The sequence below is a fragment of the Phoenix dactylifera genome, chromosome 11 (genome assembly GCF_051530095.1).
Source record: "Phoenix dactylifera cultivar Ajwa chromosome 11, Ajwa_hap1_PhDact_Kaust_v1.1, whole genome shotgun sequence".
Lineage (NCBI taxonomy): Eukaryota > Viridiplantae > Streptophyta > Magnoliopsida > Arecales > Arecaceae > Phoenix > Phoenix dactylifera.
In genome coordinates, this window is record NC_143200.1 from 28,207,707 (window position 1) to 28,263,473 (window position 55,767).

At 38.4% G+C, this 55,767-nt stretch overlaps 4 protein-coding genes and 2 long non-coding RNA genes across 10 annotated transcripts; 4 read left to right on the forward strand and 2 right to left on the reverse strand.

Moving 5' to 3' along the window:
- The first annotated feature begins 637 nt into the window (after positions 1 to 637).
- LOC103710430 (putative WRKY transcription factor 4) lies at positions 638 to 9,056 on the forward strand. Its single transcript, XM_008796128.6, has 4 exons — positions 638 to 1,211; positions 4,071 to 4,771; positions 4,859 to 5,017; positions 8,463 to 9,056. The coding sequence occupies exons 1-4, from the start codon at positions 927 to 929 to the stop codon at positions 8,899 to 8,901; spliced, it is 1,584 nt and encodes a 527-aa protein (XP_008794350.3). The 5' UTR covers positions 638 to 926; the 3' UTR covers positions 8,902 to 9,056.
- An 863-nt stretch (positions 9,057 to 9,919) lies between these two features.
- On the reverse strand, positions 9,920 to 17,250 carry LOC103710431 (uncharacterized). Its single transcript, XM_008796129.6, has 5 exons — positions 16,120 to 17,250; positions 11,398 to 11,455; positions 11,204 to 11,287; positions 10,966 to 11,107; positions 9,920 to 10,625 (listed from the first exon to the last, which is right to left on the reverse strand). Exons 1-5 carry the CDS (start codon positions 16,613 to 16,615, stop codon positions 10,248 to 10,250), a joined length of 1,158 nt encoding a protein of 385 aa, XP_008794351.3. The 5' UTR covers positions 16,616 to 17,250; the 3' UTR covers positions 9,920 to 10,247.
- A 4,295-nt stretch (positions 17,251 to 21,545) lies between these two features.
- LOC103710432 (leucine aminopeptidase 2, chloroplastic-like) lies at positions 21,546 to 29,837 on the forward strand. The gene is made up of 10 exons (XM_008796130.6): positions 21,546 to 21,950; positions 24,002 to 24,422; positions 24,591 to 24,785; positions 24,911 to 25,136; positions 25,403 to 25,529; positions 25,639 to 25,734; positions 26,555 to 26,632; positions 27,886 to 27,946; positions 28,714 to 28,901; positions 29,547 to 29,837. The coding sequence occupies exons 1-10, from the start codon at positions 21,717 to 21,719 to the stop codon at positions 29,673 to 29,675; spliced, it is 1,755 nt and encodes a 584-aa protein (XP_008794352.3). The 5' UTR covers positions 21,546 to 21,716; the 3' UTR covers positions 29,676 to 29,837.
- A 1,727-nt stretch (positions 29,838 to 31,564) lies between these two features.
- On the forward strand, positions 31,565 to 36,482 carry LOC103710433 (uncharacterized). 2 transcript variants are annotated; one of them, XR_003386324.4, is made up of 2 exons: positions 31,565 to 31,728; positions 34,718 to 36,482. It is a non-coding gene; the product is annotated as an uncharacterized LOC103710433 (long non-coding RNA). The 2 variants fall into 2 exon arrangements; XR_016397855.1 differs by having other exon boundaries at positions 31,565 to 31,724.
- A 742-nt stretch (positions 36,483 to 37,224) lies between these two features.
- LOC103710435 (phototropic-responsive NPH3 family protein NPY1-like) lies at positions 37,225 to 47,599 on the reverse strand. Of its 4 annotated transcripts, XM_088707682.2 has the most exons (5): positions 47,016 to 47,597; positions 46,172 to 46,415; positions 44,799 to 44,868; positions 39,441 to 40,607; positions 37,225 to 38,085 (listed from the first exon to the last, which is right to left on the reverse strand). In XM_088707682.2, exons 4-5 carry the CDS (start codon positions 40,467 to 40,469, stop codon positions 37,552 to 37,554), a joined length of 1,563 nt encoding a protein of 520 aa, XP_088563808.2. In that variant the 5' UTR covers positions 40,470 to 40,607; positions 44,799 to 44,868; positions 46,172 to 46,415; positions 47,016 to 47,597; the 3' UTR covers positions 37,225 to 37,551. The 4 variants fall into 4 exon arrangements, with proteins under 4 accessions (XP_088563808.2, XP_008794358.3, XP_088563807.2 ...); XM_008796136.6 differs by lacking the exon at positions 46,172 to 46,415 and having other exon boundaries at positions 47,016 to 47,599; XM_088707681.2 differs by having other exon boundaries at positions 44,799 to 46,415.
- On the forward strand, positions 40,603 to 44,130 carry LOC149751668 (uncharacterized). Its single transcript, XR_016397856.1, has 3 exons — positions 40,603 to 41,289; positions 42,717 to 42,751; positions 43,973 to 44,130. It is a non-coding gene; the product is annotated as an uncharacterized LOC149751668 (long non-coding RNA).
- Positions 47,600 to 55,767: the final 8,168 nt, after the last annotated feature.

Below are 55,767 nucleotides of genomic sequence, written 5' to 3' on the forward strand. Positions count from 1 at the left end.
CTAAGAGGAAAGAAAGAGGGAGGAACTTCTAGATAAAGCAAGTAGAGGTGGAACTAATGAGATAATATTTGCCGAAGGTTAAAAAGAAAAATAAATAATGAGAGTATTTGATTCTGTGACTCAAAAGATTATTTTTAAAAATTTATAAATTATAAAAATATTTTTAATATATAAAAAAAAGAACAGAATGCCTTTTCTGATCAAATTTCGTATTTTATTTTTAAAAATAGAAATCATAATAAGAAAAAAAATGTGATACCACCTCTTTTCCAAATAGTTCTTCTGCCTGTGGGCTTGGCCCTCCATCCAAGCACCAGCCCCTACCCCTTAAAGATGATTACTATGATCCTAGTTTGCTAGATTAATAATTTTTAAGTGAATGCTACAACATTAGGAATTATGATAGATGTTTGGGCTTGACCATAATCTGAATTTAATACCTTCCTCCAATTGGGTCCGTCAAGGGGGTCATAAGGTTTTAATTCGTGATACTTTTGGCGTTTTCACAATATCTGATAGCTACCCTCTCTCCCACGCCGAAACAAAACGGTTATTTGAAGATGCGGTCCCTGGGCACTGTTACCGAGGTCAAACCCAGAAAACAAACGGCCGTCCCTGTCGTGACCAAACCCGTTAGCCACCCAAAGCCCATTAAGGTGTGCCAAGTGTCCCGAATCCCCAAAGTTCTCCTCTCCCTGTAACGGAAAACAAACCGCCGTCAAAAGCCCTCTATTTCGCCGGCCCCCAAAGTCCACCTGGTCAACACCGGTCCAAAGATCACATGCCCTGCCACCGCTCCAACCCTCTTGTCGAAACGCGCGAAACCCACGCTATCTCCGTGAATTCATTCCGTCTCCTTTCGGGGCTCCGAATCGCCGGAAAACCCGAAACCCGGTCCCTTTCCCCAAGGGCATCGGGGAGCTCCCATGGCGGAGGAGGTGGGGTCTGGAGCTCGGGAGCACGACAAGGCCGATCGAGAGGCGTTTTCAGAGTCTTCTTCTCCTCCCCCTCTCCTCGGAGCTGAGGGAGGTGATTCCAAAACCCTCGCCCCTCCGGATTTCTCTGCCCGACCCGGCGGCGATGGAGGAGGCGCCGGTGACCACCGCTCTTTCTCGCAGCTCCTCGCAGGGGCCATGGCATCGGCGGCCCTGGTCCTCCCCGTGCCCGTGCTCGCCGTCCCCTGCTACATCGCCCCCGCCACGTGGCTCCCGGTACTGTTTCTTTGTCTTCTTCTCTTTTTTTTTTCCTCCGAATTCTTTAGTTCAACGTTATGCCTTTCTTGTGTATTATTTTTAAAACTTTGGAACAGTAGCTGGCTGGTTCTTCTTTTATCTAAAGAATGAAAAAATTGCACGAAACCTTGTGCCGATGAGCGTTTGTTATTGGAATTGGAGATAATTAATTATATATAATATATATAAGATAAATGACCAAAACGAACAAGAAAGTTCTTCCAAGAAGGTGGCTGTATGGAATATCTAAATTAATTCAGTTTATACAAACGAAAATGACTTTGAACTAGGACTAGGTCTTGAGGCCAACCAAAAGAGGCATAAAAAAGAACAGGTCAGACTGCTGCACAAGAACCCATCTTTTTGCAGGAGTTATCTCGAAACTGTTGTTCACTTGTTATCTTGCTTGCAAGCCTGCTGGTTTTAATGATTCTTCATGCAGTCCCATTTTATTTTAGTGGCAGATATGTTCGTTTGTCGCATAAGAGTCTCATCTCTTGCAGTAATGACAAGGAAGAAGATGTTAACTTGTCAGGTCATTGAATCTCTCATGGTGTGGATTATGCGACAACATGCTACAAGAACAAAATCCTGAGAATGTCATCATGCTATTTGTTTGAAAGTCTCCGAGATGTGAAGAGTAAGGATGAAAGTGTTGCATATTGTGTTTCTGCTGGCAAAAAGCTGGCCTGACACAGCATGAACTAGCATGGAAGATGCAGAAGCCTTACAACAACAACAACAACAACAAAAAATTCTAGTAACATGTAAAAATACCTACATTACCAAATTGGTTTTTAACTTGGACCGAATTTAATATTGCTGAGCTAGAATTTGGTTGTCTCTTGAATTATATAAAAAAAACATTGTTCTAAACCAATTGTGAAAATCTAGCATCATATTCTTCCTAGATTTATGTATCAAAAGGTATCGTCTCATGTACTCCACAAATTGTGATAGACATGACTCACCAATACAGGTATACCGCATAGAATAGAAGGGTAGATGAGTCAAGGTAGATTGTGCATTAGAGCTAAGGGCACATGTGCATATATAATCTCGAAAAAAATGATTATAGATGCATAAGATGATAAACCATATGTAAAATGACAATTATATGACTTTGGATGAAAATTCTGTAAATATGAAAATAGGAATGTGATGAGCTCCCATGAACCTACGATTTTATCATCATCAACTCCCTCATCCCTATCTAGTTCATTTGAAGGACCTCCTTGATTGCTTCTCAGTTCTTGATATTCATCTCAAAGGACCCAGACCTAAGGCACACCCTGTGTTGTAATTTTGTCTGTTTTTACAAGTTCATTTAAATGTAAAGCTTAAAAATGTCAATTAATTAATTTTCAGAACCCACAAGAACGAAAAAGGATTTTTGCATATATGCCCCTCCCAAATGGGAAATTGCATAGCCATCCATGCAATTAGATGGCATCCTCCAAACAAGAAGTGATGTGACCATATTACCTTACCATTATATCCCTTAGAGGTTTTTGCATATATCTTGTTCACAACTTGCTTTATTTTTTTTTTTTTTGCAAGTCAAAAGGTGAAATATTCATATAAAATATTAACTCCATTTCCAATATTTGCTTTAAAATATTTGAAAAATTATAAATAATTGATGTAAAATAGTTAACAAGCAAGTCAAGTATACCTTTTAATCAGACTAACCTAAGGTTATAATGATTTAAAAAAATGAAAGCAAAAATAATGGGGAGGGTGCAGATGCAAATTTTAGACTTTTGGAGAGGCATATATGCATTATACATTTCAAGGAGTAAATGTGCAAATAAGAGGTATTTTACGGGTATATGTGCAAAATTTCAAATAGGGTCTAGTCTTCAGTCAGTCTGATGTAGTATGATGATTTTGCATAGCTAGCACATCTAATATGTATATCAAGAATCAGATCATTTAAAACAGAAGGAAAAGAAAAGAAGAGAAATCTACCACAAAAGGCTTCAGTGACAGATTAACAAGAGGGATTGAAGTCTTCCTGGATTTAGGACCTACTACTTTAATGATAGGCCCTACTACTTTAATGAAAGGGCAACGACTAATCAAGGTCGAGAGAATAACAGCTTTTACACATTCTCATTTATTTATTACTGATGGGGCTTCTCATATCGGTTGATATGGATCAAAATTACTTGTTCAACATGATTTTTAAGAAATTCTTGTGCAAAATTCAATGTTTTGTTTGTAGGGCTGAGTAATTCCCAATCTTTTTTGGATTATTTTTTTTACAAGTGCTATTTCTCCAGTTATGTTTTATAAAGGAGAAAAAAATGAACTATGTGTACTTTGTGGTCCTCATATCTGGCTGGATGAATTTAGAAAAGGTCATCTGGATCCGGGATTTATTTGCCCATGTAGATCATTAGTTGCCAAAGTGGAAAAATATAGTTAGAGTTTCTTAACATTCAGCAATTATGGTTGATGCAGAGCCTCTTCTTGTTTAAAATGCTATCAAATGCCCCGGAAATGTGTAAATCCTTTTCTTTTAGTTACCCTACATATGATTTCATTAAACAAGCATGGACTCCTAATCATAGGTTCGGTTCACCATGTATTCCATGTCATTTTTCAATTCTCTTTTTCTCGATTTCAAGAAATTCTGTATGTTGTAAGTTATCAATGTAATGAAAAGTCTAGTTGATGAGTGCCCGAATTTTGCTATTCGTGAGTCAAATTTTCGTCTTCTTGCCTCCAATATTGTTGCTTAATTCTTGTTGTTTGAAATATTTAACTTGTCAAGAATTTGTACAATGTGATGTCCATAGTTGCAATACATATTCATTTTTGTCTTTTTTCCAGGGGCAGTTTGCAATGACGCATCAAGCAGTCTTGGCATCTGTCACAGCTCAGGCTCTGATGCAATTGCAAAAAGAATATCCTTCCTCCTCATCAGAATTTTTGAGAAATTCTGTACCACAACCTCAAGTATCCAATGTTACTCAGTTGCCATCACAAGGCCCACTGCCAGTAGCAGGGAACAATGCCTGTGCACCAGAGACAGAGCTGCCACCGTCATCTCCCCAGAAACCTCAGTTTAATTCTATTGTTGTAAAGACAAGCTTTGATGATGAAAAGGCAAGCTCCGGTGATGATTACAACTGGCGGAAATATGGTCAGAAGCAGGTGAAGAACAGTGAGAATATCAGAAGCTATTACAAATGCGCACATGCTGACTGTTCTGTTAAGAAGAAGGTTGAATGTTGTCGAGATGGTCGTGTCACTGAAATAGTTTACAGAGGTTGTCACAATCATGAACCACCTCTCAAAGTTAGAGGCTTTAGAGAGAGAAAGTCAAAGCGTGGTGCCTCTTCTGTGGTAAATAAAAACTTAGATCTTCCAGGAACAGAACTTAAGGAAGCAGTTCCTTCTGCATCTAAACTGCAACAGAGTTCTGGTAATGAAACCTTTGAACAAGAGTTGCCCTGCTCCCATGACCGCGAAGGAGATTCTGGTGTGAAGACTGAAGAAGATCTTGGTGATAAACCAGATCCAAAGAGAAGGCAAGTAGACAAGATATATTAATGTTTTGAATATTTGGTTCTAATGCTACAAGTTGTGCTTACAAGTTTCTGTTCTATGTGAAGCAGAATCAGTAAAAGCACCATGCTTCTTTCAGCTCCAATACTTAAAACCATCAGAGAGCCTAAAATTGTATTGCAGACAGCATGTGATGTGGGCCTAACAAGTGATGGCTACAGGTGGCGGAAATATGGACAGAAATTTGTGAAAGGAAATCCAAATCCCAGGTTTTGCCTCAGATTTATTATTTGGTTAATTTCTAATTTCTGCATATCCATCAGAATGGAATATGGAAAATTTAGTTGGATGAGACATTTTTTCATAAAGATCTAATCGGTTAGTTTTAACAAGTAAAGTTGCTGACATATATTAAAATGGAAAAAATGTGCTATGATGACTGTAGTTGCTACTTTACAACAAGCATTTTTCTTAGAAAGTTTATAAGTTGTTACTAACAATCTAACATCATGATTGTTGCTATAAGAATAAGTATTTTATTAATTGTTCATGCGGGATGCTTATATGCAGCTTACTCCAACCTCATGAGCAATAAAATAGTTCTCTATAGTGCCTAATATCTGGACTTTAACATGTTATCAAGGTATAGTGCTCTCATTTATTGTTTCCAAATCAAGATGAACATCTGCTTGATGGTGACCTTAAAATTGTTTGCTAGAACATAATATAGCATGCATACGCCCAATTAGATACGTGATTGGCATTTTTCTCTCTACGTATTGCATAATTTTTCTTGCAGGAGTTTAAATGGGTTGAGTACAATTATGAACGACTTTCGATTCAGGCTTGGCTGATCTTGGTTAAGGTTAACATTGAAGTTTGGGTCTACACTGATAGGCGACTGTAGTTTAGGCATGTTGCGGTAGTGTTTAATTCAAGTGTGCTAGACACTAAAAAAGAAATCATGTCAAAATTCAGTCACCTTTGCCTCAATTATAGTTCTGCCCTCGCATGTACACTGACATTAAGGGTCATGCAAAGGATAGAAGAACTCGTTCTTGCCAAGTGTATTTCTGAGATATCATGTTCAGGTGCATGTTGAGTTTCAGGTCAGCAATTTCATAATACTAAAGAAGTTTTTTTGGGAGAGACAATCCAATTGTAAAATTCAGAAACATGATCATTCAGTCTCTATTTACTAGCTTGACGTGCTTGTATGATTGGTAACCATACTAGTATGAGTAGAATAATTGTATCTTGCTTAGGTGAGAAAGTCTCCTTTTTTCTACCTTTCTTGTTCTTAGCAAGGACATGAATGGTTATAGTATTTTACTTGGCCTATCCTAACTGAAATTTGTGTTTGAGGATTTTTTTTCTTAGCTCTGTGAAATTGAAATGCTGTTTGACTTCTTCCCTGCAATTTGGAGGTCTCCTATTTTAAGTTAAAAAACCAAGGGCTGTTTTATGAGTTATAATGAATATATTTGAAGCAACATATCAAGGTTGTAAAGTTCAACCTCAAAACATGTTTCAGTTCCTTTGGATCCTATTCATGATAGCATTCAAAAGAAAGAAAAGAAAAGAGGAAAAACAGAAATGATTAAGATGAAAGAACAAATAACTGTTTTTCCCTTGAGTAACAGTGGAATAAGAGAACTAGACATTCTTGCTAGGGTCTTAATGAGGTGTCTCTTTTTCTTAACATTTATTCTTAGGTCAGATCAGTCACATGACATATTAATTTTGTGAGTTTGAAGTGGTCATATGACTTAGCCATTTCATCGTGTTGCCTGTTAATGAGGCCCAAGAAAAATTAGGTGTTGATGCGAAGAACGAGGGGTTTCACAATAAAATTCACGAGGAAACCAGAAAATCCTGATGAAACCAAAATATTAGCAATCAGAGGTTAGAGCATGAAAACTACATTGGTTGGCATGTTGAATCTCTTCGTATTTTGTATTCAAAAGGTAGCTAAAGAAATTGGGAAATCTGCAGACAAGTGTTCTGGAATAGCAAAGGCACTTCCATTACCAAAGAATTGCAAGGTACAGATTCCAATGGATATCAGTTGGGTCAACTTCTCCCTAACAATGTGAATGTGAATAATATTACGGCTAGAAGAGGAGGTCATTCCCAATAGTCAGCTCAGTAAGAAGGCTGATGATAAGGTACGCATGCAGGTATGCAGATACATCATTTCTGATCATGGACTATTCAGTTGAGCTAGTACCCTTCAAGTAGGATTGAAATCTCAATTCTACGATCACAAGATCAATAGCGGGCCTTTTAAACTGAGGATTCAAATGAATAAAGTCTAAAGTTGTTTAATTACAAAACTGATTTGAGCTGTACTACAAGTGTTGGGATCTTTAGAAATTAGACTAAAATCAGGCTTGTTTAAATTAAAAATTAGATTTTGGATTCAATCCTGGCCTGTTCTTAGAAGGTCATTAGTTGTTACTTGTGAGTACATCTTAACATTGTTAGTTCCTTTTGTTGTTGTTGTTGTTGATTTTTTTTTTTTTTTTTTTTTTTGGTGGGGGGGGGGGGGGGGTGGGGGGGGGCTCGAGAGGGTGGAGTTGAAAGAAGATAGCTTTTGTTAAATTATTAGGGTGGGGTGGGGGGTTAAATTATTAAATTTATGGAAGAAGTCTCTTTCAGTGTAGTTATTGGTCTGTTGTGCCCTAGCCAGTCTTGCAAGAAATGAGGGGTATGTCTTAGACTAATGAGGTAGTTTTTGATGGCCAAATTTGTTTTATTTGAGCTTATATCTTAGACTGCTTTTAGGAAAATTTGTTGCGAACCCAATTTAAGCGAGCATTGGGGAAACTCTTGTACTTAAGCATACAGGTCCATCTAAAATGTTCATTAGTCCAAACTGGTCACCAAGTATCGTTACTGTACCGTAAGTAAAACAGGAATAAGGTTTGTGTTGTTGTAAAGAAAAAGATAAATTTTAAATTTGTATCCATCACCTTCTAAACTCTTAACAAATTTTAGACAATTCAAGATTTATTTCAGAGGTCTCGGTGAAAAACATGTTTGTACTCTTAAAATTTTAATGACAAATTTATCTTTTTGCCCCTTTCTACCTATTTTGTTTGTTGCAATTATATAGTGCTGCTATACAAATAAAAGTGGAAGTTATCTGAGAAGTCATTTGTTGCTCCTGTAACCATTTCTGTGCCCCCACCTGTCACACAACCCGTGAAGGGAAACAAGAAGAATCATGTTTTTTTCTCGTTATTCCAAATATTGTACTTTTCTTTTGTTTTTAATACATGAGATTCTATTATATTCTTAATATATATAATATCAGGAGTCATGGGAAAGCACTGTAAAACAAGTCCAACCCATGCATACAAAATAAATAAATAAATAAATTCCACATTTGCAAATGGGTGTTGTGGGAAAGAGTCCTAGTTGCCTCGAAGTTCTTGATAGAGCCTTTGGTTGCCCATTTGAAAAATCTTTGGTTCAGAAGTTATGCAAAAGGCAAAAGCATATCTTCAGTTTTGACCTATTTGTGAAGATTTCTTTGGTTATCTGGCATCAAGAACTTGGCTGCAAATAGGTGCCTGATAGTTACACATTTTGTCTCGAGGTCAAATTAGGACATTTTAATGTGCAATCTATTTAAGCTAATTTATTGTAATCTATTTAAGCTATATTATATTTCCCTTAAGCCTAATCCTTCTCTTTAATGTGTTCCAGAAGCTACTATAGGTGCACTCATATCGGATGTCCTGTACGTAAACACGTAGAGAAGTCTTCAGAGGATGTGAAATCTATGGTCATAACATATGAAGGCAAGCACAACCATGACCTGCCATCCCTAAAAGATGGCAGTGATCCACCTGCGAGCGCTCTTCTTACTGCTGCTGCAACTGCTGTGACCAACTATGAGCAAACACAGAAAAACGATCCATTGTCATATGGAACACCCACAACCAAATGGTTGCCAGATGTGGATGGGAAGATAATTAATGAGCGGGCACAAGAGCTTGGAGGTGAGAAAGCAATAGAATCTGCCCAGACTCTTTTAATTATGGGATTAAGTTCAACTTCAGAAAATGTCGGCAGTAAAAATTCTGAAGGTATTCAGCAGCCTCGGCTAAATGGGAACTGTACGCTTCCAGTCCAAAACTCATGAATTGACAGGTCCATAAAGTTTATATCATTCTGTCGTATTTTCTTTTATTTTCACTTCTATTGGATGCCTATGTTATATAAATATGCTAGCTTCTGTACAGTTGCCGAGCATCTTATAGTTTTCCCAATATCAGATTACAAAAACATTTCTTGATATGTTTTGATCCCAAAAGAGTTATTTTGATTATGAAACCCATGCTCTATAACCTGTATATCTTTATTAAATGTCCCATCAATACCTGCATCAGCCAAATCAAACATGACTGGATTGTGTATACTGTTGGTGTTCCAAAAGGTGTTTCTTCTAATGTATAAAAAGACTTGAGAGATCCTTCAGGCTTGTTTTTCCATCAGTACATGCAACGAGATGGACTGGATGAGTGTGGAAACAGTTGCGAACAGATGTTGCACAGAATGCAGTGGACCCACTGCTAAAGCTTGTAGTCTAATTTTTCGGTGCATGTTCGACCATACATGGACCAAAATTATGCCAAACCATGCTTGAACTCTGGTTTGCATCACTACAACCAGAACCAAATGCTGCTTCGCAGGCGACAACTTTGTTACCTCTTCTTTGCATGACTACTAAGGAAGCCCATCAAAGAGACCGACGTCAAAGTAATTTCTTATTCCTCTGTGCTTCTGTTTTTCTGATGGGGGGGGGGGGGGGGGGGGGGGCGGGTATAAGGTCTTACTTGGCGAGGTTTGTTTCCCTCTGTTTGCTTTCCACGTAAAGGCAGCCCTGTGATCTCTTTTTTAAGATTCTGTTGCACATTTTTGGCTGTTTGGCGCACCAAGTCACCATAAAATATTCATATCAAATCATCTCGAAAATCTAGAGACTGCGACATTCTCTTGGTTAATGTCTATATCATTGCAGGCGCACGTTTCCAGGGAATCTAGGGCCTTTTTTTTTCCATTAATGCCCATTTAACTCCCATCACCAAACAACCGTTCATTGGGGAAGAGATTGCAACATTCCAACTGCCCCTAGGAATCAAATCAAGCGAACAAACATATCAATCAGAAGTAGTGTCCTACTTTTTCTGGCCTTCAATAGCATCCAAAACCGACAAATAGTATGACCGGCCATACCCACTTTGTGGGTAATAAATACTGTGGTCCGATTGTTTAAAGAATCTCAATCCCCCCTAACCCTACAAATAAGAGTGCATGAACACTTGCTCTCACCGGACCAGTGAAATGTACAAACCAAGATTGCATAAAATTCACAAATATTTATACATAGAGGATCACCTCAATCCCTAGAAAGGGCAAGCCACCGTCCAGTCTAATTGTACAAAATATTAGGAACTCCAACCCCACCCAACACCCTACCCACATTTGCTACGAGATGGTCAGCACATCCACAGCTCCTGACAAGTCCATGCTCCCTACCTTGTCACCTGTCGTCTCCTCCACCTTATGATTAGCCCTAATGGCATTCCCTTCATCCCCATCTACTGATGTGGCAGCAGTCACACATTCCTCGAATCTGTAACAACTGATGAGGTGATCATTAGTTATCCCTGAGGCTTGCATGAAGGAGTAGATAACCGTTGGCCCAACACTCCTAAAACCCCTTCGCACCATGTCTTTGCTTATAACGTCTGCCCTCGGCGTCTTTACCGGGACTTGACGTGGGTAGCGGAATCTGCTCACGACAGGCTTATGGTTCACAAAGCTCCAGCAGTATCTATCAAACGATCCAAACTCCTCTATGATCTACACCAGTAGAATCAAAAGTAAGTGTCAGCAGTAGAATGAAAAGGACTCCTTGAAACTGGGCTGATTCCTATAGCCAAATGGCACACTAATGATGATAGAACCCTAGTCAGTATACATCATGTTAGTTTCTCGATAATTATCCAATGACTTCTGCAATTAATCAATGCTCATATCCTAGAAGAAAAATACGCAAACAAAGCAGTGGCGTACACCAAAATAGTTCCCACTAATGCAGGCAGGAATAATCCCATGCATCCAAATAACTACTTAATTGGTTGATACAATTACAATGATAACGATAGTAAAAAAGGGAAAAAGAAAAGAGAGAGGAATCAACCTTAAGTATTTGGCGTGCATTTTCGATGATGGCACGCAGCTTTGGCTCTGATAGTAGGGAGCTTGCAGTGCTTCCTGGTGTTATAAGCTTTTTCTCATTCAATTTAGAAACAAGCACAGGGTCAAAATCCCTGAAAACCTCCCTGTAAAAAGGTATGTCCAATAAGACAGTAAGATCATATACTTAAATAGAAATGCAAATAGAAATGAAAAAGGGTCAAGCTAGAGGCAAGGGTTACCTAAATATGTGCCTCTTGCTGAGAATTGCAGGCCATGTAAGTTCAGCCAAGGCACCTGATAGTACAAGCAGCTCAAACAGTTTCCTGCATATAATTTTAAAGATTTTTAAGAAACCGAAGATTACTTCTTGTTATCTGACAATATAAACTTCTGGCTTTCCAAGCAAATTGAGATTAGAGTTGAGATTGCATACTTATCATCATGGACTGGTGCTCCCCATTCTTCATCATGGAAGGCAGCATAACAAGGATCTGTTATAACAAATAAACCAAGAATATTTTAAGAACAAAAGCACAAAGCACACTACAGATGAACAATGAGAAGATAGAATTCACTATATCTGACCAGACAATTGAAATTATTTAAGGCTGAGAAATGGATGACTTGAATAGCATAGGCACTGTCAGTGACTTATGAGATAGAAATGACATAAATATAGTGCATCAAAGGAAAAGGCAAATAAAGCAACCATAACCACCAACATTAGCAAGGGTTGGCTTAGTGAATCTTTCCATCAGACCATCTAACCCAGAATCACATTACCCTAAGCAACGTAGCTCACTTTCTAATATATTGAGACCATCTAATCCATACTTGGTAACATTGCCTTAAACGATGCAGCTCCTATGCTTTCCAATTTACTGACTTTCCTCTTAGTCTCACCATTGCCATCCCAACTTACTCTTATCACCTTAGATTGTTTATTATCCAACATTTCATCTATACAATATTGCTAGCCTTATTATGTTCTTATAAATTTTTAAAATAGTTGAAAAAGCATAAAGCAATAAAGTTTTACTACACAACACTCAACATGATAATATCAATTCGGTTTCCTGCGACAGCCAGCAAATAAAGAGTAAGAGATTCTCATGCAGAAGTAAGAGATTCTCGGAATTTCTGGTAAGGACAGCATATTCATCACAGTTCTGTGGTTCAAGTCATCACTGCATGTGAGAACCACCATATGTTAAATGAAAATTCAACTTAAGCATAGAGTTTACCAAGAAAATCTATGTCGACTAATGGCAGGTAAAATAAATCATAAAAAAATAAACCTAGAAGAGTGAAGAAATGTTCGAGAAAACATTCCATCTAAAAAACAAAGTAGAAGACAATCAAAAGTGGGTCCAAGTACTTCCAGTTTATAATTCCTCTTCCATTCTCTTCTACATAAATTTATTGCAACCCTGTTCATGGAACCAAACCACATCTGGAAACCTTCTCCACAAGAATCAACAACTAAAAGCTTCCTCCATTAGCAAAACTTCAAAGATTGACCTTGTACATGATTTAACACTTAAAACCCAGAAAATCACAAGCATTGTATGATATGAGAAATACATTCTTCTCACATGAACAATATTCTAGGTGCTCTGGCATTTTCTTAATCTTAATTGCTTTGAAAGCCCAGGGAATTTCAAATTAAGGAAAAGTTACTTCATGCAGACTGCAACTTTCTGATAATAGAGGTATGATGGTTCACCAATGCTTCATCTCTCATGCACATGAAGCAAGTCATAAAGCATCATTTCCCGGATAAAAAAGAAAAATAGACTTCACCAAAACAGCGTACAATGGGAAATGCTGATATCTCAAACCATAAGTCTATGTAGTAAAGTTTTTTTTTTCATAACTACTATATTAATGATAGCATACAGGTAATGCAAAAATAATAGGATTATTAAATGTCAAAAAACTAACAGGTTAAACTAAAAAAAAAAAGTGGACAAAATACTAAAATGCAATTCTACTGCTCTAGCCACTTATAGTTTTCTTTTTTAACGTCAATGATAGATGTGACCTGACCATATACCATAGTATGTAAACTTTCAACCCAACGAGGGTGTCTGACTTTGACATAATTTAACCAAATACTTTGTCCAAATATGTTTGATAGATATAGTAGTACTGATAGAAGGAGATCTCAGGAATTACAAAAACTGTAGTGGTAAATTATCCAATGTTTATAGTAGGGTCCTCAACAAAACACTCTAACTATACATCTTGTCAAATATTCTGAAAACAAAATCCAGGAGGTGGTTGCAGGAAGGCCAATTCCAGTAACATTTCATCCCCAGCCTAAATCAGTGCAAACATTCACAAAACTCATCTACAATGAACTAAAACATCAGAGAATACAAACTAGATGATACTGCAGTCTGACTTATCATGAAGCAGACAAAGGCATAAATTACATATTAAAACAAAAACTTCTAATTCTAGCTCATTTCACAGCACTCTTGCTTTGGAAAAACAGTCAGGTTGAGGTGAAGCAGAAATAGATTTTTTTAATGTAAAAAGGCAAATCATGTGAATTTCTGGTTACTCTCAACTTCTCCCTGGAGATCCTCTCTCTTGCAAATTCAGGCCTCACTCCATGTAATGATCATGTCGAAAGAAAGTGGGGAAAGTATAACTTACATTTAGTGTGTGTGTGTGTGTGTGTAATATTGTATGTACATATATGCGTGTGTGCGTATTGTCAAATGACCCAAACAGGCTTATGATCCTTAGTGAGGAACCTCAACATGGCTCTATTTCATAAATTTCCATGATACATTCCAATTCCATTGAATAAATATCCCTCTGGTGTCATTGATTTAAGAGAATCCATTTATCATCTATATTTATGGAAAGTTAAGAAATCATATCAGAATCAAGAAATTGCGATAAATAAAAAAGGAAAAAGGAAGGTTTACAATAATTTTGAGATCTTCTATGTTAGAAATATCTTAATACAACATCCCTAGAACATATATCAGTTATCACTTGAACTCATCCTTGAACAATAGCATGAAGAATTTAGTTTTCAAAATGAAATAGAGGATCATACCTATAACCTACAATTACAATGTTTTAGGTCTTTCTAAGAAGATCGTGCTTGAATAGTTAACATGACAAAAAAAAAAAACTCTTGGCAGCATAGTTATTGCAGATACCTAATCTAAAAGACACAGCCAAGGTCTATATATGCCTGATGCATAAACAAAGTGAGATGGGACACCAAAAGGTTTTCTATTATTCAGGAAACACCTCCATGAGGTAGGGTTGCATTCATTTTCTAGATCTTATAAAGAAAGAACATGATGATGCAAGAAGGGAAATGTGGGCCAGATGCAGTATGAACAAGAAAATAACACAAACAATAAACAACCTCAAATACCAAATGCTGAGCACCAACTGAGAGCCAATATCCATTGAAAAACTAAATCACTAGCCCATGAAGAGATTTTACACATATTATTAGGCAATGATAAATAAGTCCAGCTCATCTGGGGAGATAGAATCACTCCACACCTCAACAAACAAGCAGATAATCTGGAAGCTGCTAGACTAGAAATGTTTTAAGTTACTAGCAAAGGAATCACTTTTCCAATTGTAAACACAATGTCTTAGCACAAACAGAAGAAAAAACATTGAGTGCCTCTTCCATTTCATTTCATGTATACAGAGATGTTACAGTGAAATACTCAAAGATGCATACAGTGTTTGAATTTATTGGCGTACAGGTATTATAATAAATTTGGACCAATTTATATTAAAAAATGGAAAAATTGGAGAATAATTTATTTTCTATTTTACTAGATAACTGTCCTACTCAAAATGCCAAGCATTGTTGTTGAGAAAGTTCACCACTGACCTGAAAAAGGGTTGGCCTGACCATAGCCAGGCTGGCTTGAACGTTGGACATGTCAGCTATCAACAAGACAGTGAGCTCAAATATACTGCTGAAAGAAACCTATGCAGAAAGCGCTACTCCTTTAACACCCAAACTTTAAATGACAGAAATGCTCCTAAAATATATAAAAATTACTAAGGTTTCATTAGGATAAAATATGAGGAATGACAGGTTCTTGTTTCAGAACATCAGTCATCGCTAAAGAATGTATGAGCTTAAGCTGCTTAACAATTTAATTATGGATATGCGACTTCAGGGTGCGGATAGACTGAGCTATGCTGCTTTTCTGAGTCAACCTGGAACTTCTCCCCAGTGCAACCTGGAAGTTCAGGGTGCTTGCTTTCAGGATAAATTTCAACCAACATACTCAAATTTTGCTGTCATCACCATTCTGAAATCAATGTGGAAAGACTATATCCTAGCTGGCATGGATTTTTGAACCAAGATGGTGTTCAAGGAATCTGAAGGACTAGAGCTAGCAAATATTGTGCATCGGAACAAAAAGGATGTCAGAAAAGAGAAGGTGCTCTCAAATTTGTGCAATCCAGAGAACTCTTGCAGCATTTGCAGGTTTTAATTACCAAAATCTGCTAGTCCAGCTCCACCACCCTATCATTGTTAACGCATTCATGAATATGCCACCACATAAATGCACCTAGATATACCTATAAAAATATTATCAAACGCATGCCAAAAATGCTAATAAATAACCCAGACACAAGATGAACTACCTTAAATTTCCATAGATATGCAGTATATTCGATGCATAACAAAGACTGTGAGAACAGCTAAAATCAAGAGAGTAAAAAAAACCACCAAGGAATTATGTAATGATGCTTCAAGATCGCAAAAATGTAAATGTCAACATTTGTTTCCACACAGTATGAAAATGTTTTGTAGACATTAAAACGTGAAATGGTTCTATGTAATTCCACATAACTATTATAATCACAAAAGACTGTGAGAACAGCTAAAATTAAGAGAGTAAAAGGACCACCAAGGGTTTATGTAATGATGCTTCAAGATCGCAAAAAATGTAAATCGCAGCATTTGTTTCCACACAGTATGAAAAAGTTTTATAGGCATTAAATCGTGAAATGGCTCTATGTACTTCCACATAATTATTATAATTTCAAAAGACAGATAACACGAGCCACTCAAAGGAGAAAAAGAATACTTTGTTCTCCCAACAAAATTATGTATTTCACGATCAGAAAACGATAAAGAACTCACCAGTATTTGCTGTCACCCATGCACACCTCCTCTTTCCCGGCACAAGCTCTGGCGAAGGCAACGAGAAACCATCAGGAACAATCTTTTCCAGCTTCGCAGAAATCTTGTCTGGCTTGGGAATGCTCTGCCTTCGGCGACTTGTGAGATTCGGCCTACCAATCCTTCCTGTGGAGGCCCGGCTGCAGAAGGAATCAGTGGAAGCATCCGAGGAGCAAGAAGCATTGAGCGACAAGTTGGAGCGGATGAGCAGCTCATGCCTCCTTAGCACCGAGGAAGCACTAAAAGGTGGTGTTAGAGGTGGTGAATCAGCTGCTCGAGGGGAAGCCTTTTTCTCCACTGCTGCCCCGACCTCTGCTCTCTCTACCTTCCGCACAGGCTTCAAAGCAGGCTTCCGTGCCATGCCTGCAGACCTTGCTTTATTTCCAGCTGGCCCAAGGACTGGCCTCACCTCATCATCCTCGACGTTTACGGACCGGACCATCGGTGCTCCCGACATTGAAGAGACTGTTCGCTTATTCTCGGATCCCAGCTCAATGCTCACACAAACCTCTTAATCTCTCAAATTTTAGCAGGCCTAGGGCTGGATCCAACGGTCCTAGCTCAAATTCCTCTCACCGTCCCAACATTCCCTTTTTTCCAAAAGAAACGCCGAGCATCTGTCTTCCTTCGAACCAATCCACGCACGAAATCAACGGCGAAAAATCCGAAATCCATCTAGTGCTCGAATCGACACCGATGAAACCCTAAGCTCCACCTAGAATAGCAATTAGGGTTTCGAAGCGCCTCCACTCCCTATCCGCCGGAGAAACCCTAGAAGAGTGGAGATTTCATCCAGCATTGCCGAATACGACTCAGAGAACGCACCCAAACTCTCGTCTTCCCAAATTCCCACCTTCCAATCTCTCCACGCCTCCGCGAAGCTCTTCCATTGCATCAAGAACCGCTCCAAAACCCTAGAATCCACCGGACGGCGCCAAAATCGAGCTCCCGAAAACCTGGACAGCGGAAAGAACACTCCGATCCAAGCATTCAAGAAGGCGGAGGGAAACCGGAAACAGAGATCCGGCGATTCCCGGCGAGAGAGAGGGGTGGGGTGAAGATGAGTGGGGGTGACAGAGAAATATTGTGTCGATTTTGGGATTTTAATTTAAAAAGGAGTGACCGGGACATCCGAGTCGGATTAGGTGGACGACCGGCTGTAGCCAGTGTCCCTGTCGGGGAGGCGGTCCTGCCCGATTCGCGTCGGATTAAAACGATTTCTGAATCTTTTCTCCGTATTTTCTTATTGACATCTTTAAAACTATGGATAAAATACATTTACGTTTAATGATTTAGAAAGCCTACAATTCTTTTTGAGATTTCTCTTATCCAAAACTTTAATCCATATTTTTTAAGAAAATATTAGTTAAACCATTAATATTAAATATAATAAAAAATTATAAATAAATAAAAATAATTTTAACTAGTATAACAACCATCAAAGAATAAAAAAATATATACATCTCCCTTCCACTTAAAAGATAATTTAAATTTTTCACAGATAATTTACTATCATTATTAGTTTAACTCGTATAAATATGGATTTTACAAACTAAGTATAATAAACAAGTACTTTAAATATTTTTTAATTTATTTTTATTTATATTAAATATTTTTTTAAAAAAATATTTGCAACGGCTACTTACACTACTCTAGTATGAGTATAACCAACAAAATTCAGAGACAAGAAATGACAAGGCAATGGAGGTGATAGGCAATGGAGGTGATACTCCTGATGTATTCAAATCACCTTACTGGAATGCTATACAGCAAAGAAGACAACCCTAATTCGTAGCTCTGTTCGTCTCACATGATATCACAACCACAACAGCATAATTTTGGCCGAAAATCCTCTCTCCCATGCATGCTCCCTATCTTTCCCCATCAGCCTCTTCCCTATATGCTTATAACTTTAATCTAATTTTAATATATAAAATATTTAATTATTAATATATTTATGATGTTATCGTTCAATTTTCGCTGGCCCTATGACGATCTGGATTTCGAGATGGTGGTCTCTTCCTCTGCTATTTTTCAGCTTTAATTTTTTTCACAAAGAGACCCAAAACCAAAAGGGCCCCAACAATAAGCCCGAGCCGAGGAAGCACGTGACGCATATGGTTTAGAGGACATGGTTTGTCTAACCTGTGCGACCCGCAATTTTTTGGCTTTATTTATTTCTCTTTTCTCCTGTGATAATTTCCTGAGACCTGGAAGGACATTGGGACCTGGATGGCTGAAATTAATATATATATATTTCTCCAGGTTTTATTTGTCTTTTGTTATCATATTTTTGTCTGGATCGAATCGAATCAAATTACCAACGCCAGCTCCAATTCCTTCTCAAAGACTTCGGAGGAGGATGCTGCCAGATTTTCAAGCTGCTATTTTGCCTGCTAGTCTTCTTGCTATTGCAGTGCTCCAAGAATTCATTATTTTGTCATATGATTTTTGCTTTTCCCAGTACAAGTCATATAGTTCTTTTGACAGTATCATTTTCTCTCTTCTCCAAATACAATGAAATTCTCTTGTTACAGTATATTTTCTATGGTGAGATGATAAGAAGGCAATAATAATTTTTTCTTTTAGTGCCTCGAAGATAACTACGCTTCTTCAATTTTGGAGAAGGTTCTAGGTTCAAATTTTGGAGGTGCAATCCATTATTTAAGCTTTCTTTTCAAAAAAAAGAAGAAAAAAACAAGTTACTGCAAAGTTATTTTTCTAACTAATTTCATTCGATAACCCACACTGCTTCATTGTTCCATCTATAGGATTTTATGGATTACATGTTAGAGCACAAAAAATATCATAAATTCAATTAGAGAAGATTGAAGTATACGTCGAAAGCTCTAAGCAATCATTGATGATCACTGCAGCAATATTCTATGGAAGAAGAAACCACAAAGATGAGATAAATCTTCCTCTCCTTCTCTTCTATACCTATTTTCTCAATGGGATAGATACCTCCTATGAACGTAGAGACCTTAATGTCCCAAGATTTCTCTACATATTGATATATATATAGAAGTAGAGTGGGGACCTAGTCTAATTAGTAATGCTAATAGGTGCAGTGCATCTATTATTGAGCTTATTAAGCAAATTAGGCCTACACCAATATTCGTTACACTACATGATTAAAACAAAGGCCTAAAATAACTATATGATCACAAATTAATTATAAGTTCCTTCAATATTCATTCAGACGACAACTTAGCCCGTACTATATAATAAATCAAAACAAAATCAGTCCATAATCAATGAAAACCCATCCTTATGAGAAAATCCGACACCATTATCGAATCCATCTAATTTTAACCTAGAAAGAAAGAAACCGGTTCTCAAAATTTATACAATAGACCGAGAACTACTTCTAAGCAATTACCGGGCCATTGTGCGCATGTTCTCCTGATCCCTTGAGAATCTGCCATCACTATTCTACGATTTAATGACCAGATTGCTTTAATGCTTTAGATATATGAGTATTACTTATTAGCAAATAATCAAAGAATATATAAGCTTGATGATTGTATCATGAATCTTGGGGCTCCCTCTCATACTGAAATTAGCTAAACCATCTGGAAATCAATGCTACAAATCCTCCCATATTTAACTTCTATCTCCATCTACTCGGAGGCTGTAATCATTTTCTTATTGTTGTTTATATCAATTGGACATGTTTATCTAATGAGCTACTTAGCCCAATTCTTTCAAGCTTACGATTAAAAAGAAAAATGAAAACAAAGGAAAAGATATGAAGCTTATGATGAGAAACTGGCATCACGGGCGGAATTCTTTATGGATAATGGAATGTGATATAAGTTCTGATTTTTTTAGGTGATGTCCAAAGATCGGAAAGGCACGTCTGAGCTACCATGATAGCATCCTTCGTGTCATTCATACCAACCAGAGTTATCAAGGATGAAGGAGCCTAAAGGCAGTAAGTTTTGGGTAATATAATATGTTTTAGCAGAGATATATTTAATTTAAGGGGCAGTTTTATGGCTCCTTTAGACCATCTGGGATTTAGAAAGTTGGCTAGGAATCCTCCTTTAATTGAAGTTTAGAAGCCTTCTCCATCAAGATAGTGGAGTCTTTGAAAGAACGCAAATGACCAAGGGACCATAAGCAAGTCTAGTTTCATTATGTGTAGACGGAAATATAAGACATAAAAAGGACTTGATAGCCATGCTTTTCATACATAAGCAAGTCTAATTTCATATTCTTACATTTAAGAAAGATTAAAAAGTGAGAAGTGAAACAAATGGATCAGTCCAGATACGGGATGGTGGTCTTCAAGAAGTGAAAGATTAAAACCAGGTGAAGAGAATGTCGAGTGCAGGTGCCACGAATATTAGTTGCAATGAGATTGGCTCCGGACTACCGGCTTGCACCCCTCTCTTCAGCATTTGCACTGGAAAACAGTCCTACTTTCAAACCCAAGGATGACAACTTCCACCATTCATTCTTCTAAGCACTTGAAAAATAAAGAAGGCATTCTATACTTTGGAGCTAAAAACACTGGAGGCAACAATAATTTCATTATTGATAATTATATAGGAATTAGAAGCTTGTAAATATATGACTCTTAAAACTCATGCAAATTATATATAAAAAAATGATCCTCCGGAGATCTATTTTGTACCGTTGCATATTGGAAATATACCACTCAAAACAGAGCTTAGTGGTATACATTGATAACATGCCTTTACGGGGGAGTTCCTTAATCAACACAATTTCTATGTGGCATTATTATGTTAGCATAATCTTTGGCAACGTAAACTCAATCATGTAGCACCTACGTTATAGAATTTTCTCGCCTTCTTCTTCTTTTTCTTCTTCTTCTTCTTCCTCAAAAGAAAAGATATAAGACTAGTATTGCTACCATAAGGACACCAGCCCTTTATATATGTTGTAAAAAGGCACAACATTGTTTTTAAAATCATCCATGTCATTTAAAACTTATGAATCCACTTAGTTTAATAGTTGAGCCATGATTTTAGATTTTTTTAACAAATATATTTTTTATATTAATTATTTAAATTATTTTGGAAATTAGTCGGTGAAAATTATAAGAATTAGATTGATAGGTTAGGCTAGAATTATTAGATATAGAATCTTGCAAAAAATTGACTAGATTATAACAAATGAATTATTCGAAATGGCTCATGGACGGAATTGAGTCGAATGGTCTTGATCCCATCAGGTCGGGCACGAGTCAAAATTCTTGATGTTGCTGTATTTGTTTTGACCGATCCATCGCCTCTCCACGTACACTCACTGGCACGTAGATACCAAGAAAGTGGGACCCGTCGGCGACAGAGGGTGTGGCGTGGGGTCTTTGGACGGGTGGGGAGTCGTCTTATGCTAAAGGAGCCAGCGAGGATCCAGGCTGGACGATGATGACGAGGCCAAGCGCACGCTCGTAGGTCGCAAATCGCAATTAAAAAACCTCTCTCGGAGAGAGAGATTGCATCTTGCGTGCGGATCTAGCCGTTGGATACCAAGCCTCGATGCTTTCGATCACTTAATTAAATAGCGGAGCCCCCACGCCTGCTACGATGGCCGCTGCCGTCGCCGCGACTGCTGCCGCTGTCCTGGCATCGCGTCTTTCGACTCTTTCCCCCTCTTCCTCTTATCATTTCTCCTCCTCGATCTACTTCGCCGGCCTCCGTCGGCCTTTCTCCTTCTCCTTCCGCCGCCGCTCCGGCCAATCCTTTCGCATGGGGCACGTCACAGCCGCCACTCGCGCCACTCTGGGCCTCACGAAGCCCGCCGTCGTTGAGATCCCGCAGGTATTCTCCTTCTCTCGTTCTTGCTCTCTATTTCTTGGCCTTTCCGTTCGCTTAGTTTTATTGTTCCTTGGATTGCAGTGTTGGAAGATACTTGTTTGATGAAATTACTCAAACACGGGGTTTTTGGATTTCTGTGAAAATATGAGCCTCTTTTATGATAAAGTTTTCAATTTTTTTTGGATCTTGAACCCGGTATCTGGATAGGCTACTGAATTCTTTATCATTTCTCTTTTATGCATGCGTCCTTTGCTCTGGATCTCACCCTGAATTCAGCTACTTCTTGATTATCTAATCACATGTATATGTCTTCTCTCTAGAACTGGATTTTGGGTTCTATATGAGACGGCATTTTTTATCCTTTGTTTTTTTCCTCGTTTTAAAAATTTATATTTGTCTACATCTATATATCCATGTATCTATGTATATATATATGTGAATATTCGATAATGGCAACTCCTAGAATTTCAAGAATCCATCCCCACCCTCGCGAGAGAGATGATATTGATTATAGAATGAGGAAAGGGGAAACTGAAAGTGAAGGTCATCTCTGCCCTAATCAAGATCGAGGATCCGTTGTTTGCGTGCTATTTTGCCATCCTTAGGGAAAAAGTTAACTTCTTGTTATACTTCTTATTACACTGATAACTGCACTTTTTTTCTTGTCCGTTTATTGCCTAAGCCCTTTGTTGCCCGCTCCACGATCTTCAGGATTGGAGATGCCAAACTTGACTGTGGTTTTCTTATTTGTGGTTGGTTTTGGTGTGATCTCCATGGGTCAACTGAACGTAGATGCTGATCTAGAGTGTGTGTGTTTTTTTTCCTTAATGTGGTTGGCTATAGTGGGTGGTACTCGTCTCTCTCTCTCTCTCTCTTGGGTTGATCAACCTGTTTCTGGTGCAGTGATACATTCTTATCTTAACTAATAGTGGTTATCGATTTTGTTCCTTGAACATGTGGAAGATTGGGCAAAACCCGTCATTTAGGGCCTGGTTGGATGTTTCCGAATGTTATCTCTGCCACAACTCTATATGGATGATAGGTAATGAAGGGAAGGAGGCAGGAGGAAGAGCAGAGGGAATATGAACATCCTGTGTTTGCGCAATCCCAAAATTTGTAGCATATTGGAAATCATCTTTTCATCCTGGAGGATTAATTGCTTTCCTCGCTTTTATCTTTTTCTTTACCCTCGTAATATTTGCTTCTGCTAAGTCTTTAAAAATCCATCAGTTGGAGTACAAGGTGGAACAACAAGATTGGGGAGAATCTTTTAGGAAACATGTGTGAGAGATTTGAATCATATTTGGTTAGGTATTTGAACCTTGAAATGACAACATGAGCAAGTTTAGGAATGTCGGGAGGCTTGGCCTGGTCTTCACATGTAGGGTAAGGAATAGCGTACAGCTGACTCTCTCCAAATTCCTCTCGTGCAACAGGCTGCCCTTTTTAATAGAAGCAAATATTACCTATTTGGTGCTCTAGGGTTTGCTGATGATTAAAAAAACATCAGATCCTTGCCATCAGATGAGGACAACTTAAGTCAAACGACATGTTGATAGGATGGACCTTCAACAATAAATCAAAGAGCCTGCTATTGGTTCCAATCTACTTGTCTCCTAACCTGCTTATTACTAAACGGCTCCTCTTGATGTGGGTTATGGAAGTGGTTTATTGATCATATATTTTGTCTAACAAAATGGCCCTATTGCAAATTTTAGCAACGAAATATTGTTGCTTTGTTTTTTATGATGATTTTATCTGTTCTCTAATTAATGCGCATGTTTTTTTTAAAAGGAAAAATGGTCTATGTCTAATATATATGCAGCAGAATGCTTTCTTTTTATCTTTGGACTTATTTTGATTTTTTTTTAAAAAAAGCAAATTTATATTATGGGGTTCCTGGTGTTATATGGGTTATTTCAAGTATTGTGTTCATATGTTTCTCTAAGTTTTCACAACAAAGTTCCATCAACTAGACATTTACAATATATATGGTTTAAACTTCCCTCAATTAAAGAAGTTTCACATTGTTTCCTCAATCTCTTCTTTTGTAGATTACATTCGCCGCTAAGGAGATTGACTTTGCAGAATGGAAAGGAGACATGCTTGCTGTTGCTGTCTCAGAGAAAGACATGTCAAAGGACTCTAATTCGAAATTTGAGAACTCAATCTTGAAAAGGCTAGATGAGAAGCTTGGTGGTCTTTTGGCGGAAGCTTCAATTGAGGAGGATTTCACTGGAAAAGCTGGGCAGTCTACAGTTCTGAGGTTACCTGGTTTGGGTTTCAAAAGGGTAGGTCTAGTCGGGCTTGGGCAATGTTCTCCTCCATCCACCACAACTGCATATCGAGGCATTGGCGAGGCTGTTGCGGCGGTTGCAAAGTCTGCCCAAGCAAGCAATGCTGCTGTTGTTCTTGCATCTTCCAATGGGATTTCAGAGGAGTTCAAGCTCAATACCGCTTCAGCAATTGCATCAGGTAGCATTTCTGTTTTCTCAAATTATAACATCAAACTTCTCACAAAATTCTCTTTTGTAAGAACTTTGTGGCAGCGCTATGAATTATGAATACAAGAAAAACATTACTGCATATTACTGGAATGAATTTTTGGATCACCTTTAACTTTTCATTGGATATTGTTTGTAGGAACCATGCTAGGAGTGTATGAAGACAACAGATTTAAGTCTGATTCAAAAAAGACACACCTTAAAGCAGTGGACATTATTGGTTTGGGTTCTGGACCAGAGCTGGACAGGAAACTTAAGTATGCAAGTGATGTTTGCTCTGGAGTGATTTTTGGAAAAGAGCTTGTAAATGCACCAGCCAATGTTCTTACCCCTGGTTCGTTAGAGTTCATGTTTTATCTATTCAGACTTTTTTTGAATCCTATCTCCTTAGTGTTTTTTTTTTTTGTATCGTGATATAAAATATTTGAATATTCTTAAATGACTTTTCTTGTCTTTCAGGTGTACTGGCAGAAGAAGCTTCAAAAGTTGCCTCATCATACAGAGATGTTCTCACGGCAACAATATTCGATGCAGAGCTGTGCAAAGAATTGAAGATGGGTTCATATTTAGGTGTTGCTGCTGCATCTTCAAACCCTCCTCATTTCATCCATTTATGCTATAAACCTCCAGATGGTGATGCGAAAAGAAAGCTGGCGATTGTTGGGAAGGGTTTAACATTTGACAGGTAAATGTTTTCTTTGTAGGGGGTGATACACTTCTTACTGATCTCCATTCTGAAATTTGAACTGAAAAATCTCCCATTGACTTATTTGGTTCTCCTTACCACCTAATTTTGTTCAAATACCAATTTCTTATACGTATAATCTGTCTAGGCCATGGCTAATTATAAATATATTTGGCCATTACATGTTGGACTTGCTACCAGAACATTGGAAAGGGAAATAAATGATATGGAGCCACTGAATGTTTATTTCTTTTTTGTTCTTGCAGTGGTGGTTACAACATAAAGACTGGGCCAGGCTGTTCCATCGAGCTAATGAAATTTGATATGGGAGGTTCTGCAGCTGCTTTTGGTGCAGCAAAAGCCATAGCTCAGATTAAACCTCCTGGAGTGGAGGTATTTGTTTTTTGAAACACTTTCGTGGAAGGGAATGGTGCCCTCAAGATACATCGTTTCCTGAGATTAGTAGGCAGCCAACATTTTAAATGTTTTTTTCCTTTTCCAGGTTCATTTTATAGTTGCTGCGTGTGAAAATATGATTAGTGGCACAGGCATGAGGCCAGGTGACATAGTCACAGCTTCTAATGGAAAGACAATCGAGGTATAATTCTTTGTTGCTTAAAGCAAAGAGATGCTTAAGATTTGCATCTACAGGCATTTGACCGAATCTACATGTGCTGGATTTTTCAATAAGGTTACCCGGATTCTATTGTACATGGAACTTATAGAATGTCTATACATTTCTAAGACTAAGACCATGACACTCTTGAGAAACCCAGAAATGGAGTCTCCTGCGTATGTTAATCAGGATTGTCAGGACTTGGTACATTTTTTGAATGTCATGTGAAAAGATATTTCAGCTAGTTAGGACACCTTAACTCATAACAAATTTGAGTTCTAAATAATTTTAGCTTAAAGTGTCAACACATTTCTAGTGAAGTGTCGTACCTTCTCATTTTCATCAACATAATGATGTGAAATCCTAGTTCTTTGGTAGGAAATGGTGTTCTAGTTAACTTAGCCTGGATCAGCTTGTCTTAATATCTTTGGACATTTATCCCATTCATATTTCTATAGTATGGTACTATCCTTGTATCAGGTCTTTTGGAACACCTAGATTACTGGCACCTGTGCGAAACGATTAGGTAACACTGGTGGTCAGTGGACTGTAATGAGGATGACTAATTATTAGTAACTCTTTTAACATATTTGCATTTGAACTTTCAAAACTGTTATTACTAAAAAGAAGGAAAAAAAAAACCAAGGAATCTGAGTGTATTAACATTGCCAAAAAAAATATAATTAGGGGATTTCATTATTCATGTGGGCCTCTCCTGTTTTATGTAGATTAAGCATCTTTATTGCTTATAAATTTTATGCTAAACCCTCATATATCTCAACCCTTTCTATCCCTGTTTCAGGTCAACAATACTGATGCTGAGGGGAGGCTGACGCTTGCAGATGCTTTGGTCTATGCTTGTAACCAAGGTGTGGAAAAGGTATGTAGTTACTATATCATTGCTATGAAAGTGTTTATTCTCTTTAGCTTCTTGAACATTGAACTGGTTATTTACCGGCTGGTATCTATTGATTATTTTTTTACTATTCATTTTAGATATTGCTATGCATGTTGCTTAAACGCATAAAATGGATGCTTTCCATGGTGTTTGAACATTTGGAGTGTCAAAGATGAAATACTCCACCTATCATAGTTTTTGTAGAACCTGCGAGACCAAATGAACAATTATGGTTGCATTCAATGGTAGAATTTATATCATAATAATTCTAATTCGATCATTTTTTATATTTAAATATGTAAAAACTAAGTCTGTGTTTGGCATCTGTCACTTTTCTTTTAAAAAAAAATTTGAAAACGGGAAATCTGTTTCTATTTTTTTCTAATTTTTTACTATAGAAACTTATTTGGTAGTTACTGTTATTGTTTTATTTTCACAACAAAAAATAGGAAACATGTTGGATAAACCAAAATAGGAAATCTCTTTGCAATACTTTTCCCACAGTAGATTCTAGGCATGCAGTTGCCGACGATCATCAGGTGGAGGATATACACTATGAACTGTAGTCCTTATTTCACATCATCCATCCCATGGATACCCGCCGAATGAACGCTAGCCAAGGGAGCGTAGCCCGTTGACGTTTACATACTTCATGGTCCCTCCACCACCATGATGAGGGACGTTGTTGTTGACAACGTCATTGTTTTCATCATTGACAGAGAGGCCAGTGTTGAGGGGAGGGACGGTGGGGTGGAAGAGGCGGGAGGGAGGGAAAAGAGAGGCGATGAGGTTGTAGTTGCTGAGGGCAGAAATAAGTCATTAGAGCTGAGACTTGATTTGATTTCATGACTCAAAAGTTATTTTAAAAAATAGTGAAAGTAAAAATTTTCACTTCCACTTTTTTTCCATAAATATAGAAGTTACTTTTAAAGATAAAAAATAATAATAAGGGAACCAAACATCTTTCTTGCCTCGAATTTTGTGTTTTCACTTTTAAAAATAGAAAACCGGGAAAAAGTGATACCAAACATTTTGTATGAATCTTGCCCGCCAAAATATAACTTATGTCAATAGAAATTATAAGCGTCAAACTACCATGCTAAGTGATGGAGTTCGTAAGGAGGGTGGATGCTGAGAATTTCCTATAGAGGTGGTATGGTGGCTTATTTTTTATGAAGCATATTTCACTGGTGTAGATGCAATTCTGCTGATGCCTTTACAACTGTTGCATGCAGGTAGTTGATCTGGCAACACTAACTGGTGCTTGTAGAGTTGCCCTTGGGCCCAGTATTGCAGGTAAAATGCATTGACAAACATAATTATCCACATACTCAAATTGTTGTTTCCTTCAGAAGCTATCTAGTTCAAATTTTTATATAATAACTGCCATTAAACAATGGGGCAAAATTGTAACCTTGATTTACAAATTCCATGGTAGATAGTACAAAGAGAGGATAAAAGAGCAAGTGATATGGAGAAGCATTTATTTTTCAGTACTACTAGAACAGCCAGCAACTTGCTGGAAACCTTGTACTAAAACATCTTATTTCAGGACAGAGACCTATGTTGTATGCCTGTTTGCCCGCTTTTTTCTTGCTGCAACATATTGCTTCTTCAATAACATGCCTTAAGTTTATGCCTAGTTTTTCAGGTTGCAAATATGTAAGTGAGAGGGGCGACATGTATGTTGTCCATCTGGAAGTAAGCTGCTTACCAGTGGTTTTTAGGAATCTCTGAAATTGCAATCCTACTAATTTGAAGTTAAAATTATGAGAAAAGGGATTGCTTTGAGAATACAGCATTGCCCTTCAATGAAGGATTTATTGACCTCAAATGGTAGGAATAGGCTTGTGGTTTATGGTTGGTTTTGTTTATCTATGATGCTACAGCATACCTTTTGTTTGGGTGATTGGCAAACTAGGGTATGAGAGAAGAAACTTGCCTTAAGCTTCTTTTCTAAATATCTCCTTGATAGCCAATGAGCATATTGGTCAGAAATATACTCATGTTGAGCTGCTGATTGTCATGATCTTCTTAATAACAAGGTCACCTTATTTTCACAGGATTTTTCACACCTAGCGATGACCTAGCAAAGGAGATTGTTGCAGCTTCAGAGATCACAGGGGAAAAGTTTTGGAGGATGCCATTGGAGGAAAGCTATTGGGAGTCAATGAAATCAGGCGTGGCTGATATGGTAAACACTGGAGGTCGTCAAGGCGGTGCCATCACAGCTGCACTTTTCTTGAAACAGGTCCAGATTGAATCATTTGTCTTTATGCTGTCCTATCTCTTCCTTAGTATGATAGGAGCAACTCGTGTTTACTTGACCATATCATCAAACCATGTTTATCTAGGAGATGTTTAATTCGAAGCCAATCACGGTATTTGTGTTCTTACGCTAATCCTGAAAAGCTGAATTATGACACTGCAGAAACTAGATTTTTAAATGACACTGAAGAAAAATAACCTTATCACTTAAATGTAGATTTCAAAGTTATTGCTTGAAATAGATTTTCTGAATATTGTGGTATTTCCTACCCTTTTAATATCTCCAACTGTTATAGCATGTTCTGCATGCCAAAACTAAAGAATTAAAGATGTCAACGAATGAAATAAAACAAGAAGTGGGATATACTTATAGTTGAATCAGTTGCTATATTATGCTTTGTGGTTTCCTTTGAAGCAACCAATGGAAATCTCAAACTGTCTGAGTCAATAGAAGAAAATATTACTCTGATGAAAGTACAAGCCTCTAAAGACTATTCTGGAAGGAGGCATAGTTTCGGATGCTTATGTCTTAATTGATTGAGTATACTTTATTAAATTGGTTTTTTTATGTCTTACAAGCTAGAAAGTGATTATATAATCACGAAACTAACTGAAATTCTCCTTGCAGTTTGTTGACGAGAAGGTCCAGTGGCTGCATATAGACATGGCAGGGCCTGTATGGAATGATAAGAAACGTGCTGCAACAGGGTTCGGAGTGTCCACTTTGGTCGAATGGGTTCTGAAGAACTCCTCTTAAGTTGAGTTTTCGAATAGGAGTGGTGCAAGATCTTGTCTTACCGATAAGATAACTGTAGTTACCTAAAAAATATTGTGATATTGAAAAGCATCGACGAGCCTCAGTGCTTTTTTCTGAGCTGCGTTAAATTAATAGTAAGCATTTTAATCCTGATTATCTTTACCTTTTCATTGCTTTGAAAGCTAGAACAAATGGATACCTCGTCTGCCTACACTTTTTAGCTGTTTATTGGTGATTCTACAAAACGATGGATCAACTCATCTATTATCCTGAGTGCTCGGGGCTTCTAGTTTGGCAACAAATTAATTAGCCGCCTCATTTTGCCTGCGCTTTCTTGAGTAGTTGAGTTAATAAGATTGGTGATCGTCATATGTTTGTGTTTAAGGTCATTAACCCAATGAAACAAACTTGTTTCTAGGATTAAGTTGGAGGCATGCATACAATCTTTAGAGGGATAATAATATGATATGATATGATATGATATAATATAGCATTATATTATTATATTATAATAATAATATAAAATTATATTGTATTGTATTGTATTGTATTTATAATATAATAATATAATTATGAGATTTGTTCATAAGTATTTTGGCCATTATGAAAATTTTATTAAAGCCAAAATAGCTTTCTTATTATGGTGAAATCAAAATAGTTTTTAGATTTTTTATCAAATACCACTATACTATGCAAAAATATTTTTGGATGGCTTGAAAGTTTTTTTTTTTTCATCTTCTCTCCGTTGATCATAGGTAAAATTTCTTTAAAGAGCTCCACTTCATTGAAAGGAATCCTTGTTCGGATCACCATGTATACAGTGATGAAAATTGGAATTTTGAAATGAAGAAGCAAAGAAAGCTAATCTTTTGTCACTCTTCTCTTTCAGAAAGCAATATAGCATCATCTTGTCCTTAACGATAATATATATTGTCGACTGACCAAAATTCAATTATCATTTTCCTCCCCGTTTCTGCTCCTCTCTTTTATAGTTCTCCTGTTGTTTCTCCGGAATCCAACTAGAGTAGCGCCGTACTACTATTTGCAATACACACCTCTTGATAAGTTAAATCAGATCTGACAATGTAATTGATACACACCTGCTATGTTATCAAGACAGGTATTGTATCGATCCATATCTCGTATCAAAATATTCTAAATTATTATTTTGCTAATACATGTACTTGTCAAAATAGTACAATGATATGCGGTATCGGTCTAAATTGGATGGTACAGAATGTACTTTACCGGTAAATTCCGCACCGTACCATAATGTATCGACAATGTACTAGTATGACATCAATATGTGTCCGATATCAAGATGGTGAATCTTTTGCTCTTCATGTTTTATTCGATACGCACCTCAAATTGAGCTTCTAGTCCCATCTTGCATACTTGCTCGAGGACTCTTTGACATCATTGGAATTATAAGTAATGATCATCAAAGTAGCGCGCATCTTAAACTTGCGAACTAGGGCTGCAAATGGGTCGATCCGACTCGTGTAAGACCTGACCCGACCCGAATTTTAGGACTCGCGGAGTCGGGTCGGGTCCTAAATTTAGACCCGTTCTATTTTTTGGATCGGGTCGGGTTCACCCAATCTCGATTCGGACCCGATCCGACCCATTTTTTTACTTGATGTTATTTACTATTGTATAGTGAAATTTTGAATATAAAAATATATAGACCCATATCCGGATCCGACCCGATCCGAATGATCCGTCGGATTAAAATTTATAGGCAAGGGCCCGATCCGACCCGACCCAATTTTCAATTGGGTCGGATCTAGGTCCAAAATTAAGACCCGAACAAGAAATCGGATCGAATCGAATCGAGATCACTTAGGATCCTATCCGGCCCATTTGCAGCCCTATTGCGAACCGGCTGCCACTTTTGAATCCATAGGGTCGGCGCGATTTGGCTCATAAAACAAACCGAAGCGGGCTGACCTGTGAGCGTGGGCGTTGGAGGCGTTGCGAGGAAGGCTCTGAAGAGAACGGCGGGGCGAGAGGAGCGAACGAAGTGAGAGGGTAGAGAAACGGAGTCCTGTAGGTAACCGTACTTCGTATCTATTTATTTTTTTGAAAATGGTGTGTCTTTTTGGGTTTGGGGTTCGGAAGCTCGGGTAGCGGTTTTTATTGCTGGTTTTTTGATGGATTTGATATTATCAACTCTTGGAAGAATTAGGGATTGAATTGTTTGATATAGATTCTTGCTTTTGTTTAATCGATTTGCGTAAAGTTTTCCGCTAGAATTTTGGTTGGTTCATCTTTATTATGCAGCGGTGCTTCTTTTGTTTCATTTGTTCTTGTTTTTATCCGACTCCATCAAAGCGGCGCACACTAAATTGATATTTCAGAATTTTAGTTTTGTTAAATTGATTTTAGAGTCTGTTTGATTTGTAAAGGACTCTGGTAGGAGCTGCTTGTAGTCTAATGGTGGGTGGGTTCTGTTTGATTCTTACTCGGGGTTCATGAGAAATGGTAAAACCCATTTGGTAGCAACTTTTGGGCGAGTTGTTTGGGGATTGCATACATGATCAGCCTTGTTCTCTGTGTTAGTTAGAGAGTCAAATAGGATTAATATTCTATTGCAGTTGGATGTAAATTCTTGCAAGTGCATGGCTAAATCAATATTCTTTCATTCATTTCTTCAGCCTATGCTAGATTGAATGCTATAGAATACATATGTGATTAATATGCATGCTCCACCTAATGTGATGTCTTGCTTTTATTTGGGTGATCTTTAACATCTGATCGGATGCACTAAACTTTAACATCAGCTCTGAAGTTTCATGATTGAAGCAAAATTAACAACTTTTCAAGGAATTAGATGTTTCAAAAGCATCAGTGTGTTTTATGGCGGAGAGAGAGAATCAAAGGATTTAAATATAGCCATGGTGCTTTCTAGGCTTTGTTCGAGTATAATTTGACATTAATAGGAATGAAGAGACTCTTATTTGTGGGTTCTCTTCAATATCAGATCACTAGTTGAGGAGAGGGGGAGTCTGAGTCAAGGATTGGTTTGGATGACTAGCTTGATGGAGTTGTCTTTGGGATTATCAATGATGTTGTTGTCATTCTTAAACAGAGATATTCAAGAGTTTTGGTTTGTATTCAACTACAATTGTGTAAAGCAATGTGAAAGTTTTTGCAGTACTTGTTACTCAATTATAAAGTGATTGATTGGAAGGACAGAGTAATGGAAATATGATGCAAAAGCTTTTAAAAAGATTTCACTAGATTCCACCTTTCTCAGAAGCAAGAGAAAAATCCTAATCCGTAAACAATTTAGCATCTTTAATAGTGTGGACCAGACACCAGTTTACTATAGTGACCCTAGTTAAATATGGTAGATTTGAATTGAATAGTATTATAAGAATATGGTAAATTGTATGCCTGACATATACTATGAAGGGGCTATTTGGAGTCTTGTAAGTAGAGGCGTATGCAACTCAAGTTGTAGGTTCAGGCCAGCCCAGTTTGGGTCTGCCTGCTCCTCTGCCGCCTCCCAACACCCCCACCCCTCCGTTATGCTGTCATATGCCACCTCTAGCCCCCCCAGTCCCCACCGAACCCCACTTCACCACTTCATCCTATCCACACTCCTCAAGGCCTACACTGCCACCTACTTTCTCCCCATGGACGCTCAGGTCTATGCCTAGGCCCTGGCCGCTGGTAGCTTCAACGCTAACCTCTTCATCTATGACACCCTCATCTTAATGTATGCCTCTCTTTTCCCCAAATAAGAAGTGTGCTTCCTTGTAAGTCCACTACTGCAACTTAAGTTACAGCACAACTTGAGTTGCAGTGACTTTAACTATTGGGCTCTAAACAACCTCTAAGTTGTAAATCAGTTGATACACTGTCAGTTTTCTGTTTAGTATTTTGTCAAACTATAAGATATGCAATACAGATGATCAAAAAAGAAGGCTGTAGTAATTGCTGATAGCTCTCCTATGGGGTGGTGGTGATTTAGATGAATTTCACCTTTTAGTGAGATTGTCATTGTTTTAACTTTTGAAATATTTGTTATACCAGTTTTGCTTTGTCTAACCTTTTTGGTTAGAGACATTACCCTTTTCAGAGGAAGCTGCCCTGGATAGGAATTTGACAAAGTAAGGCCATATACGTGACCTGATATTCACCTCTTTTCTGATTGCAAAAGGCTGTTTGAATTTGAACAAACTTGTTAGTGGTATGTTTAACTCTTTTCTATTATTTTAAAATTAGGCTATGTTTATTCCTGATTACGAAGTATTGATTTGGAAGCAAAGGACATATTACAACCGCTTAGGCAAACTTTTGTTCTTAGAGCATAATGATATACTCCTGCCTCCATTTGGAAATTTGGCTGTTTTCTTTTCTTCTTTTCTTCTTTTTTTGGTGCGTGCGTGTGCACGCGCGGGCATGTGTGTATGTGTGTGTGTAAATAAAGATTTTCCCATGAACAGATATAGTGCCGTTACCTTGCTTCTTTTTTGGGTGAAACAAGGTAACAAGTGATGCAAACTATATTTTGTGTTTCCTTGTTTCATTGAACTTGTAACAAGTGATGCAAAATATATTTTGCATTTCCTTGTTTCATTGAACCCTATTCCAGTCTTTTAACCAAGCTAATTGTCACGTTCTTTTCATGATTCCTTCTAATTCATTTTAAAATTGCTAGAAAGGGTTTGCTACAATACCGAATATTTCCCAATAACAAAGAACGAAACATAGGCAAGTAGATAGCCATAACTGCAGCATAGGTAGTTCTGCAACACATACAGAGAGCATGCAGCACCATATTGCAGGGTTGATAGAAATCTGTTGTCATGCTTTTGAACTTCTAATCAGACAGGTTGACACCTGAGGGCATATTACAAATTTTTATCTGAAGCATGCAAATGTCATGAACGCAATAACTAATTATATGTATTTTTGATGGTTGACATTTCTCTGTCTTATTTAGCTATATTAGCATGGTATGACTCCAGATGGAACTGTGCGTTTAAGCTATAGAAGTCTAACAAAAACCTTCCTCTTTTTGATGGTTGCAGGTACTATTGTTCTTGTAGAAATTTGCTAAATGGGTCATGCAGATGTTAGGATGCCCTTGCAATCAAAATCACTAGAACCTCCAGCTACTAGCCAAAATTTGGCTGCAAGAGGTCCACCACCTGATTCAAATCCAAAGAAGATCTGCTGTGCCTGCCCGGAAACAAAGAGGCTGAGAGATGAATGCATTGTGCAGCATGGCGAGGCTGCATGTGAAAAATGGATTCAAGCTCATTTACAGTGCCTTCGTGCTGAGGGATTCAACATCTGATGCTTTATATAACGGTTGGGGTTGGTAGTCTTTCATTTCTGCGATTTAGGCACCAGATACTTTTTATACTGAGTTTTAACATAACTGACTTCCCATGAAGATTCATGAAGAAAGATGGTCAAAGATTTAAGCACCAAATACTTTTTATACCGAGTTTAACGTCCCTGATCTTCCCATTGCGATTCATGAATAAAGATGGACAAATGTTCTCGAGTGCCGTGTCCAGAAGATATTTCATTACTATTTTGCTCTCCTCAAGTTACTAAATTTTTGTTTTATAGAAAGATAAACAAACTTTTGACATATCAGAGTTTAACCTTACAAGTTAGTTTAACTTACAGATGTCCTCGGTGCCTTTTCTCTTTGACTGGAGTACGATTTGTCAGGGTACGAGGCCTGTTTAGAATACAGTGCGGTAGTATTTGGGGAAAATAATGCAGGACCTTTCTTGGTACCCTAATATTGATGGGATGTTGCAAACTACTTGGGAGCTTCAGTGTCAGGTTGCTCATAGATTGACAGGATACTTGATGTAGAGGCGTTCTGTCAGCTTTGGTGAAAGGTTTGTAGGATAGCCCCTCCATGTGATGTCATGATTGTGGGATAAGATGAGCTTCCTGATCCTTCTGCTCCCATGTTCTGTTGCTACTCTAATGATGGAGATATTGTGCAAATACTCAGCCACTTATTCATATCGTACCTGCAATGTTCCTAAGATTTTTTGGACTAATGCAGATTTGGTGTTGGTTTACTAGTTTCTTTTTTCCAGACTTTTGATGATATATGCTTGTTATTGCACTAGCAAGTTTGATATACCTGAATTATTTCTCAGTAAATAAGATTTTTTTAGCAACTGAGGATGTCTACCAAAAAGATTCATAAAAATTCTTGTCCTTTATCACCACAAAAAAAAAAAAAAGATTCACAAAAACACTGTAGATGCTATACTTACACAGTTGGCCCTTACAGATCTAACCATATATCCATGAATTTTTTATTGAGTTTGATGGCAGCTACCACAAAATTCTGTGATGTTGTGTTGAGTTACTTTCTATTGTATACGTGCAACATCCCCCATGCAATAACAATAGAGTTGTTTGAGCATAAGAGGTGGACTTACAGAGGAATTGAAGAACCATTGACCCCACAGTTCCTAAATTTCAAGTTCCTAGATCTCCATACGAATCAAGGAGTTCCTGTCTGAGCCTGTACTGTGTTGAGATGTCTGACCTTATTAACTTGAAGCATCATCTCTTTGCTACATTTGTGCAGGCTTATTTATGCAGGCAAGCAGCTTGCAGATGACAAGACTGCCAAGGAATACAACATCGAGGGTGGTTCTGACCTTATAGAATCAAGCAGCTTTCTCCAAGGGTGTCTTTAGTAATAATTATTCATGATATTTGAAAAAAAAAATAAGAGTAACCTAAACATTACATATGGATTTAATGTGTTTTATCAAGAGTGCTCTTAAATTATCAGATTGTTTTCCAAAATGATGGAATGTTGATCCTGATTACAGTAGCTCCTTGATGAGATTTGTGCATCGCATCGATTTCGTTGTGCTAAATCTCAAGTCTGCTTGCATTTATGTGCTAAATTAAGTACTCTTAGTGCCATTCCCTTTCAATACAAGAGGCACATATTGGAGCTTTTAAGGTTCTGGATTCTAATATGTAAATTCCAATGACTAAAATCCTTATCACTCCTGAAACAAAGAAAAAGGAAGAACAGAAACTATTGTTGCCATGTTAAAGAGACATAAAATCTGTTTTTAAGCTGCAGGAAGTAGAGGTGTACCCCCCCAAAAAATAAAAAAGCTGCAGGAAGTAGAGCATCTTCATCGCTACCTCCAATGTAAAGGTGTAAATAGTATAATACTAGTATGGATAATGGATTACTGATCATACCATTATCATTGTCATCTCCCCTAAAGGAAGGGGTCAGCTATGCAGCTACCCTAACCTGAGAAAACTCCAAGGCAGGTTCTGCAGCCAGCTCCTTCCTTCATCCAGGATCTCCCTTCCGAAAACTATAAAAAAAAACAAAAAAGAACAAGGATCACATAACAACAATGCGAATGTATGCTAAACCAAAGAGTGTAGTTAATGCTTACCTTAATAAAGGAGAGATCCCTATGCGGAGATCTACGGTGTCCGAAGGGGCCAACCATCAACAGACCTACCCTTCGCATATTATATCGCACCCAACATGCCAAATCAGAGGCTACTAATTTCATTATAACCAAAACAGAATCAATCTCAGAAATTGTCCATTTAATCACAGCATGTCTATAAACACAACTCCATGTGCTATGAATGGTTATGAATGAGCAACCTAACAATGGTACTTCAAAAAACACTAAACTAAGTTAAAGGAGAGTAATAATACAAAAGCAGTGTGCATTTTTAACTGCTCAAATCCCCTCCCCTCCCTTCTTTACGGAGGGAATGAGAAAGAAGAAAAAATTTGAACATTTGCTAAAACATGTGGAACTGCCCTGTCTGCTGAAACATTACCCTTTTTCTATACAAAAGGACATGAAATTCCACCCAAAAACTATACTCATGAAACAGAGTACCTCCTGTGCCTTGATGAAGACCCAGAAGATTTAGCTTCCATCGGTTTCACAGAAGTGGGAGGGCTTTGAGAACTCCCAGATGTATCGCTACTTTTGTTCTCCCCATGCCCTTTCCCAACCCAGAACTTATCAAATATCCTCTTTGATCGAGATGGCAGCAAGAACCCACCACCCCTGTCCTTGTTATCCCCATTACTCTTCTTTCCCTCGTTACTCCGGCGCTCATCCTCTTTTATCTTCAAGTTCCCTATCTGTCTCTTTACAGAGTTCAGGTTCTCTGGCACTGGTCTCTCCCAATCATCTTCCTCATTTGGCCTGCCATGTAAGGTGTCATTGGTTGGAGCTGTCAGCCTCCCGGCCGCTGCCCTCATCTGCACAAAGAAGAGGACCCGAACCACCACTCTAAGAGGTAAACGCTCATTTTGTGCTGCAAGCATGCAAGCATCCACTGTGAGCTTCTTGACATCGATCAGTCTACAGATCCTTTTCTTCTCTGCTTTACTCAGGCTTGGATGCTCCTGTACATTGTCACCATATCAGGTTGTGAGGATTGGTTTCAATAATTTTAGAAAGAAAAAGAAACCAAATTGATAAATAACAAAGCCAGAAAGAAAAGGTCACAAGTAGCAGAAATTTTCCAATAACAAAGGGGCTGTGTTATGATTGTCTTTTAATATTTTAAAAGTTTTTGCGATAATGCTGGAGAAGTGATAAGCAGATATTCATTTTTGTTCTTCCTGATTGAAATACGTGACAGCATAGTGGTCAAAGTGCAGTGTCATTTACAAGAGGAATGCAGGCCAGTGAGAACAAGCTCAGGCTCTGCAGCCACTAATCAAGATTTCTGCTTGAGGAGTTCTGAGAAATGAAAAGAAGAAAATTGCGGACATGATCATCTAACATGAAATAACAAGACTATATTATTGAGAACGGTACTCCAAATGTTTTCACTCAAGCAGCATGAAATAATGAAATGGATACAATATATGTTGACAAATTCCAGAGTAAATTAACAAGATCACATTGCTGAAACCAAGAATGATGAAAAAGCACACAAGCAAGGATCATTCAATAAAAAATAACTATGTACTTTTAAGTTACAAATTGATCAATACTGAAGCATCAAAAGAGGAAAAGAATATTATAATATCAAACAAACACCAGTACTTGCTAGATACAACCATCAGGACAAAGGGCTAGGTTTGGTGCTCATTGCTTGGACCATTTGATTGTCTAATGCAGAGTTGGTTTCCATCTCGTCTCCAGATGTCTGAGACTGCAGGGAACGGCAGATCCCATGCCCATATGAGGCACAAGTGCTGTGCATTGAATGCATCCTGAGGGCAGGATGGATTGCCCCATGGATCCTATATCTATCTATATGAAGAAGAAATCATGTAAGGAAGGGGATTCTTATTTGTACAAATGGTACTTCGAACTTGGAACGAGCATGAAGAAATTAACGATACTTCTTTATCTTTTGAGTTGTTCTGCCGGATCGGTCGCTCAAGATCTTTGGTCTTCACCCGGACCCGATGAAAAAAATTGGATCACTTCTTATGGATTCGTTGAGAATGATGGCTGATGCAAATTGGGACAATCAAATGACCCGACAAGGGTCAAACCTATGATGCTCCTTATCACAAGATAGCATACAAATGATACTGCTCAAAAACAATAGCAGCTGTGCAACTTAACAAAGCAGAAAACTGTACACTGAGAACTTTTTTGGGGAAAAACAATAGATTACTTGGCAATGAAAAATATGAAAACTAACAATAATTGAGCATCTTTTTTATACAACATGAACTGACCAAAAAAAAGTATAACCTTAAACAAAAAGTGGTGGTTAATAGGGGTTTCATGAACATACCTTTAAATAGATATCAATGGCTGTGTACAGCCCATCATGAATTGGTCTGGCTGCCTCTGGAACTGATGTAGAAAGATCAATGAAGGTGGAAATTGGCAGATTTGGATCACTGGCTATTTCAGCAAGATAACAATCAATCATTTTTCCCACAGTCAACAAAGATTCATGTTCTAAATCAATTTCATGCATCCTATTTTCACTCTTTTCCACAAAATCAGTATCATGAGTGTTCCCAAGCCGCATCATAAATCTACTGACTAGGCTTTGCACCAGATCAACATCATAAATAGTGTCACCCGATGATTTTGCTGGAATCAGCAGGTCCTTCCAAGAAGCTTTGTGCAATTGCAGACTAATACGGTCCATCAAGTCTTCTTTCAACAAATCCCCAGCTCCGACCAAGATAACAACTTTTAGCAATTTTAAAAGGAATCTGCAGGAACAACCTGAACCTCTATCTGATGGCAACAGCCTGATGATGGTTTCTACCAGAGTCCTGTTCCTTCTTGTGTAGTCATCAGTAGCCAAGGCGTCATAAGAATCATGCAACCATCTAACTGTATAAGCCTTGAGGGCCTCTCCTATCACATCAGAAGACATTCTCCCTTTAGACTTCACAGCAACCATCACTCGCTTGTAAAGATCAACATCCAGCTCGCATATATCCTCAATCCACCAATCCTTGGGAACAATGCGCATCCTTTGTTGGGATTCAACTATCTCACCTGAAGCTGCCAATTTCTTGCTATAGGTATATGACCAGTGCACGTTAGCAGGGTCTACAGATGTTTTGGAAGCAATGGAATCTATGCATCTTCCAACCACCTTCAATTCCTCAGACCATGGTAACAATGACTTTGTGGTCTGTAGAACAATAATGGAATCTTTCCAACTGCGGAACACACTGGAGTTCAAGAATACCTCTATTTTAAATATTAAATTACCTTTTTCAACATCCTCAGTCATCTCTAGGTATTCTGCTGCACATCTAGCAGCAACAACATTGTAGGCATTGAGAATCACAACCATGCCGTAGCAGAATTTAGCACATATCTCAAAGGCTTTTGGTCCACCAGGAAAATCATGGACGAAAACTTCATCAGTGTTGTCCTCACTGGCCTTGAGTATCAATCCTTGTAACCGGTTGCTCTTGGATAGAAGAGGAAACTGCATATAGAAATAATGAACCCCAAAGCTTCAATTTAGTGGTGCAAATATGGTTCGATGGAACGTGAAAAGACAGAAATAACACATAAATCATAGTAATACAGCAAAATCAATAAAACCAATTTTTTTAAAATTCTTTGGCTGCTTAATCAAAAAGATTAGTTAAATTTCATATTTAAGCTCTCATTCCAACTGATTGCCCAAAATCCAGTTTCACTTCCATGGAAGCCAGAGTATATTTTTAATTTATTTTCTATCAGCATGAAATGAAGAAGAAAGAGACAATGGTGTCCATCATTTGCACGTCCAAGTATTATGTTGCAAGAAGTCCTCCAGTTAAGCGAAAAGTGTAAACCCCGGACCAGATGGACCGAAGTCGGCGGTCCATCTGGTGATTTCGGGAATAAGGCGGTGGAGAACGGCAGCTGTTGAGGCAGTTGAAACTGCCTAACAGCCGCGGTCCCCCACCCCTCCGAGCTGGATGAGGAGCTACAAAAGCCCATGGAGTCACAGAGAACTCCATCGACCACCTCTTACCTCCCTTACTCTCTGTCTTCTGTGCAAGGAGCCGGACTGAGAGCAGTGGCGCCGGAGGAGGGAGGATCTCCAGCTTGTCATCACCTTCTGCCGCCGGAGCAGGCACAGTAATCGCCGGGAATACTTCACGGCTCATCGGAATGAGGTAAACCCTAACCCTTCTCCCCATTCATGATTTACATGTTAATAGCTTAGATCCAATCTAGCTAGAAGAGGATTAAAAAGAGAAAGATGGGTAGGGAGATGATGTAGAGGGGAAGATCTTATCATGGGCGGCATTCATCCGGCACTGGGTCTATTGACCGAAAACCATTGACAGCCCATGATGAAGAACCTTTCCCTCCACTCAACGATGACTTCCCCTTCCCATTAAAACCCTTGATCTAAAAATCCAAAATGAACCTACCTCTCGATTCGTGGGGATGGTCCTCGGCTTGTTCAAATCCAGTTCCCATGGAGGGAACCGGTTTGATTGTGGCTAGAGGGAATCAGAGAAGATGGACCGAAGGGCGATTTCCGATGGCCATGGACGTCGTCGGCTCGGGCCACCGTAGACGCCATCGGGCCGACCGCGGGTGTCGGCCGCGCGTTTCGCGAGCACCACCGGCTTCGGCCGGTCTTGTCGCTCCCCGACGGGTGGTCGTGACCCATCTCCTTCACCGGAGGTGGAGGAGTAGAGCTGCCAGTCGGGCCGCGGCTGCCGCAGGTGGGATCCCGGCCGCCGCCGGTGCCGCCGGTTGGCCGCAGCGCCGTCGGCTTCGGGCCGGCCTCATCCTGAGCACCCTTCCGAGCTCGCTCCCCAGTTTCGTGGGAGAAAAGAAAAAAAAAAAAAAAAAGGGAGAGGAGATCGGGATGGAACGAAGAAGGAAGAAAGAGAAGGTTCGGGAAGAGTGGAGAAGGAAGAAAAGAAAAAAGAAGAAAAGAAGGAAAAGTAAAGAAGGAGGAAAAATAAAATAAAATGGCTGTGGGCCGAAATGGGCCTGATTCCGAAATGGGCCTGATTCCGGAGTGGGTTTCAAATAAACTTGGCTTTAGAAGCCTGAAGCCGGGCTGGGCCCTGATTCAAGCCTAGTGTTCTTAAAACTAAAACTAACTGGGCTTGAAGAGCTCAAATTTTAACATAGGGACGAAATTGAATATAGATTGAGACTAGGCTCCCTTTTAAATTAATTAGAACTGATAAGGATTAATTATAAATTAACTAATTGTGTTTCTGGGCCTGAATACAAACGGGCCCAGTAATTGAATCAGGCCACGGGCTTGATCCAGAAACCAATTAAACTTTGGGCCTGAATGCAAATGGGCCCTGACCTGAACCAGAGAGCAATTGGGTCAAACCCGAACCAGAAGGTGAACCAGACCTGAATCAGGAATTTAATCAAATCTGAACCAGGAAGTAGATTAGACCAGAACCAGAAATTGAATTGGGCCATGGGCCTGAACCAGAAATTAAATTGGGCTATGGACCCGAAAATGAAATTGAGTCTTAGGGATGGGTTGTAAATGACTTTAAGATTATAAGTAAATAGAAATTAAATATGTCAGTGACATGTAATTTAATGATCTTGCTAGGTATTGAAGAATTGGCATTTGATGGGCAAATTAATGTAAGTAACATGTCTTAATCTTATTATGGATCATGTATCACGTTTTATATGGTGATAAAGTATTATTTATAGAATTGGAATTGTATAGTAAGTAACCCTGATATAATCTTATGGTTGAATCAAATACTTGTTTATAAAATTGTATATGGCTATTTATGTTTTCATAAATTTAGGATCAAGCATGGGTTAGCAAATGATCACATGATTTTGGATAAATAGCATTCATCATGATTATTATTATATTATGTACACATGATTATGATGTTATAGAAAGATGCATAGAAAAATAAAGTTTTCAGCATGATCATGAATTTATTCAACATGATGCCATTATTCACTTTCCAATGTATCGATGAGAAAAGATTTATGAAAAGCATGATATGTTTTAAAGAACTCTCAGATTGCTATGTATGACCCCCGCCAGTGGGTAACAATAACTAGGCATACGACCCCAGCCAGTGGGTAAAAGTAACTTGGCTTTACGACCCCCGCCAGTGGGTAATAGTAACTGGAAGATGACCCTGCAGTGGTAAAGATTATGGCCCTCGCCAGCGGGTTACAGTAGCTCGGCATACGGCCCTCGCCAGTGGGTTATAATAACTTGGCTTAGACCCTACCAACGGGGAATAATAGTTGGCAAAGATTATGGCCCTCGCCAGCGGGTTACAGTAGCTCGGCATACGGCCCTCGCCAGTGGGTTATAATAACTTGGCTTAGACCCTGCCAACGGGGAATAATAGTTGGCAAAGATTATGGCCCTCGCCAGCGGGTTACAGTAGCTTGGCTTAGACCCTGCCAACGGGGAATAATAGTTGGCAAAGATTATGGCCCTCGCCAGCGGGTTATAGTAGCTTGGCTTAGACCCTGCCAACAGGGAATAATAGTTGGTAAAGATTATGGCCCTGTCACGGGTAATAATAGTGACCATAGCTGCACTATCATCTGAGAGCACGAATTTCAAAGTATGGAATAATGGCAAAAGTTTTATGTTGCATAAATGGCAAAAGTTTTATGATGCATAGCCATGTTTATGAAGTTGCATAAATGGACATGCATAGTTTTTATGACTAGTTTGTTATATGAAATACTTACTTTGTTACAATTGTTAGTTTCTTAAATAAATGCACTAGTATGAGAAAATATTATGATTGATCAGATAAGATTATGCATAGTTACTTACTGAGCTTTATAGCTCATACCCATTTATTTATGTTCTTACAGATGAATAGGAGATGCTAGGAACGAGGAGCGTGACATGCTTCAGGGTTATGGGGAAAAGAAAATGACACATTAAATGTTGCTATTTTTAGATGCTTTGTAATCAATCTTTATTTGATGAAACATTTGATAACATTCAAGAAAGAAATTGTTCATAATTGATTTAAAGTTTTAAAGTAGCTGCGTGTTATTGTGGGCAAGGGTTCGCAATAGCACGGCCGTGTCATGAACCAAATTCGGGGCGTGACAAAAAGCATAAGCAACAAAGAATAGATATGAACCTCTGGCCCAAAAAAAATCAATTTCACATTGTGGGAAGAAGGAGCAAATAAACACTCCTGCCCTTCACTAGTGTACACATTGTCCCTTCGTGCAATCATTCAAGGGACGTATACGACCACCCACAACCTCACACTCCCAGAACAAGGCACCACAGGAGAATGATAAATTTGATAACACAAAAATTGATGAGCTTTGTGCAAGGATACAAGAATGGAGGTCTCAGATGTAGACTTGTTAAGCAGCTTTCTGTAAACAAAAGGAATAAAAATTCATCTTCAAAAATGCAACTCAGCCGAGTATTACATTAAAAAAAAGATTAATCCTTTTATCATTATCCACAGACTTCCAGCTTGGACAAGTTTAAAAGCAACCAGGGTAAGTATTGTCTTGCTCTGCATCCTTGTAAAGGGACTGAAGAAAATTATACAAAAGCAGATGTAACTATATAGAGATCTATAAATACATGCTCACAGCTTCCTAGCAGAAATTCAATTGCAAATATTATAAGTGCTAATTCAGTTCAAGAATTGAAAGGATAGGAAATGACCTTATGTAAATAAAACCTCACTTCACCAACATGTATAATGACATCTGTTGCCAGCTCGGATACCACATACCTGCATTGGTCATCAAACGTGACATTTATATGTACGTAGTATCAGAAACAAGGTATAAAAGTAAAACCATTATTCAAAATCAATTGAAAGCACATATTAAGATGAATAAATTGCTTTTGGATGATGCTTCTGAATTGTCCATTCAGCAAACAGTTCTACGATCCAACCAATTTGCTTTGAGAGGGATTCAAACAAGAGTTGAAGGAAAAAAAGAAATGAATAATAAGTATTGATGAGCCAGATAAATGCAACCAAGAAGCCGATCTTGTATTCCAGGTACATGGTAAATGCAATGTTCCCCCTTGCATTCGCATGACCATTTGTTGATGGATTACCTTTTTAACTTGCTCCCATTAATCGAAATAAAGCTAATACTATCAAAAAAAAAATTATCTAACCACAAGGAAATATATGTATCACCAGTTCATTGAGCATAAACATAGGAGGCCTAATTTCATGTAACTCTAATCTTACATTTCACAGAGAAAAAGAGAGAGAGAGAGGAAAGGAAAAGCAAAAAAAAAAAAAAAAAAGATCCATATTTACAAAATCAGTTAGGTTAGGTGGTTGAATATGTGAACTATTCACTGATGGGAAGCCAGCATAATAACACTCGCTTGAGTTTTGGATTTATAAGAAGACTATTTTGCTGTATTCGGTTTGAGAAAGATGTCTGAGAATGATGTTGGCGTATCTGAACTGCTTACTTGCTCAATGAATGATTGTGCATTTCTTTCATACAATCTCAGTAAATGGGTGCCTCGGCAAAATCTTACCTAATCTCAACAGTACAAATTGTGTAACACCCAAACTATTGACCTCAAGATCAGTACGCACTTCTATTTCTATTTCCCAAAGCTTACTTTCAGCATTACAACTAGAACAGAAATATCACGCTCCTAGTCAGATCAGCATTGCTCTGTCAAATTATGTTTGCAGAAATATACTCCATATATCTGCATCACTTTTTCACTCGTCTATCACAAGAAAACTCATCTCACATTCATGTTCCTGCAATTCTGTTGATCACCCTCACATATGCAGCATTACAGCAGCTCAAACAGTGGAAACATACAACAAGCTTCTTGTCCTAATTTCCAAGAAACCAATTTGGATTGCAAATTTGACCCATCAGACTGTGTGACAAAGATATAGCTGTAGGACAGAGAAAAGAAGTGGAGAATGCAAGCAGCTCACTGGCTAATCAGTGGGAAAACAGAAGCTGCCTATCTTTATAAAGCTCTCATCTCTATGAAACCAAGTTACCAATACAAAGATGGATGGAAAAGTGGCAAGCACGAACCAATTCGTTTTGGAAAAGTTTAGGTCCTAAAAGAACAAGCAAACAGGGACAAGTATCGACAGCATTGTGACTTGGAGGATTTCCTGCAGCACAAATATTCAAGAGAAAGAAGTGGAGGACAGATTCCCAAGTGGCAAAGAACCAAGTCTCGCCAGATCTGAAATTTCCAAAGCACTTAATCTTCCTCCTCGACGGGATATTGGATTGTAAAGTCTCTCCTTTTCCATATTTTCCGCTCTTTTTTCTGAGGAAAAAAATTCCCGAAAACATTAGGAAAATCCATGGAGCAAGAAGCCACGAGAAACAGGGTGCAACAGTGCTGTGCTCTCTGATTCATGGCCACCATCTATACAGAGAACTGTTTGGATATTAAAAAATCTATCCATGTCGATATAATTAACCAAAAGACACCCTTCAAAAAAAAAAAAGGGGGCTATCCTATCCCGTGCCGAGCAAACGAGCCCAGCATAATCACCAAAAATTCTTCTCTTCTTTAACTATTCGTGCTATTTGCATTTCGCTCTAACCCAAACCCGGTAATCTTCTAAGGAAAATGTTCTGAAAGAATCATGAAGAGAGAGAGAGAGAAAAAGTTTTTTTTTTCTTGTTTCTCTGTTTTGTAGCTGCTCCAACCACCCCTTAACCACTCAGCAGCATTCGAGATCACTGATATCCGAAAAAAAAAAAGAGAGAAACCGGAGAAATGAATCAAAACGACCGCAAAATAGCAAAACTTCATTCAGAAAACGTTCTTTTTAAGAATCCATTCCGGCACGGAAACAGAACGAATCAAAGAAGAAACACACAACCAACACCAAGATCTCGAAACAAGAAAAGTCCTCACCTGACGTCGCTCCCGTCGGACTGGAACGCATCCGCCGGCTTCGATCCCAGTTTCATAAACTTCATCGCCACCCCCTACCACCAGCAATCCCCCACCTCACGTCCTTTCAAGCCCACCTCCCCATCCCGCCCTCTACTCCCCACTAAAATCCCGGCTTTCCCGGGTCCGTACGCCGGCCCGCCCCCACCCCTCGCTTCTCTTTCTCTCTCAAATCCCCTGCTCTATGAGACGATGACGATGCTGCCGTCGCCGTGGTTGTAGCGGTTGAGCGTCATAAAGAGGGGAGGAGTATCGGGAAGGGCGGAAAGTATAGTGTCGTGTTATGATGAGCGCTATCTCCCCCGCTTTCGCTTCTTTTACTTCTTTTTTCTTTTCTTCCCTTGCTGTAATAATTATTGGTAGTATGGTTGCTTGTTTCGCCGCTGCCTGCCTGCCTCGTTCTTCTCCCTTCGAAGAAGAATAAGATCTTGGAGGGCGATGCGCGCCCCGGAGGTGGGAGAGAGGGCTCCTCCTGCGGTCGCTTTCGGCAGTGCGGCGCTGTTCAGACGCCTGCCCACAAGTGTGCTCCTACTTCTCTCTCTAGAAATGGCTATTAAAAAGTCGTGGGAGCTGGTGGCGGTGGATGTGGGATCGGCTGGAAGTGGGGGACCAGGATGACTTCCTGCCGCTAGATTCTTAAAATATCTTATATTTGTTACTGTCGTGCTTCGGATTTTGCATGTTGCCCCCTCAAGGGATTTTAATGTTATGAACAACCTTTGTACTGGTGAGTGGTGATTAATCACATAAATACATATCAGGTTTTATGTTCAACGTACTGCAGCACCAAGAAGTTGAGTTGATGAAGTTGCTAGATATTGGATGCCGGTAGCATTCCCATCCTTGGCTAGGCTTCCATCCTAGTTTCAAAAAATAAAAAAAAGACCACATTTTTTTCCTAGCAAACTTTTTCTTGTGATTGAATTATGTGTTGAAGTCCACTTAAGCTGGTTATTGATTTGTGAGATCCATCCTTGGTCCGGTTCGAAATCTAACCTTTATATGGGAAGTCATGACCCAATCTATTTCGAGCGAGAGGAGAAAATTGAATTGTATATAGATCAGATTTCAAATTCATCTAATTAACGTGCAAACTTATTATCATCAAAGAGCGTATACTACTTGCTCTCTTTGATTATTCACAGGAAATGATTTTCTTATATTACTTATTTATAATAAAGTAAAATTAAACTTCAAAAAATCTCTCACTTATGATAACTTTTTCCTCCCATTATTTGGACCATTGCATAAAGCTCCAAAAAAAAGTAACAAGAAAGTTCTGGAATTGTTGACCGGTTGTTTTGTAGTTAAAATTTCGAGTTATTATTATATTGCTCATTCTATATTTTTTCACAAAATCTTGTAAGATGTTTCTATCTGGATCGCTAGAGAGATAATATATTACATTCTTTCTCTTTTTATCCTATCCGGTGAAAAAAATGCAAGATGCTCGAAAAATAGAGATAGAAAAATGATGATAATAAAATTAACATTGCGAATAACAAATATATTTTTATTCTCAACAGATCTAACTAATTAAACCAACTAGAACTCTAAATTGGAACCCAACCTAGTCAAGAAAGTTGTTAGGTTGGATTGATCTATCTACGGTCTGGATTCATTTATATCAAAATCGAACTTATTTAAAATAGATCGGCCATGGATCAAATCTCATATTACCATCCCCAAGCATGTTCCTATTTTCATTCTCATCAATGCACCGTACCCGGACAAAGCCGAATCATCTAGAAGTCAAGCATAAAGAAAACGATGCTAATGATCCATTAGACATCCCAGCAACTAATTTGTTCTGTAGTATCTTCATGAAACTTCCACCTCAATCACTTCTCGCTAGACAAATATTGCCTCCCATATTCTTATATGCACGCCATTCTGTGCCCAGCCAGGCGCTTGGCTGGTTCCATTCCATTTAAAAAGTGAGAGAGGAAAAAAGGAATATGTTAACCATGAAACTGCTCACTTTGACTTAGAAGATTGTCTCATAGTTTTTGATCGAATATTATGGGATGAGTTTTTACGCAAAACTTTCGAAGCGAAGAGGGAAGGTTTCCTATGAAATACGGAGGCTTAGCAGGGAGCTATATGGGAATGAAAAAAAAAAATCCCTAGTAATTTTCTATGGACACCTAAGAGGCTTTTCGTTATTTTATTGTTATTTTTGGAAATCGCCGTCAGATATATGGCTGCTTTTATTATTATGCCGTCAATGCACGCCACTCCGACCGAAATTACCTCCCTACCCACCACCATGTGTTGCCCAAACTCTAGTTTTGTTGATGGGAGGACTAAAAGTTAATTAATTTGTTTATGGGTGGTAGCCTGGTAGGGGGATTGGATTTGGACCACAGTTAGTGTGAGCTCACCATCTACAGCTCTAATCATGGTTGTTGATTATAGGAATCATCCTCCTCATGCCAAACCTAGTGAGAATCTCATCATCACGAAGAATTGTGCACAATCTTGCCGACTTGATCTGATATTAAATTTTTGGTCTAGAAACACTGTCGAGCACATGCAATCAACACATGCCTATGAAACCCTGCAAGCGACGAGAAACATGAAGAGAAAGCTTATGGAACTGAAGGACGATTAGCATGCTTTTTTATTGTTTTGAAGATTGTGACTACATGAGAGGATGAGTGGGTCACTTTGACATGGAAGTATGTGGCCGATTAACCCTAGATCTACATAGTTAAAGACATATTAAAATTTCTAAAGCATGTGAGAGGCATATGAAGCAGTATGTTTGTGGGACAGTTGTTGTATGGGTCATTTGGGAGATTCCTAGCCCTTGGACGATGCCTAAAGAGGCATTCTATGAGTGCATGCTTTGAAAAGAAGAAAAAGGACACCTACAACGACGAGAATCGCAAATAACCCCCCCAATTTTAACTCTATTTGATAAAGGAAACGCATAGCCGGTAAAGGTGGGTTCTCGTCACATCACATCATTCTGACTCTTTTTATGACGAATGTTGGCCGATTCAGAGGTGGACACGCGTTGGCAGCAGGCGTAGATCGTTTCCATACTCTTTTGTGAGCAAATTCGAATCAAACAATTCGCCACAAACAATAATGGAATAAAGAATTCATGTTTCAATTCTATGTCGAGCCAATATGTCTGCTCCTACCAACCTGATATAGTTTTCATTAGCTCGTTTGGTCCTCAAATGAACGGATTCAACTTGCGTTAGGAATAAAAAGAGAGAAAAGGCACAAAAAGTAATTACACCGATCGAGGTATTTATTTATATAGTTATATGTGGAAACGTAATTTGATTGATGCAGCTACATCCTGATACATCCAAGCCTTCAATAAGGTGTGAAGTGGTGAGCTTTGCTGAAAATTTAATTATCGTCCAATTCTTATTGAATTTTCTCAGCAGATATCCATCTAGTCGTACGTGTTATATGGCCATGCGGCTACTCTTTAAGTCTGCTAATGGTGAGTAAATGCAAGACAAAATTTAAAAGGTATTTGTAATCCTGTCCAATTTGCATATATAAATCACAAATACACACTCACTTCTACTACTTCTCTATGGAGAGGGAAAGAGTGTAGTCGTACCTCAGCTAGTCGCCAAGGTAACCAAAAGAAAAAAAAAAAAGCAACAAAATGTTAATATTCGATATACACTTATTAAACCAGAAGAGTTTATGTTCTTGCATAATAAAGTGCAAGTTCGTGGGTGTATTATCACTGTGATGGTTTAAGGGAAAGAAATTAGGTTGAAGGATTCAATCCGTGATATTTTGTTAGGCTCATCGATGCTCAAAACCTCAAAAATTAGCATTTTAACAAACAACCAACAAGTTTAAGCTCATTCACTTTAGCAGAAGATTTGACAAAATTACATTAATCTAGATACAGTCCGACATGATCCACTGCATCCTCATCCTTCTCCGTTGAAATTAACTATAGAATAATATTGTTATGGATATGGTCATACATGTCGTGCTTGACTATGACCTAATGCAGCATTCAACTCTCTCATAAGTAGCTAAATTTCTCAGGTAAGCCTAGGTATTTCTTAATGATTTACACTGAATGGGACCACAAGGATAATAAGTCTTCTGACTTTGATTTTTCGACCATTTAATCGATACAGAAAAGGATAAGGAGCCATGTGAGTGCACCGAACCTCGAATTGACCCAAGATTTACTGGCACCGGTAAACCCTAGCCCAATTGGATAAGATTTAGAAAGAAGGATACAAATTAGGTAGGTTAAGGAGAGACTTCAAGAGAACTAGCTCAAAAATGCAGTAAGACCCAGATAGATCAATCCAAACACAGTACTCTAGCATCACTTCACACTAAATTCTATAGGATTCAGCCTCATCTCATCGACCTCCAATTGCATTGTACTACAATGAACCGGGTCACGTCCGTGCATGCATGATTCTAACCCGACGTACAACATCTTGTGGTCCAACTTGGGCGGCACGATCTGTCATGAAGGCAAATGCCATCCAAGTGAGTTATGTGAATGGGACCACTCGCCTAAGCCTGTCCTCCATCTTGTTCTGATCCTTTCCCCACTGGCACGAAGGCCAGGACAGTACACACGTGTGCATTGCATGCAAGTTCCAAAAGTTCCCTTTCAAAATCCCTTACGTCAAAGAAAGGCACAGATGCTGCACACAGTCCCGGGTTTAACAGCATCCGAGGCCTTGTGGGGGGGACTATGTTTCCACAGTCCCAAATATATATTCCTTCTCGGCATTTAAATGCTTAGAAGCTGCATACCGGGTCAATAGGAACCAGCTGATCGAAATTGGAGAAAATATATCCTCCATGTCATCCAAAACATTGCATCGAGCACTCCTCACGGTGCGCTGCTATAGAAACAAATAGCTGTGATTGGCAGTATGCATGGCTACGTGATGCATGCTGTGTATGTAGGATATAATTTCTCATCAAATTGCTAGGCACGAGCTTTGCTTTCATGGTTGATGGTGCTCGGAGTTTCCATCATTATGAACACAAGGTATTCTTTGATGCAATGCATTCAGAATTTTGGCCTTCGCTATCTTGGGCTATATAAAACGATAATTCTAAGATTTTGGTCAATGATATCCTACGTGATGCAAATTCCCGATCTTTCTCAGACAATTGTAGATGTGTTTCTTCATTGTCAAATATCAAAACCAGCATCACAAATTTGCAATTAACCATAGCTTCTTTCGACCAGCCTTAATTCAACATCGTTCTACTCTTGGCCATGCCTATTCTGGTTGTTTTGATTTGTCAATATGGACTATCTATGACACTTTCTAGTTTCCGGCATATTTTATGTTTATCTTTGCAACTTTTTTATTTTCCATATCGAGAACAGTTAATATATCTATGAAAAACCTGTTTCTGAATTAGCTTCTTCTATTTGTTTCTGAAGTTTAATCCACTCTTGCCAATTGTTTATGGCATACCCATTGTTATACAGTGCTAATATTCTATAGCTGAGAGCTCTTTCTTTGGATATTTTGGATTATGCTGAGCCACTTAGGCCAATTCCAACAGCTCCTCGATCAAAGATGTCAATCTTTTAAATACATAAATGAGATGTCAATGATTCTTCTCATTTTATAAGCGTGACACTTAAGCATTCTATAAGGTTTTTAAGATCTTCGTATTTACTTTGACTCGCACTGGGGACTTTCGCCGAGTCATGCCATGCTGGGGACCATCAATATGCGGTTGCTACTTTATTCAGTACCAAGGTGGGTCGAGCGCTTCTTGTAGCCCAAACGACTGTCCATTAAAATATCACTAATTAACAGATAGATGTTCATGTGATAAATTTAAAGCAATTAATTCGATGATAAAGCACAGCAATCGATGTGCACCAAGGCGTAATCAAGCGGAGCCTGATCGAGCTTGGTTTCAAATAAGTTCGAGCTTGAATTTCAAGACCGAAGTTCGATTTATTTATCATTGTTTCTAGCTTAATTCTAGCTTAATTTCGAATTAAGTTGAACCTTACTCGATCAGCTTGATAATCCTAAATCAACCTGAAATCAACTTGAAACTAAATTAAGCTCTCTTCAAGCATAAATGAAAGTTTAACTCTTGATTTCATGTTTTAGTTCAAAGTTTGATTGCGCTCTAAATTAACATTTAACGAATATTTTATAAAGTATATATGCCAGATAAAACTTTAATCTAGTACTTTATTAAATAAATTATATAATATATAATTTAAATAAGTTCAAAATTTATCCAATAAAGGTGGTTTGATTTTTAGTTTAGCTTGAAATTAACTTAAATCTTATTTTGCTAGTAAGCTTGGTTTGTTTAGCTCTAAATTAAACTTGATTCGAGCTTTTCTTGAGACGGGCACATACTGCTCGATTAGTTTGACATGACTAGCATGGGCTAGCATCCACGAGCTTTGATTCATTCGACAAGTGCAATCCTTCCTAATCGTTTCTGTAGGTTAATTATGTGAGCTTGTACTGCATGCACACTTAACCAAACTCCTGAACGATGCCAATCCATCTTATAGAAGTCAATTAAATGATCTCTAGTTCATGTAGCCAAATCAACTTGCTTGGAAGTGGTTGGAAACTCTAGTTCAGGTCAACAAAGAGAAAGTGAACAGAAGAACAAGTAGAAAGGTGAGGTTTGAAAAACAAGCCAAGGACCACTAAATTATGCTCTCCTTGGGTCACTCTCTGTTTGAGACAAAAAAAAAAAAGAGAGGAAAGGGATTGGGAGCTAAAAGGTCGAGCAGAGGGTAAAGATCCTTAAGCATAGCTTAAGGGCTGCACAATTGTTAGTTCACACGTCATGGCTTCATCCGGACCACTTTGTTGATGAATCTCTTCAATGCGATGATGAACTTGCTGCATCAATAAGAGCTTCTTTTTTTTTTCCTTCCACCCCTCTGTAGCCTTTTGGCATCGAGTTGAATGGCTGAATGATTGAATAGCTCGTCTCAGAATATGTGGATGTCCCCAGACAGAAAGGGAGGACTAGTTAATGAGACCATCCTATATATTAACTATTGCTACAGCCACATAGAAGGCATATGGAAGGAATTAAGGAATGGAGTTGGATTCCTAGCTGAGGATAAGATGATTGAAAAGTTGAAAGGGAGGAAAAGAGATGAGGGCATAGATTCCATTATCATGTAACTACTTTTGCTGCTCACCTTTTGAAAATATGATGCAACAAATTATGAATTGAAAGCGACACATCACTCGATCGAATATGCGGTATCGATCGCAAATAGATAAAAATATACATGTAGTATCAACGTTTAATATGCATCGAATAGACGACACTTTCGGTCGTAAGGTGGCAGCTAGTTATCATGTCTCTATCCTGAAATTATATAGATGTGTCGACATCATAGTGCCCACAAGCAAAACTAAGTGGCATCTAACCCTAGCAAATATACAAGGCACTCTTGTAGCCACCCTAATACTACAAGAATGGACATTATATATATATAAATATGAAACTTCAGCTGTTGTGCTATTAGGTGAGCTAGAGTACATGTTTTAATTAGAAATATAAAAATTTAGATAGACAGCATCCATTAGCTTGTTAAAATCAGTGCACATTATTGTGTTTGATTGTGATGCATATAATGGGATGGTGACACTTGCTAGAAAAGTAAGAGGAACAGAGATCATGAAAGGTCATTTGAATGAGTTGGCCTAACTACCTACCAGAAGAGAGATGATGATTCCGATCATGCGTCACAAGTGTTTATGGTTATCAAAAACAATTGAGAGCAGTTTACACTTAAAACGTACTTGTTCACTTCTCATCAATTGGCTCCTTGAATTAACAAATGGACTATGACATTGGCCAGTCTCGTTGCTCTCGCACTATCATAGTCCAAATACTAATAAAATAAGCGATGATTCTGATTTTGCTTCCCAAGAAACTATAATTATCTAAAGCAATTAGGAGTAGTTTATCCTTAAAATATACTCATTCACTTCTCATCAATTGGTCCCTTGAATTATCAAATGGACTATGACATTGGTGAGCCCTGTTCTCACGCTATCATGGTCCAAATATTAATAAAATGCCATCCGTTTCGTTCTCAAATATTGCTTGATATAGCTGACAACAAAAAAAAACTAAGTTCCATTGTTGTGTAGTTCATGCCATTCGAGTCCCAATCATATCTACATTGTTGTTTTTATGTATCATGTTGTCTCTTCCCTTGAGATTCTCCAAAATAGATGCTAGTGAGTCATTGATGGTGCCTTTCTTTCTTTCTTTCTTTCTAATGTGTATCAACTAAGAATAAAATGGGTTGAGTGGACCCTTATCCAAGGCAAACCTGATCCGGACCACAGACCTGTTTGGCCCATTTGTACTCTAGCTGAGGAGAGAGAGAGAGAGAGAGAGTGGCAATGTGGCTTGCATTCATGGCGTGGGGAGCAACTTATGATGTTGCCACAGCAACTCATGGGTCCAAAGTTTCAAACAAGTACTAGATTGCTGGAATGATGGGCAATCATGCATCTCCATCTGCCAAGGAATATTGAAGTGGTTTATATGAAACAAGGGGCCTCCTTTTCTAGTGATGTGTTTCTTAGCTATGATGAGCTTTTCGAGGACCACGCAACTCCTCCCTTTCTCATTATTAGATCTGCATGCACATAAGGAAACTCTCTCTCTCTCTCTCTCTCTCTCTCTCTCTCTCTCTATATATATATATATATATATA

What these genes read in the sequence shown, in the direction of transcription:
- LOC103710430 (XM_008796128.6), top strand. Translation starts at nt 927, where the DNA reads ATGGCGGAGGAGGTGGGGTCTGGAGCTCGGGAGCACGACAAGGCCGAT. An exon ending in AAACCAGATCCAAAGAGAAG is followed by an intron (nt 4,772 to 4,858) that starts GCAAGTAGACAA and finishes TATGTGAAGCAG; the next exon opens with AATCAGTAAAAGCACCATGC. An exon ending in AAAGGAAATCCAAATCCCAG is followed by an intron (nt 5,018 to 8,462) that starts GTTTTGCCTCAG and finishes AATGTGTTCCAG; the next exon opens with AAGCTACTATAGGTGCACTC.
- LOC103710431 (XM_008796129.6), bottom strand. Translation starts at nt 16,615, where the DNA reads ATGTCGGGAGCACCGATGGTCCGGTCCGTAAACGTCGAGGATGATGAG. An exon ending in ATGGGTGACAGCAAATACTG is followed by an intron (nt 11,456 to 16,119) that starts GTGAGTTCTTTA and finishes TTGTTATAACAG; the next exon opens with ATCCTTGTTATGCTGCCTTC. An exon ending in GCACCAGTCCATGATGATAA is followed by an intron (nt 11,288 to 11,397) that starts GTATGCAATCTC and finishes AATTATATGCAG; the next exon opens with GAAACTGTTTGAGCTGCTTG.
- LOC103710432 (XM_008796130.6), top strand. Translation starts at nt 21,717, where the DNA reads ATGGCCGCTGCCGTCGCCGCGACTGCTGCCGCTGTCCTGGCATCGCGT. An exon ending in CGCTTCAGCAATTGCATCAG is followed by an intron (nt 24,423 to 24,590) that starts GTAGCATTTCTG and finishes TATTGTTTGTAG; the next exon opens with GAACCATGCTAGGAGTGTAT. An exon ending in CTAATGGAAAGACAATCGAG is followed by an intron (nt 25,735 to 26,554) that starts GTATAATTCTTT and finishes TCCCTGTTTCAG; the next exon opens with GTCAACAATACTGATGCTGA.
- LOC103710435 (XM_008796136.6), bottom strand. Translation starts at nt 47,080, where the DNA reads ATGAAGTTTATGAAACTGGGATCGAAGCCGGCGGATGCGTTCCAGTCC. An exon ending in TGAGGTTTTATTTACATAAG is followed by an intron (nt 40,608 to 44,798) that starts GTCATTTCCTAT and finishes TTCTATATGCAG; the next exon opens with TTTCCTCTTCTATCCAAGAG. An exon ending in CCATTGATATCTATTTAAAG is followed by an intron (nt 38,086 to 39,440) that starts GTATGTTCATGA and finishes GACAATGTACAG; the next exon opens with GAGCATCCAAGCCTGAGTAA.